The sequence below is a fragment of the Panthera onca genome, chromosome D3 (assembly GCF_046562875.1).
Source record: "Panthera onca isolate mPanOnc1 chromosome D3, mPanOnc1 haplotype 2, whole genome shotgun sequence".
NCBI lineage: Eukaryota > Metazoa > Chordata > Mammalia > Carnivora > Felidae > Panthera > Panthera onca.
In genome coordinates this window covers 33291556-33362806 of record NC_138350.1, presented here as the reverse complement: position 1 = coordinate 33362806, position 71251 = coordinate 33291556, and the positions used below count along the sequence as shown (strand labels likewise).

General features: G+C 44.3%; 1 protein-coding gene across 2 annotated transcripts; it reads left to right on the top strand.

The window, feature by feature from the left end:
- The first annotated feature begins 21077 nt into the window (after positions 1–21077).
- Positions 21078–54667, top strand: NAPG (NSF attachment protein gamma). 2 transcript variants are annotated; one of them, XM_078435424.2, is made up of 12 exons: positions 21078–21249; positions 35579–35646; positions 37642–37726; positions 38423–38440; positions 39080–39110; positions 42281–42390; positions 42505–42571; positions 42856–42926; positions 48457–48535; positions 50610–50689; positions 51238–51367; positions 52388–54667. In XM_078435424.2, the coding sequence occupies exons 1-12, from the start codon at positions 21191–21193 to the stop codon at positions 52526–52528; spliced, it is 939 nt and encodes a 312-aa protein (XP_078291550.2). In that variant the 5' UTR covers positions 21078–21190; the 3' UTR covers positions 52529–54667. The 2 variants fall into 2 exon arrangements, with proteins under 2 accessions (XP_078291550.2, XP_060469222.1); XM_060613239.3 differs by lacking the exon at positions 21078–21249 and adding an exon at positions 25867–25937.
- Positions 54668–71251: the final 16584 nt, after the last annotated feature.

Genomic DNA, 71251 nt, shown 5'->3' with positions numbered 1-71251 from the left:
GATAGAAATGTTTATAGCAGACCTGCACTTATCAGTGTCCTGGATTCGTGGACTGTCCGGTTCCCTCCAGAAAATATCCTGGAGGCCTGGCTGGTGCTCAGGGCTTGCTTCAGCACCTTGCTTCTCAGAGTGTGGACCACGAACCAGCAGCGTGGCGTCCCCTGGGAGTGTGTTAGCAATGCACATTCCCAGGCCCCATTCCAGACCTCCTAAATCAGAATCTGCATTTCAGTAAGATCTCCCTCTAAGTGATTCTTGTGCACAATGCAAGCTCGAGAGGTGTGACTAACTTACTCTCTAGTACACTCAGCACTTCTGCTGCTACCAACTGACTTGTGTGCTCATTGACGAGTCGTTTTAATCCCCACACTTATTTGCACATGCTCTTCTTTTTGTTGTCATTATATAAATAACTTCATGGGGCGCCTGGGTGGCTCGGTCGGTGGGGCGTCCAACTTCGGCTCAGGTCATGATCTCCCGGTTCCTGAGTTCGAGCCCCACGTCAGGCTCTGTGCGGCCAGCTCGGAGCCTGGACCCTGCTTCGGATTCTGTCTCTCTCTCTCTCTCTCTCTCTCTCTCTCTCTCTCTGCTCCTCCCCTGCTCATGCTCTGTCTCTCTCTGTCTCAAACATAAATAAAAACATTTAAAAAAAATTTTTTTAAATAATTCAAAGCTGAATTTTAAAAGGATAGAAAAGAAAGAAATTCATAAACAACAACTTATTTTTAAAAACTTCAAAAGAGAACTGTCGTGGCCATGAAATCCACATTGAATGTGTTGGGAAGACAGTATAAAAAGGGAATGAAAATGTGCTGCTGAGTAAGGCATGAATAAGGCAACTTTCTGGGTGGGATGGTGGGATGGCAGGACTGTGAAAACTTCAGAGATGAGTACATGGACCCTGGCTTCTAAGTGTTTGCAACTGAATATTGACAAGGCAACAGAAATGACTTCCATCTGAGGCAAGATGTTATCGGTGCATTTGCAGAGTTGTTCACTTTCAGAAAAATATGACACTGAATGAAGTTTAGACGATATCTATAATTTACCATTTGAACAGTAATGATTTTTAAAAATTGTTTAACATTATTTACTTTTGAGAAAGAGACAGAGCAGGAGCAGGGGAGGGGCAGAGAGAGAGGGAGACACGGAACGCGAAGCAGGCTCCAGGCTCCGAGCTGTCAACACAGAGCCCGACGTGGGGCTCAAACCCACGAACTGTGAGATCATGACCTGAGCCGAAGTTGGACGCTTAACCGGCTGAGCCACCCAGGCGCCTCTGAATTAATAATGATTTGATTTGTGTTTAAAGTCATGTAACTTAAATTTTTTCATTTTAACCACTTTATAAAGTGCACTGGTCAGTGGCATTCAGTACATTCACAATGTTAGGCAACCATCACCGCCATTTAGTTCCTGAGCATTTTCATCACCTCCAAAGGACACCAATACCCTTTAAGTAGTAGTTCCTGTTACCTGCTTCCCCCAGCCCCAGGCAATCACTCATCTGCCTTCTGTCTCTATGGATTTGCCTATTCTAGAGATTTCATCTGAATGGAATCCTCCAATATGTTGCTTTTTCTGCCTGGCTTCTTCATCCAACATGTTCTGTAGATTCATCCATGTTGTGACATTTATCAGTACTTCATTCCTTTTTGTGGCTGAATAATATTCCATCGCATACCGCATTTTGTTTAGTCATTCATTATTCACTCATTTGGGCTGTTTCCAACTTTGGTCTATTGAAAATAGTGCTATTATGAGCATTTGTGTGCCAATTTTTATCTGAACACCTGTTTTAAATTCTTTTGGGCTTTTTCCCAGGAGTAGAATTTGCCAGGTCATAGAGTAATGTTTAACTTGTTGAGGGACAGCTGTGTCATTTTATGTTCTAACCAGCATCGTGGGAAGATTTCAATTTCTCTATACCCTCGCCAACACTTGTTATTTCCCTTTTTCTGTTATTGTTGTTATAGCCATCCTAGTGGTTGTGAATTGGTATCTCACTATAGTTTCAACTTGTATTTCCCTAATGACTATCGATGTTGAGCATCTTTTCATGCGCTCAGTGGCCATTTGTACGTCTCCTCTGGAGAAATGTCTATTCCAGTCTTTGGAACATTTCGAATTGGGTTGCTTGTATTTTAGTTGTTGAGTTTTAAGAGTCCTTTACCTATTTTGGATCCTAGACCTTGACTGAGTACATGATTTAACAAATATTTTCTCGGATTCTGTGGCTTTTCCTTTTTTTGTTGATTGTGTTCTTTGATTCACAAAAATTTTTCATTTTGATGAAGTTCAATTTATGTTTTCTTTTCTTACATATACTTTTGATATTATATGTAAGAAATCATTGCCAAATCTAAGGGTCATAAAGATTTAGTCCTACCTTATCTTCTAGGATTTTCATAGTTTTATTTTTTTATTTTTTATTTTTTTTTAAATTTTTTTTTTTTTACGTTTATTTTTGAGACAGAGAGAGCATGAACAGGGGAGGGTCAGAGAGAGAGGGAGACACAGAATCTGAAACAGGTTCCAGGCTCTGGGCTGTCAGCACAGAGCCCGATGTGGGGCTCGAACTCACGGACTGCGAGATCATGACCTGAGCTGAAGTCAGTTGCCCAACCGACTGAGCCACCCAGGCGCCCCGGATTTTCATAGTTTTAAACACCATTTTGCATTAATTCTTGTATATGGGGTGAGATAGAGTTCCAACTTCCTTCTTCAGCACAATTTGTTGAAGAGATTATTCTTTCCCCATTGAATGATCTCAACAGACATGTTGAAAAATAGATGTATAGGTCATTTATAAAGCCTCAATTCTATTCCATGACCTATATGAATATGATCTCATGTATACCTTTATTTATGGTGTATCCTTATGCCAATACCACATTATTTTGATTACTGTAGCTTTGTAGTAAGTTTCAAAATTAAGAAATATGAGTACTGCAGCCTTACCCTTTGTTTTGACTGTTTAGGGTGCCCTGCAATTTTGTATAAACTTCAGGATTGGCTTTCCCATTGCTGCAAAAACAGCCTCTTGGAGTTTTGATAGGAATTGCAGCAGATCTGTAAATTGCTTTGGGAAATACTGCCACCTTGACAGTATTACATCTTCCAACCCATGGACACAGCAGACTTTCCACTTACCTAGGTCTTCTAGGTAATTTCTTTCAACAATATTTTGTGGTTTTCAGTGTACAAGTCTTGTACCTTTTCAGTTAAGTTTATTCCGAACAGTTTCATTCTTTTTAATGTTACTGTGAAAATGCAATTGCTTCCTTAATTTCCCTTTAGATTGTTTATTGCTAATGTATAGAAATGCAATTGGTTTTTGTGTGTTGATCTTGTGTCCTGCAACTTGCTGAATTCATTTATGAGCCCTAATCATTTTCATAAGGATACTGTAGGATTTTACATAGGATTATGTCATCTGTGAATATGGATAGTTTTCTTTCTTTCTTTATGATTTGAATGTCTTTTATTCCTTTTTTTTTTTTTTTTTTTTTTTTTTTTGCTTAGTTGTTCTGGATATAACAATCAGTAAAATTTTGAAGATAAGGGTCCAAAGTAGGCATCCTTGTCTTGTTCCTGATACTAGCAGGAAAGATTTCAGTCTTTCATCATTGGGTGTGATGTTAGCTGTGGAGTTTTTCATAAATGCCCACTACCATTTTGAGGATGCTCCCTTCTATTTCTAGTTTGTTGAGTGTTTTTATGATGAAAAGGTAGTGGATTTTGTCAAATGCTTTTACTCCATCAATTGTGGTGATTGTGGGGCTTTTTTTCCTTCTTTGTTCTACTAATGTAGTGCATTCAATTGATTAATTTTCTTATATTGAACCACCCACCCTTGCATTTCTGAGATAAATCCCACTTGATCATGATGTTTATGTGCAGTATGCTGCTGGGTTCAGTTTGTTAGTGTTTTATTGAGGATTTTTTAGGCTGTAGTCATTGGGGATGTTGGTCTATCATTTTCTTTTCTTGTAATATCTTTGTCTGGCTTCAGTATCAGGGTAATTTTGGCCTCATAGAATGAGTTAAGAAGTATTCCTTTCTCTTCTATTTTTTAAAGCACTTGAGAAAGATTTGCTTTAATTTTTTTAATATTTGGTAGAATTCACCAGTGAAATCATCTGGTCCTGGGATTCTCTTTATTGCCAGGGTTTTTTCTTTTCTTTTTTTTTTTTTTATTATTACTGATTTAATCTCTTGTTATATAGGTCATTGAGATTTTCTATTTCTTCTTCAGTTAGTTTTGGTAGTGTGCTGTTTCTAGGAATTTGTTCATTTCATCTAGGTAATCTCATTTGTGATGTACAAGTTTTCATAGTATTGGGTTTTTTTATTTTTTTTTTAATTTTGTTTTTCACGTTTATTTATTTTTGAGACAGAGAGAGACAGAGCATGAATGGGGGAGAGTCAGAGAGAGGGAGACACAGAATCTGAAACAGGCTCCAGGCTCTGAGCACAGTCAGCACAGAGCCCGACGCGGGGCTCAAACTCACGGACCGCGAGATCATGACCTGAGCCGAAGTCGGCCGCTCAACCGACTGAGCCACCCAGGCGCCCCTCCAGTTATATTTTCATTATTGATTTCTAGTTGCATTCCATTGTAGGTGGAGAAGATAATTTGTAAAATTTCAGTCTTTTTAATTTTAATGATAGTTGTTTGTGGCCTAACATGTGGCCACCCTGGAGAATGTTCCATGAGTACTTGAGAAGAATGTGTATTCTACTATTTTTGCATAGTGTGTTCTATAGATGTCTATCAGTTTTATCTGTCTGCCATCTATATGTATACTCACGTTTTTTAAATAACTGATATCTTTTCAAAATCATGACATGGTTCACATATGTAGAAGTATTTAAAATTCAGAAAAGAAATAAAAATGAAAATATTCAGTTACACAACAACCCAGAATTATAATCTCAATATTTTGAAAAAAAATTCTTTTGGTCCAGGTGGGTGGAGTGTCCCAAGAAGCCAACAGGGCTCAGTTAGAGCCTGCAGGAAATGCTATGTGACTGCATGTGTATAGGGGAAGTAAGTGTGGGTCCTGATGGAGGGGCAGGGAGAAGATGGGCTGAGATGAGCTTAGTGTAGGGGCAGCTCAGAGAATGGTGAAATCAGGCCTGGGATGCTACAGCCATGACCGCTCTTCCCAGAGGAAGTCCAATCTTATGGGATCTTGGAAGTTCTATGGGGGCTGGCAGGGGGCTCCTAGGATGAGGAACTCCTGGGTGTTCTGAGTGCCCAAGGCTCCTTGTCCCAGATTCATCTGTAAGGAGTCTGACTCTGACTACCTATCAGGCAGATCCAATTTTTATTCTCAGCACTTTAAATGTGTCATCCAATTGCTTTCTGGCCTTCACAGTCTCTGACAAGGAATAGATGGTTAATCTATTGAAGATCCCTTGAGTGTGACGAGCCTCTTGTCTCTTGCTGCTTTCAAGATTGTTGCTTTGTCTCTGGCTTTACACAGTTTGATTACAATGTGTCCCTGTGCATCTCTGAGTTTATTCTACTTGGAGTTCATTGAGTTTGCTGGATGTGGAGATTGATGTCTTTCATCATATTTGGGGAATTTGGGGCCATTATTTCTTCAAATATGTTTGCAGTCTCTTTCCCTTTCTTCTCTCCTTCTAGGACCCTCATTATGCATGTATAGGTATACTTCATGGTGTTCTATATGTCTCTTCTGCTCGGTTCATTTTTATTCATTCTTTTTTTTTCTACTTCTCAGACTTTCAACTGGATAATTTCAACTGACATATCTTCACATTCACGGATTCTTTTTTCTGCCTTTTCAAATCTGTTACTGAACTCCATGAGTGAACTTTTCATTTTAGTTCTATTTTTAAGCTCCAGAATATTTTTTGGCTTCTTTTTATAATTTTTACTTTTTTATTTATAGTCTCTATTCGGTGGGACATAATTCTCCTGGTTTCTTTTAGTTCTTTGTTCTTGGTTTCCTGAGCATATTTAAGAAAATGGCTTCAAAATCTTTGTCTAGTAAGTACAATGCCTGGGTTTAATAATGGACAGTTCCTCTTAATTTCTTTTTTTCCTTGTGATTAGATCCTATTTTCTTTTTTCTTTACATGCCTCATACATTTTTATTGCAAATTGGGTATTTTGAATTCTATAACGAGACAACTTGAGATCAGATTTGCTGCTTTGTCTAGGGCTTGCTGCTGCTGTGTGTTATGCGGTAAGAGTTGCTTGCTTAGTGACTTTTCTAAGTTAGTTTTATAAAGAATGTATTCTTTGTTACCCAGGGTCACTGATTGTTCTGTTAGTTGTGTCATTAGACAGTCTTCCTTAAATGCATGGAAAAAAAAATCCTGGGTTTGCAGATGGCCTTTTGCTGGGACACTCTTTCCACATTTAGCCAGGCCATTGACAAATTTGTCTTAACCTTCATTTCCTGCTTATCCAGAGCCTAATGGTCAGCCCGAGGGTGGCCAAAGTTCAGGGTCTTCTCAGGTCTTTCCTGAACACGTATCTAGTCCTGGGCATGGCTTTCTAAATTCCTTGGTACACGCAGGAGCTTTTTAAAGCCCTTGTTTCCCCATGGTGTCTCTTTCTGAGACTTTACCTTCTTTGGCTTTTTGGTCTGTCTGCTGCTTGCCCTTTGGTGGCTGGCTTCTGCTCATGTGTTTTCCTTTAAATGCATTTGACAAATGCTACCTAGGCATCCCTGAGGAAGCTCTAAGGCAGGAAAATAAAGGTTATTCACCACCCTCCACCACCCCCACCCTGGCACCGATGCTCAGGGAGCCAGCAGACAGATCAGTACCTGCAAACACACTTCTCTGATAACAAGGCCCACACTGCTCCCGCTGGTTGGTGCAAGCTGCATCATGGCTGCTGCCATGCTGGGGCATGGATGGTCATGGGCAGGTAAGTACAAATACCCCCATTATTTCTTATTGAATGTCAGTAGCTTCCTTCTTCTTTAATCATTCCCCAGTTGTTGCAAGTTTTTAAATTATATTCCAGAGATCCAAAAAGTTAATTCTGACAGGTTTGGCTAGCTTAATTGTTGCTTTAGTGGGGGAAGGTAGTTTTAGACTTCTCTACACTACCATTTTTCAGTCATTCAATAATGTTTTAACCTAAACTTTTCTCCAACGGTTACTTCTGTGTCATATTTAATAGCACAATTTATGCCGATCCCAGAAGGACTTTGCCAAAAGTCCAAAATCTTGCCACACCTCTGAATCAAATTTTCTTTACGCATTTTCTTGATGGGCATTGACTTAGGATCGATTCCATATTTTTTAATATCCCTGATTGCCTCAAGATAAAATCTATCTATTTATTGACCATGTCTTAAAAACTCAAGCCTTCCTTCCTTCTAAGACATTTTAGGATCTGGTTCATTGAAATAATATATTGTTTGAAAACAACAAGCTGGAGACGAATACTGCTTTATTATGTTCTATCTCTCAGAAAAGACTCAAGAATAACTGTTGGCAATGGGAACTTGGCTCTTTATAGTTTTCGTATTATTTTTGGCACATTTTGTGTGACTTGTGACTTCACAGCCTTGCCCCACAATCTGTGATTCTATCTATAGTCTTTTTGCCAGGCACTCTGGCAAAATGAAAATAGCTCTCACGCAAAATTCTACCACGCGTACGAATATCTATTTACAAGTATAAATATGGTTATTCAACCTGTTCTTGTAAGGTCTGTGAAGTCCCGGCATCTTCCTCCATGCAAATTACATATCCTAACTGCTTTATTACTAGCAGCTGTTTCACAACACAGTGGTACATGCAGCTTAGCTAATCTTAGATGGCATGACTTAAATCAATTATCCTAGAGTTCACTTATTTTTATATGGCCACCATTATGTAAGCCAATCTCCAGGCTCTGCCCTTACACCATTTAAGCAACAGCAAATATATTGCAACAAATAGAGAATGTTATACACAACGAAACTTCGAATGTATCTAGTCCCACCACATATCCCATGCAGTGAGCCCCTCTATCCTGTAACTGCTCGGGACATCCAGTGTTAGCTCAAACACTTTCAGAAACATTGCTCAAATCTCCCAAGGCTTCCCATTCCATTCTAAACACTTGAAATTCTTTTTTTTTTTAATTTATTTTTTTAATATTGATTCATTTATGAGAGACAGAGAGCACAAGCAGGGTAGGGGCAGAGACAGGGAGACACAGAATTGAAGCAGGCTCCAGGCTCTGAGCTGTCAGCACAGAGCCCGACGCGGGGCTCGAACTCACAAGCTGTGAGATCATGACCTGAGCCGAAGTCGGACGCTTAACCGACTGAGCCACCCAGGTGCCCCTAAACACTTGAAATTCTTAAAAACTTTCTCATATTGAGTTAAAACGAATTTGCTCCTACCCATGGCCTTAGTTTTGTCAGAATAAACTATAGTCTTCCTTCACTTGATACGCTTCCAAATAACTATTCTTTCCAATTCTGTTCTCTGGTAGTTTCTTCACACTTTCCTAATAGACTTGGATACAGTGCTAAAAATCACTTCTTTATTCTTTCTCCTTCAGTTGGCGTCAGTCTCACAAATTAACATTTCTCTTAAAATACTGAAAAGACTGTCAGAGATATTTAGATGAATAGACCAATGAAACTAATATTAGTACCCATGCTTCCCCTATTCTAAGCCAGTTCTGGTGGTTATCAGTAAGTTACAGTTTTAAATATAAGACTTGCATTCATTTTTGGCATTGGTGTCCTGCAAGATTTAGAAGCTAGAGTTGTCTCTTTCGAGTTGTAGATTGTAGAAATGTAAGGACTCAATTGCTCTGGGAATTTGAGAAGATTCCAAGTTGTTTCACCCAGAAATGATGGATGTCTACATTTGTCCTGTCTCCCTAGAAGCTCTACCAGTGCAACTCCAGCATCACCTCCTCTGGTCTGGCATCTGACATATGCACTGTATGTCATATTTCATGAAGACAATGGCTAAAATGTTTTACCTTTGACAGACTCCATGCTTATCAAAGCTCACAAACAACACTTAATTATGATGGAAGAACGAGATGAGTGTGTGGGACAAGACACTATCCCCGGAAGGCAGGACCCCTGAGTTTCGTTTCCATAAAGGATCAAGAAGTTCTAATGGGTCAAGAATTTGATGTATTTTCAGGGGAAGACAAAATAGGGAACATCACCTTGGCCTGATAGCGACTGGTTGTATTTGAAGCAGGGGAGGGGTTATAAAGTTATATTTTGCCTATCTTAGTGCTTTATTATTTGTGCTTTTGAAGCTTTGATCTTACTGCATTACTTTAGTATGGTTAAATTGTTGGAGTTCCTTAATGTGCAATCAGTGTTTCTTCATTTACTTATTCATATCCCACTATATTCCCAAAATGATTCAAGGCAGCTTACGGAAATACCTACAATTCAACAAGACCAAATGAAATATAAAAATAGCTGAGTGCATCTGAGCAAACAGAATGTAGGGCTACAAAAACAAGAACAATCCGGACGTGACAGGGTATTCTCAGGAGGTGCTGGCAAACCTCAGCTCCTCACTTAGAGGGGAGCCATATTGAATGCCAGGCTTTCTAGACGCCAAAGAGGCAACATGACTTAAAATCTCAAGTGACTTAAACAAGTTAATTGCTCAGGAACAAAAGAACAACTATTTCTGAAAGCAGAGATTCTTCTTTGGAAAACTTACTCACTAAAGAAGAATCTGCTTGTTTATTCCTCAGTCTAGTCATTTCCATTGAGGAATTTGAAAGCTAGACCATCTTGGCACCTAGTGAGCTGGCTACCTTTTTGTGTATTTTTTAGAAGGTGAAGTAAGGATGTCTGTGTTGCATACCCCAGGTCTACACACCATTTAGTCCCAGTATGGAAGCTTTCACTTAAATTTGAAGCCCTGGGTCCATCTGAAATTAGCCTTCTCTGGTGCAGGGATCTTTAGGAAACATACTTCTCTTATTTGTGTGTACCTTTGATGTATGTGGCTTTCATGTTCAATCACTGTGTTAAACACAGTGGTCTTCCTTTCCAGGGCTTTGTGTAGCAAAAGTTGACTTTCATCCTTCGGTTAAATCTAATTAAGAAAATCAACTGAAGGAACTTCCCATAAAAGTGAGATGTTATTGTGTGCTAATGAAAGGCAGATTGTCCTCTTGTTACCCCAGTCATAAACACGAAGCTGCATTCCCATCAAAGGGTCATAATTATCTGTCCCCAGAGCGGTCCCATAATTATGGCATTCTATTGTCAGGTGTCACTGAAGGCCCGAACACGCAGTCCGCAAGCAGAGTACCTTCTGCTGAATAGTTGACATGACAGTCTTGGTTAAGCTTATCCAACTTTAAAACCCTAAATGGCTCTACTTGTTTATAGCAAAACCATTTATTGTGTGGCCTCCATGTGGAAGGGTCCTTGCGTTTTTATACATCCAAGGGTGTTCTTGGAAAAACTTTGGGAGGGTGGAGTGGGAGTTAAGTGGCAACACAGAGTTCTGCTTACTGTCCCCACAGCTGGAGGGGCTCAGTGAGGCCAGCCAGTGGGCCTTCTCTCTCCACCAGCCCTAATTGCATCAACCTTGCCCTCCTTCACCCCAGTTTTCTCACCGAACGATTGGCAGGACAGAGTCCTTTTGTCCATCCCTCCTGCCTAGATAGTCTACCCCAGACCAATTGCATCAGACCTTGGTGGTATCTCTTTATGAAGAGTCAGCTGGATCTCAGAGCCATGGCATGGCATCCAAAACACTAAGGATGGAATTTTTCTTTCACTTGATCACAACCATTCTCTTGTCTTACCCGTAGGTGGTGGGCCTTCCAGAGCTGAGTTCCTCAGATGCCCACTGTCCACCCTCTCTTATCTTGCTTTCTTCAGTTCTCCTTTATCTTCTTACAGAGGGTTATTTTTTAAGTCCTCAATCCAGGCCAATCTCTTCTCAAAGAAAACCCTGCTATCGCTAAGACAGGGATGTGTGTGTGTGTGTGTGTGTGTGTGTGTGTGTGTGTGTGTCTATATGTGTGTGTTTCTGTGTTTCTCTCTCTTTCTCTCTTTCTCTCTCTGTGTATGCATCTATGGGTGTGTGAATCTGTATGTGTGTGTCTGTGTGTCTGTGTTTTGCATCACAAAGCTTTTCCTTTGTCTTATAAAACAGTGTCCTAGGCTTTAATCAGAGATGCTTTCTTGGCTGGGTCACAGCTGCCCCCAAACAGCAGGAGAAGGAGTGGTCTCTAAGTGAGTTCAAAACCAGTTAAAAAGAGCCTCCTTCATATCCTCCTCACCGTCTTCACTGGCATGAACTGGGGCAGGTTTCATCACCAGAAGCAAGCATTGCACCACAAGATAAGCTTTTATTTTGAGGGAGAGAGAAAGAGAGAGAGAGAGAGTGTGTGTGTGTGAGTGGGGGAGAGGCAGAGAGAGAGGGAGAGAGAGAGAGAGAATCCCAACACGGGATCCTGACACCGGGCTCAAATGCACGAACCATGAGATCATAACCTGAGCTGAAATCAAGAGTCAGACACTTAACCAGCTGAGCCGCCCGGGCGCCCCTGAGCACTATTTTTTTTTAACTGTAGCGTCCAACCCTTCCCTGGAATTTCTTCCGATCTAAGAGTAACCCAAATTAGACTCTTTCCTTCTTCCATTCCCTTCTACCCGTAAGAGCGTCTCCTCTGCTGGGGGGCACCTGGGTGGCTCAGTCAGTTAAACGTCTGACTTCTGCTCGGGTCATGATTTCACAGTTCATGAGTTCAAGCCCCACATTGGGCTCTCTGCTACCAGCCTGTCAGCGCAGAGCCCGCTTCGAATCCTCTGTCCCCTTCTCTCTGCCCCTCCCCCACTTGTGCTCTCCCAAAAATAAATACTAAAAAAAAAAGAGTTTCCTCTGTTCATCTTCATATAATTGTAATATCCACATATAAGTAATTGATCATTTAAAAGCCAGTCATTCTAAAGAATAACCTTCAAATGGGAAAAATACCAGAGTTAACCGGAATGTGTCTTTCCCTTGAATTCTTATATTATTATTTCTCAACCTTTTCTGCCAACTTTGCAGTATTTGAGAAGTAACCTGTGACATGCCGATGAAGCATCATGTATTCGGTCGATAGGTACTCAGTGCCTGGCTGCTCAGAGGTCCATATCCCCACCCAAAGTTTAGCTGGGGCTCATGGGCACCAGGGCCTGTCTCTGTGAGCTGCAGGGTGCTCTCTTCCCTAGAATCTTGTCTCCTTAACTTTTCCCTGAGCTGTTTGAGATTACGCCCATGCTCATCCCTCTCTCCTCTCCCACACCCGCCCCCTGGCAGGCTCTATCTCCTCCACAGCTACTTGTAATTTTAAAAATATGTTATTTAGGGGGCACCTGGGTGGCACAGTTGGTTAAGCGTCTGACTTCGGCTCAGGTCATGATCTCGCGGTCCGCGAGTTCGAGCCCCACGTTGGGCTCTGGGCTGTCAGCTCAGAGCCTGGAACTTGCTTCGGATTCTGTGTCTCCCTCTCTCTCTGCCCCTCCCCCCCTCATACTCTGTCTCTGTCTCTCAAAAATAAATAAACATTTTTAAAAAATGTTAAATGTTATTTAGTATCTGACACTTTTGCTACAGAGTGAGTTCCTCCAGGGTAGGGATGGTGCCTGACTGGCCCATGCTGTTTCCGTATCAGCGGACCTTAGTACTTTGCAAACATGTTCTAGATGAATACGTGAACATTGAATGTACCGTCTGGTTTCCCCACCAACCATAAAGCCTCGCTTTATTAAAAACTTCCCCAGAAAGAATTCAAGGTCACAGAATGCTACAAAATTTGAAAATAAACAAACTTCATCATAGCTCTGGCAATACAATTAGCAGACCTTTAGCTTCAGAAACGATCTTTTGATTCAATTCACTATGTTTAGTTCTGTATAAAACATACCGATTTTTTTTCCTAAGATGAATGTTATTCTAATTATCTATCTAAAACTATTGTCAAGAGCAAACTTAATTATAAGTGCTCCTCTATGCAAAGACATCCAATGCTTGCCTAAGACAGAAAGAGAACCTTTATTCCAGAGGCAGAGAAAAGAATCTTGTCTGGGAAAATTACACAGAGATAGTCCCAGCAACAATTGTGAAGATCTATGTCTTTTCTGTTCAATGCCTGGCAAGCAAGGCAGCTGAAGCTGGTCTCTGGGAGCCAAGAGCACCAACTTGGCTGACCTTGACCGGGACTCAGTCCAAGGCAGGGCACTGCCTGTAATGTAAGGACTTCTAATGACAACCGATAAGTCTTGATACATTCAACAAGGAAAACTTGCTAAATTTATCCCTTTTTACAAATTTGTTTTTTTTTTTAATTTTTTTTAACTTTTTTTTTTTTTTTTTTTTTTGAGACAGGGAGAGACAGAGCATGAACAAGGGAAGGGAGACAAAGAATCTGAAACAGGCTCCAGGCTCTGAGCTGTCAGCACAGAGCCTGACATGGGGCTCGAACTCACAAGCTGTGAGATCATGACCTGAGTCGAAGTCAGACACTCAACCGACTGAGCCACCCAGGTGCCCCCAAATTTGTATTTTTAATAAATAAGATATAGAAGATGATAATTCAGGAGCAGCTGGGTGGCTCAGTCGGTTGAGCGTCCGACCCATGACTTGGCTCGGGTCATGATCTCACAGTTCGTGGGTTCGAGTCCCACATCGATCGGGCTCTGTGCTGATGATGCCGAGCCTGCTTGGGATTCTCTCTCTCCCTCTTTCTGCTCCTCCCCCACTAGTACTCTCTTTGTAAAAATAAATAAACATTTAAAAAAAGAGTATAGGGGTGCCCGGGTGGTTCAGTTGGTTGAGCGTTCGACTTCAGCCTAGGTCATGATCTCATTCTTCCTGAGTTTCAGCCCCGTGTCGGGCTCTGTGCTGACAGCTTGGAGCCTGGAGCCTGTTTCAGATTCTGTGTCTCCCTCTCTCTCTCTGCCCATCCCCCACCCATGCTCTGTTTCTCTCTCTCTCTCTCTTTCTCAAAAATAAATAAAACATTAAAAAAATTTAAAAAAAGATTATAATTCAGTTAGAAGGTTGATTTGAGAGCTGATTTTGAATATCAAAGACTTACTCTGTAGTTTAAACCGTAAGTTGCCTGCTGGTCGATGCTTACTCAAAAGTGAAACCCATAAAATCAAAGTTCTACAATGATAAATGAGACAGCTTCTAAACGGTGGCTCTGAAAATGAAGCTTTAGCAGGGCTACAAGATCTATTTGTTCAAGTGGATTGCTGCTATCTCTTCCCCCTGCTCCGTTTTTTATTTATTTTTTTTGGGACAGAGAGAGACAGAGCATGAACGGGGGAGGGGCAGAGAGAGAGGGAGACACAGAATCGGAAACAGGCTCCAGGCTCCGAGCCATCAGCCCAGAGCCTGACGCGGGGCTCGAACTCACAGACCGCGAGATCGTGACCTGGCTGAAGTCGGACGCTCAACCGACTGCGCCACCCAGGCGCCCCATCTTCCCCCTGCTCCGAAGGGGAATCTTCTCTGTTCCTCTGCAGGACCGGCACTGGCCCCTAGAAATGGAGAGACTTAGAGCAAATCACAGCTAATGTAAAAATGCTTCCTAGAACCACTCACAACCACCCTGCATTCTTATAACGGTCTGTCCGGGTGTGCAGACTCCCAGGGTTAAACCCGGAGCCCGCTAGGTGGAAATCACCAGCCCCCTTGTCCTTCTGTCCCCACTCTGATACTTGGTGGGTGGCAGAAAGCCAAACAAAGGCAAAGAGAAGCCACACAGGGAGTGTCCTTCAAAGGTAATGAGGCCAGTGGGGAGAACAGAAGTGAGCCGGGGCAGTGTGCCAGGTCAACAGAAGAAATCGGGGTCAAGCCTGTGGGAATACTGGAGATGTGTGCTATGGCTCCAAAGGAAGAACTGAAAACATGAGCTCGTGTGACAAGAGAGACCGGAAACATGAGAAATAGAAGCTTGGTTTCTAAATGGGGACAGGGGAGGTCACAGTGGCTGCGTGAGGGCCCTAAGGCAGAGTTGCATTCCTTGGGGAACAGAGGCGTTTGGAAGCATCAGTACGAGAAGTGAGGTGCCTGGTCCTAGTCTGCTGGGGAACACGAGCGCCTTCGCTGAAAGTCTCAGTTTTTGCTTTTTGACTTTTCGATTTTAACGAATCCTGCCTTTTTCCGAGCGGTTCCAAAGCACCGATGGGGACAGCACCTCACTCAGTTATTTGTTCCAATCTTGGCGATTTGAACCAACCTTGAGATTCCCAGGTTGAGGATCCAGGGGTGGATTGTGAGGTACAAAGTCCTTAAGCAAAAGATCCTCACCTCACCTCCCACTGAGTCATCTGCTTCTGCCACCTTTGGGCTGTGACATCCCCACCGTCAGCCCCCAGTCCTCCCCACGTCCCCTCCTGTCTGGGGATGGGCAAAGCACTGGCCTGAGCCATCGGTCAGAGCAAGTGGGGCAAACGCAGGGCCTGTGCCAGGAAAGCTGGGCTCCCAGCCCTGGACTTGCTACATTTTCTTCTGTGTGAAGAGGAACTACTGAAGTCGTTGAAACAGGGAGTGGTATTGTCACACCGTGACACTGGGGCGTCGAGAAGGCTGCCGGGAGGATGATGGCTTCTACAGAAGTCAGAGCGATGGCAGGAGGACTGGCCGGTAAGAACAGGTTGGCCAGTCGTCCAGGCCAGAGAAAGGGCCAGTGGCAGCAGGGATGGGAATGTAGGCTCATGTGGGACAGATTAGGAATCAGCACACGCCCTTCTTTGGGATTCTGAGTTCTAGAAGTTCACTGCACTAAGAATACTTTATAGGGGGGCCTGGGTGGCTCTGTGAGTTAAGTGTCAGACTTTCGCTCAGGTCATGATCTCACGGCTTGTGGGTTTGAGCCCTGCATCTGGCTGTGTGCCGACAGCTCAGAGCCCGGAGGCTGCTTCGGATTCTGTGTCTCCCTCTCTCTGTGCCCCTCCCCTGCTCACGCTCTGCCTTTCTCTCTCTCAAAAATGAATAAATATTAAAAAATTTGTTTTTTAATTAAAAAAAAAAAAAGAATACTTTCTATCCTAACATTACTACCGCCTTGATTATCCCAGGAGGTCTAGTGTCATCACTGACACAGAGGATCCCCTAAATACCTGTGACCAAAAGATAAGGTCACTTGGAGGCCATGGGGAGGGCGAGTGCTTGAGAGACTCTCAGCCTGGCTGGCAAGCTCTCAGCTCCTCCACGGACCTGGGCATGAGCAGCTGCCTTTCAAGACAATCTCTTAGGCCACCGTACCTTCTTTAAGCCCGGTTGTGTTTGGTTGCCTACCGAAGTTAGGTGGTCAAAGAGATTTACCGGAGAAAAAGCACAAGGCAGGCACAGAGCTGCTCTTGCATATGCCTAGCGTCCCTGGAATGTAGGGACAGCATGTCCTGCTCCCGGATGGAGTCATGTTTACCAGAAGTGCCAGCAAAGGCTGGACTCAGTGGCTCTCCTTGCGCCTGACTTGCTTAGGCCGCGGAGGATTTGCAGTCCCGAAGCCCGTGGACTTCCAGACGAGTCAGCTGCGAGGGCTCTCCATGTCCTCTGTGCGCTCAGAGAGGATTTTCTGCCCACAGTCTTAAAAACTGTCCTTTGGAAAGAAAATACAAACAGCAGTAATGATGAGGGCACTGTCTACCAAGCGCTCAGCCTGTGTCCGTTCTGGGCTAGGTGGCTTGCAGGTATTTTTGGTAAAACTGACAACAGCTTCGCAAGATAAGCCCTCAGTGTGCTTATCTGCTGCTGCTTTGCAAACGATCCCGGAGCTCGGTGGCTTCAAACGACGATTGTTATTTATGTGTCTCATGATAGTGTAAAAAGGCATTTAGATAGGTACGGTCGGAGGACCTCACCTCTGCCTCGCGACGTGGGGGACCCCGGCTGGGGTGGCCCACAGGGTTGGGAGCCGCCGGCAGAGCTGGGGGCTGGCTGGGCATCTCCCCCTCCACGCGCACACAGACCATCTCCGGGTAAACTCGGGAGTCTACCCATCATGGTGGCCTCGGGGTGGTTGTGTTCAGGGCTCCAAGAATGGCAGGAAGTAGTTGCTGCCTGGAACAACACTGCCGCCTCCACGTCCTACGGGCCAAAGCGGCCAAAGCACACCTCCCCACCCTGGGTTCAAGGGAGGAGGGGACACAGACTCCACCTCTCAATGGGAGGAGCGCCAGAGATTTGACTGCCATTTTGAATCCACCACGCTATTATTATGCTTATTTCATAGAAGAAGAGACTGAGGTTCAAAGAAGTGAAATAATTTACATCGTACGGGAACACAGCTGAGACTGGCAGTGGGACTGCCTCGAAGCCTTTTCTTTTTCCAGTACCGGCCCTGTTCTCTCAACATGTGAACATTTTGTGAGCAGCAATGAACTTTTCCGACCGAATCTAGAAGAAAGCATAAGAACTCCCTTCGCCACCGCCACCTTTCACCCTCTGTCACTAGCTGTAGGCCCCCGGTCCCAACATACAGCTGTAGAATCCAAAGTTTCCTTCAGTTTGAGAGGTTGTTCGAGGTAAAAGACGAGGAAAAATTACCAATGAGCAAAATCACCAATTGAAATGAGAACTACCTGGCGCGGGATAGGTTTCTCTCCACAGAGGATAGAAATATATTTACATTATGAAATACACTGGAATCCAATGGGAACCCCTTGTTATTATTAGATTTCCTCTTGAGAAGGATTCATAAGTGAAAACATAACTTGCTATTTTAGTATTTTGTTTTTCGGGGAAGAAAAAACCCTTTGCAAAAACAAATTTAAAAGGAAAACCTTATCCATTTCAAGCACTTGTTTATTTTTCTTATTTGCCATGCTAAAACCGTCTTCTTTCAACCTCTGATTTTGTTGGGAGCTGGGAGATGAGGTTTTGTTTTGTTTTTGTTTTTTATCTTCTTCTTCTTCTTTTTTTCTTTCCCCCCAAATCTGGAAGGTCTCCTTTCTAATGTGGGCATGACTAAAAAGCCTTACCAGAGTCTATTTCTGAGTCCACGCCTTCCTCTGGCAATGGCCGTGGCCCTAGAGCTCCCCACAGCGGGAAGAACGGGAACCGCGAGCAGAGGGGAGCTTGGTGCAGGCTGTGTAGGTTCACCGGGATTGCAGGGGCCCTACTGATCCCTGTGAACATGATTCGTCTCTGGAACTTTCACGTCTCTTTACTAGAATGTGTCCCACCATAGTGTTATTCTATCTTCACAGCGACACGAGAATCTCGAGAAAAAGGCTGCTTTTGCAACTCTAGTGCACTTTGTGGGCTTGAAATTTTCATGTTTGAGTAAGCTTTCCATCATAGACTATAGGCACTTTTTTTTTTTTTTTTTGCCTTCTTTATTACTATTTGTTCATTTCCAATCACACAAGCAGAAGGAAGCTGTCTGTATGTGATCAAGAGGCATATTCCTGAAGATTTTCAACCAAATCCAAACTTTGCCTGGCTTTAGATGGGACTCGACAAAGGAGGGGTGTGTTGGCTCATTCACTCAGCAGTTGGTCTTCTGCACTCCGATGGGGCCTTGGCATTGCGGGCCCCTTGTGTTCCCTGGAATAGGCCAGGAACACACCCTGCAACACCAACGTGCTGCTTTGCTTTATCTCTCTATTAGCCACGCTCCTTGACCGGAGAGCCCACTGGCTCAAGCCATCGTGCCTGCGTGTCTTCGTTCAGCTGTCACCTGCCCGGTCAGGTGACTGCTCCCACCCTTGTGCATGCACTGCTCCAGCTCTCTTCCTGCTTTATTTTCCAAGAAGCACAGATCCCACCTAGCATTCCAGCTGGTCGCCCAGGCCCCCACCGGCACCCTTCCCTCCCCAGCATATAAACTCTGAGAGCACCAGGCAAGTCTGCTGTCTGTTGTGTCCACAGCTGTACCCCCAGGGCCTGGAACAGTGCCTGGCACACAGAAGCCAGTCCACAAATATCTCTTGAACGAATGCCTAAAGAGTAAACAGCATAGGGGCGCCTGGGTGGCTCAGTCTGTTAAGCATCCAACTCTTGATTTCAGCTCAGGTCACGATCTCAGGATTTGTGAGGTGGACCCCTGTGCCCGGCTCTGCACTGAGTGTGGCACCTGCTTGGGATTCTCTCTCTCCCTCGCTCTCTGCCCCTCCCCCACTCAAGCATGTGCTTTCACTCTCTCTCAAAAATAAACTTTGAAAAATGTTTTAATGTTTGTTTATTTTTGAGGGACCGTAAGAGACAGAGCGTGAACGGGGGAGGGGCAGAGAGCTAGGGAGACATAGAATCTGAAGCAGGCTCCAGGCTCTGAGCTGTCAGCACAGAGACGAATGCGGGCTTAAACCGTGAGATCGTGACCTGAGCCAAAGTGTGACGCTTAACCAACTGAGCCACTCAGGCCCCCCTCAAAAATAAATTTAAACAAAAGAGTCAATAGCATAAACTCAGTCTACAGCTCTTTGTTCCTGACAGGTTCAAATTGTGCAATTCTTGAGGAATTTTTAGTGTGGAAGATGCATGCTATTTGTAAAATTTTATTGATAAAGTCAATGTTGTGTTACTTCAAATTTGTCTAATTTATATTTGCACAAAATGTAGCCACACGAATGTATTCTTTTGCAACAGTATTAAATTATTACAATTGAAGGCTAAAGTCATCTTTACAGGTATATCTTTGGGATGTAGTTTTAAAAAGAACATTTTCAGGATGAAATTAGGTTGTCTGCAAGCAGGCTAATAAAATATACAGTAGGACTCTACTAAGCCGATTTGGTAAATTGGTTTCAACTTTCATTCAAAGATAACTATCAGAGTAAGTTCTACATCTTTTCTCTTCTTACAAGTATTATTTATCAAAACAATTGTGTTGGTTAAAGGGGATTTTAAAAATCTGTTACTAAGCCCATTAATGCTGCAGATGTTTCTAGCTTTACTGTGCTCTGAACTCTTGGGAAACACTGCCTAACTTTGTGTACAAAATAATGAGAGGTATCACTTTTATGTGGAAAGTTCAGTTATGAAGGCAGCATGTTGCCGGCGTCTGGCTCTGTACCAAAAGTAGCAAATCACTGCTGTTTGGATGGCCCGCGGCTCTAAACGCCTGTGCGAGTGGCGCCACCGTGTGTCTACTAGGGAGAAGTACAAGACCACCTCAAGGAGGCAATGAACTGGGAAAGTCTCTCTGTAAGGTGCCCTTACTGCATCTGGCAGGGATGTTTCCTTCTCAGCCATTTGGCAACTTCTGTCAGTCGTATCTAATAAACTCCCCAATTTTTCAATGATTAGTGAAATTTCCAAACACTAACAGATATGTAGTAAAACGTGCTCCGATTTTTTTTCTTCAGAAATATTTGAACGTCTATAATTGATCCATGCGCCTAAGTGGGTGTATTGTGTGAGTTGTTATTAAATGACTACAAAACAGGTTCCATTTTTAAGTCCACTAGAGTGGCTCGGGTATAGATTTTGGAGTCTCATGGTTCTGGGTCCAAGTTCTGCCTTCCCATTTACTGATTGTGTGATCTTAGGCAAGTTACTTAGCTTCTCTGAGCCTCAGTTTCCTCATATGTGAAATGGGATCGTTATCGTGCTTCTGAGGTGGTGCACATGAAATGCTTTGTAGGGTTTTGGGCAGATTTTAGTTGTCCTATTGAGCTGTTTGTCTCTCAGCTGCCAGGGACTGCCAGGGTGGGGGTCTTAGCAGCTGGCCTCCATCCGGAGCCTGCAGGGTCAGGCAATCCGGACAGAATCCACTGTCGGCACCGCCAACACCCACCTCCTCCCCACTGAGGCAGGGGCCACTGTGGCATCGTGGCTACATGGGAAGCTATGCTCCGGCTGAGGCCACACTGGTCTGCCGTCTTGTGCCGAGGTAAGAGGAACAGCACATAGGGTGTGTCTGTTTCCATTCTCACACCCTTGCCCTCTCGTTCTGTTTCTGGAATTCTTCTGAAGATATTAAGGCATTAACAATGATGCTTGCAACAGTTTCCTATCTATAAATCCATCTAGAAATCACCCTGGGGAGGAGCCACACCAAGGTTCTGGAGGAAGCAGCGTCTAAACGTCCTAACTCTTCTTTCTCTTCTTCCGCAGGAACGAGAGAATTGCAGAAGAGCGCTGAGTGAGCTCTGTTCTCCGTGCAGCCCTGTACTGGGTCCTGCAGAAGTCAGGGGCCCTGTCCCCCAAAGCTCACAGGTGAAGGGCAAAGGCAGATACTGCAAACCCTCAGACAATGCCAGATGGAGGCCCTGCAGCCACAGCGACAGGGAACAATTCACCAGTTAACCCCAGGTGTGCACATTGTGTGCCTCTTAAGGGTCAGGCATTGGTCTAAACACCAGCAAACAGGCAGTACAAAGAAAGCCAGCCACACAAGGCTTAACTTCCACCAGGAGAGATGAACAATAAACAAAAATCTTCATAAAACAAGAAAATGACATCAGGTAGGGAGACAACAGATGCTCTGGGGGGAAAGTAGGGCAATGCTGAGGACTAAAAGTGTGGGTTTCTTATTTTTCTTTTTAAAAATTTTTTTTAATGTTTATTTATTTCCGAGGCAGAGAGACCCAGAGCATGAGTGGGGGAGGGGCAGAGAGAGAGGGAGACACAGAATCTGAAGCAGGCTCCAGGCTCTGAGCTGTCAGCACAGAGCCCGATGAGGGGCTTGAACTCACAAACCGTGAGATCAGCTGAGCTGAAGTCGGTCGCTCAACCGACTGAGCCACCCAGATGCCCCAAAAGTGTGGGTTTTTGAGTCAAAATAGTCAGAGTTCATCAACCAACCTCTCTCCCAAGCAGTGACAAAGACCCTTCATTTCCCTGAACATTCAGCTGAGGAAGGTGGGTCCAAGAATCTTCCTTTCTGGCAGCAGAGGAGACAAGGGGAGGGAGGTTTGTGCACATGAGGAGCCCGGGGATCCGGGCATGGGCATGAAGAACTCTCCCAAGACCACAGCCCAAGACCACAGCCTGCCATTAGAAAGCTGGGGGTAACAAGCTCTACCTCAGCCTTGTTCACCCTTTGATGGAAATCACTGTAGTCAGATCCAAAACCAGGACAGCATGTGGGAAGGTAAATTTTTGTGGAGGCAAGATAAAGAAGGAATTTTTAGAATAAGAGGAAAGGATGAGTTTGATGGGGTTGCTTGAACCAGCAGCCAGCCTGGGGAATGAGTGGGACATTGAGCATTTGAAATTTTTTTTTAATGTTTTATTTATTTTTGAGACAGGGAGAGACAGAGCATGAACAGGGGAGGGTCAGAGAGAGAGGGAGACACAGAATCCAAAACAGGCTCCAGGCTCTGAGCTGTCAGCACAGAGCCTGATGCGGGGCTTTAACTCACGGACCGCGAGATCATGACCTGAGCCGAAGTCGGCCGCTTAACTGACTGAGCCACCCAGGCACCACCAAGGGACATTGAGCATATGAAGGGGTCCAGGAGAGGAGGTGAGAGATGCCCCGGAAGGAGGCAAGGCAGCAGGTGAGTCGAAGGCAAAGGCCACGATGGCAACCTTTGCTTGGGTGCTGGAAGCAGCTGCTGTGATATCAAGAATTATTTTCTTGGGGTATACCACCAGATTTAGCTTGAGAGACTACACTCTTTCGCCTTTCCTCAGTTGGTCCAGTCTTTTCATTTTTTGGCTCACCCAAGCTGGCTTCCCTAATATCCCTCCCTCAAGCCCTATTTCAACCCTAATGTAGGAAAGGATTGGTGGAGGCGGGGAGGGAAGAAGAAGGTAGAATATTTGTGTACCCCCATTTACTGTCCCTGTTCTCCCTCCTCTTGCTCCCTTTCCTGTGAAGGAGAGTTAGCATGTACTTACACACCTTCCCTAGTCAAAGGTCTTTGGGAACATAGAACCCTCAGATGCCATGAGGATGTCCTAGCCTTCTTTCTTTTTTCCATTCTGTCTTTGTCGCTACTTAACAAAAGTAGGTTTAATATTTGTGTCCTCTCATAGACCACAAGTTCCACATGGGCAGGCATTATGTCTTGATAGGGTTTAGAACAGGCTGCCCCTAAATATGGCACCTTGGCTTAGTGAAAACTTTAAGATGAAGAAATTCGAGAAACAGCAGGTGCAGGATGTCTCTCTGACCTCGCCCTTCTCTGCTGGAGCAGGTCATAAGACCCTGCAGGAGAGGGAAAAGTTTTTCTCAACTCTCTTGGAATCTCTGGCTGGGTCTGCAAATTAAACAGACAAAGATTAACAGGAGAAAAGCCTACAGGTATATTTCATGTAAGTTTTACATGGCATGGGAGCCCTCATAAGGAAACAAAGACCCCAAGATCCAGACCTGTGTACTTTTATCCTAGGTTCAGTGAAGAGTGGAATATGACAGGTTAAGGAGCAGAAAGTAAGGGTATTAAAGTGGCGGACGCTTAGCAAAGCCTGTTTGTTCAGCTTCTTCTCCTCCGTCTTTGGAGATAAGGATGTTGTTTTCCTCCAGGTGTAGGGAGGCAGCTCTCACGTGAGGGTTTTATGACCTGTTTTCAGAGCAGAAGGGCGGTGGGCAGAGGAATTCAGAGTGATCTTCCTGCTTGTACTGTTTTCTCAAACTTCCTCAGCTTAAAACATTCAATACGCCAAGGTGACATATTTTGAGGATCATGTCCTGAACCCATCAGCCCTCCTATGAGATGTGCCCTCCTTATACCTGGAAAAGAGGACCTTCCTTATCTCAGAAGATGCAGGGATGCTGAGGGGACCCTGAATGATTAGTCCTTGCTAAGCTTCCCTCTGTTTACTACCCTTCACTCATACCCTTTGTCCTATTATGTTTTCCCACAACTTTCCTTTCCTTCATCAAATCTAGCATCACATTCGGGTTTACCCACTTTTGCACGTCTTCATTTCCTTGGGAAGGCTCTTGTGTCCTGTGAAACTTCCATTAAGCAAATCTGTATGCTTTCCTCCTGTTGATCTGTCTTTCCAGTCTAATTTACAGTGCCCCAGTTGGAGACTCTAAGTTGGGTAGAGGAAGATATTTCTTTCTCCCCTATGTTCCCTTGCTTACAGTTGTATCCTGTGGGTGTGGGCACGGTGCCTTGTGCAGAGTGGGTGCTCAGAAAATGTTTAATAAATGAATGTGTGAACAAGGGAGAACGAGGAGAAGCCTTTTGGTGCAGAAAAACTTCTGGGACAGTCAAATGGTTTTAGAGGTTGATAATGCTGGGTGGATGTTAGGTCTAATTTCCCTTAAAAATGTAAGATTTTCCTGTTTTCTGATAAAGGCCCCAGTTCTCTTATACTGAACCAGTCATTCCGGAGCTGTGGTGAACTGGAAGTCAAGGTCACAATATTTTCCAACTCCTTTATTTCCCCACCTTTTGAATCTGGACTTGCCTTGTGACTTGCTTTAACCAATGAAAGCTGCGCAGGTGATTTTGAGTTGGTCCCAGAAGGCCTAGATTTCCACTTCCGCCCCCCTTGGAATGCTGTGCCTTCATATAGGGAAGCCCAGGCTAGATAATGGGATGATGGCGGGAAGCCCCATGTGTGGGTGGTACTTATACCCAAGAAGCTAAGTAAGGAAGTGAGGATAGATGAGAGGGGTTCACTGGAGAAAAGGCGGACTATTCGGGAACTGATACAGATAATTGGTAGATGGGCTGATGAGGCCAAATGCAAGATCTCTCTTCAATTGCTATTTCCTATTATACAAGAAGTTAAGAGTTGGCAGGCAGGCAGGCAGGACGATTGTGTTGGAATTTTGAGGAGAAAGAGGGTGTCAACAGCCATCCAAGTGAGTGGGTGAGTAATTTGACAGGAAAATAAAGAACAATTGCTTAGCAGCACCAAAGATCTCCTTGATGTTTATGATCATTAGAATGAGTAATGTTGGCATGCTGGTTTGTTTTTTTTCTCCAGCCACATTTCCTTGCTCCAGAGCAGTTCCAGAGTAGGTAGAGAGTTGGGGGTTTTCTGGACAAGGAGAGAGGAGAAAGGGACGCCCACGGAGGTTGAGGTTTAGCTACCAAAGAGTAGCTAAAATGATGGAACACAGAATCTATGCTGGGTAAAGAGGGGGAGATGAGTAAGAATAGAAGGATAGGAAAAGGTGAGCGTTCTGTTGAAGGTGAAAAATTCCTGGCACGAGGAAAGGTGATGTGGAATGGCAGGAGGAGGTTAAGTGGAGGTTAAGTACGCAGTTACGAGTAATTAGTAAGGTCAAGAGTATGATCCTGGGCGTGGGTGGATGAGTTGGTAGGGTTAGAAGCTGAGAGGCTGCCTAGGCATTGCAAGAATCGTCTTTGTGGATATTGGAATCACCGTGAATTAGCAATTGAGCCAAGGGTGTTACTGGCTATTATTTCTGTTTGAACATTGCAAGCGATCCTAACTCCGTTTCATTCAGAGCACTCACCGTAGTTTGTAGCGGCTGGGTGATTATTTGACAGTAACCAGGACGGACAGTCTGTTTTGCTTACTGACTGACGTATAGTTGGCGCTCAAAAGGCAGGATGAGTGAATGAATACTCTTTCAGCTATGGGACAAATGTAGTAAATTATAGCACCAACGTATTTTCACATGAAGAGAAAAGCAAGGCTCCGCGAGGGCGGGGGTTTTTGTCTGTTGTACCCCCTGCTGAGTTCCTGGTGCTTGGAACAGTGCCTGGCACATATTAGATGTTCAATAAATAATCATCGAACGAACGCCGGAAAGAAACCACCGTCAGTGCCCACGGCGCCTGCGCTAGAAGCGCAAGGCTCACGCGAACCCTGGCACTCTGCGCCTGCGCGTTGTGTGCCTACGCTGCCTCTAAACGCCCCGCCCCCAGCCTGCTTCGCCGCATTAGGTTTGAGCCCTACAGGCCCCTGTAGCAGCCGGGCTGCCGCGTCGTCCCGGCTTTCCCCTCGGCGTTCCCACGCCTCCTCAGCCGGGCTCTCGCCCTCCACGTCAGGGCCCGGACCTTCGAGATGGCGGCTCAGAAGATAAATGAGGGGCTGGAGCACCTCGCCAAAGCAGAGAAATAGTGAGTGAGAGACACTGACGTGGGCGGCTGTCCCGGCCGTGGGTCGGTGCCCCCACCCCCGCCCGGTCCTGGCACCTGGGAGTTGGAGGGAGGGCGCGGGGGAGCGAGCGGGGAAGGCAGCGGCCTCCCGCAGGGGCTGCGGCCTGGGCGGGGCCTGCTTCTCCTCCGGAAGCGGACTTGGTCCCCCTTGCCGGAAGTCGTCTCCTCTGTCTTTTGGGGTCGGTGGGCTGGAGGCTGTGCAGCTGCTTCTGTTCTGGGCTCTCTGGACTGGATGATTGGTTTAGGAGACCGTCTTGTGCACTGTAGTTTAGCAGCGTCCGTGGCCTCTAGCTACTAGATGCCTGCAGCACCTCTCCTCCCTGTTCGAGCCGACGAAACTGATCCCCTGGGAGATAAAATCGCCTTCTTGAAAACCAGCACTCTAAAGTAGAGTTGAGAAAGGAGCTACAGATGTACCCTGAAAACTCCGCAGTTGTCTCTTGTGTCCCAATATACGGTTTTTGGGGGTTGAGCTTCCTTAGTCATTTTATGTGTTCGCCCAGCTTCTGAGATGGTACTAAGTAGGCACCCAACAGACAGTTGCGGAACTGAACTGATTCGTCCAGTCCTTGAACACTCTCCTCCTCCTCCGTGTCATTACTGCAACGAATTTTTGTCTAGCAGTTCTAGAACATGAAAAAGTCTACATGGTGCCGTGTGGCAGATGCTTCACATACCTGATCTGAGATCTTTACAACTTTGGACGTGCAGAATCTCATTTTACAGAAGAAGAGGCGAGGCTTGGAGAAGCTTTATGATGACTTGCCTGAAGCTGTACGGTTGAAAGGTGGCAGCGCCAGTTTTTGAACAGTGGGAAAATTCAAGATCTTTCTGTTGTACCATATCACTGCTTCCAGGCAGTGTGTAAGGTACTGGAAATGACCACAACAATCTTGCTTTCTACTGAGAGCAAACAAAAGTATCATTAGAAAAGCGTGTGTACTAAGGACCAGAATAAAGCTGTGTTAACTTTGCTTTGGTAGCACAGGGAGAGAAGTTTATTCTGCCTGGGGAAATTTAGGAAGATTTCCCAGAGGTGATTTCTGAGCAGGGCCCAGAAAATAAGTTTTTAGACGGAGGGAAAATCCTGTGAGACAGAATTTATGCACAGGATGTAGTCTGAGCACAGCCCTGAAAATATGCTGGGAGAATAGTTAATGTAGAGTAGTTGTAGTGCCAGGGGATGAGCTAGAGCAGAGAATTTGGGGTCGGACTTTGTAGGGGCTGCCCCTCTGATGGTCCTGAACCTTAGCTCTTCTAGGGATCATATAAGGAGTGGGACGTGTTTAGGTTTATTTTTGGCAAAAGAGGTGTGGCAGCAACATGGAGAATGGGCAGGGAGAGAGAAAAGTGAGAACTTTGGCCTATTCAGTAAGCAAACATCTGCAAAGTTGTCCTGTGTATCTGTCCCAGCCACTGGGGTTATTGAGGTAATGAAAAGTGGTCCTTTGCTCAGGAGCCTAGACTTCACAGGTGGGCATATAAGTCAGATATTAAATGCTAGAATAGAGGTATGCAGTGGTTTCAGTGGATATACAAAGTAAGGAAAAGTTACTATCCTCGGGGTGGGGGAAATGGAAGAAGAGAGCAGGCAGGAAAGGTGACTTTCCCATGACAGGTTAGTAGACTTGACCAGGGTCCAAACTAAAGTAACTGTGCAGGGGGCAGGATTGGGCAACATCTGTTAGACAGAATTGGCAATCTTTAATGACTTGACTGGAGTGAAAAGCTTGACAAGAGTCAAGGTGTCAGAGAGTTTGGAGAGATGAAGTGGAAGAGAGATCTTCAGCTATTGACTCTTCTCTTTTTTTTAATTAAAAAAAATTTTTAAATTAAAACAATTTTTTTAAATTAATTTATTTATTTATTGAGAGAGAGAGAGAGAGAGAGAGAATCCTGAAAGGATTCTGCAGTCACAGCACGGAGCCCAATGAGGGCTCAGTCTCAGGGACCAAGAAATCATCACCTGAGCCAAGGTCAAGAATCAGATGCTTAACTGACTGGGCCACCCAGGCACCCTTCTTTATTGACTCTTTGGACCAAAATATCAAAAACACTAACAGGTAGAGCCATTAAATTAACCATTGTGCCTTCTCCCTTTCTTATTAGAGGTATTTAGTTGACTGGGGATGATTTGCTGTATTTTTAAATCTCTAGTTCTTTCCGCAGGGTGGGAGGGAGGGCAGGGTGGGTGATGGGTATTGAGGAGGGCACCTTTTGGGATGAGCACTGGGTGTTGTATGGAAACCAATTTGACAGTAAATTTCATATATTAAAAAATAAAATAAAAAAAAATAAAATAAATCTCTAGTTCTTTCCATGTGTAGCACATGAGACAATACATTCATATTGTGTTTGGGTCGGGATTTAAGAAATTACGTGAGTATACAGAATATAACGAACCCTTTAGGGTAGGGTGAAGGATTAGAATTTTGCCTTAATAGAGTACTTCTCTAGTGTTGTGGATTAGACTGCAATTTAAACATTTTATTTTTCTGAGCAATAATATTCTTGGTGAGCTTAAAAAATTGCTCACACATTTGGATCTTATAGCACTAAATATGCAAACACAAATGTTAAACACGCTTATTTGGCAAAAAATATTGCTTAAAAGTTAGGGCTGACAAAATAAACATGTATTTCTGAGGGCTCTTGGGGATTCCCCCGTCTTTCAGTTAAGGTGCTCCTTTGAAGCACCTTACAGTGTTCTGTGTAAGTAGACTTTCCTTATTGAATTGAAATTTAGAAACTAAAATGACATTTATTTAGCAGTTCTTATGCACACCCAAGTTTGACAGTCACTTTACTTTAGTGACTTTAAAGTGTTACTTTAAAGTTACTGCAAAGTGGGGGCGCCTGGGTGGCTTGGTCGGTTAAGCATCCGACTTCGGCTCAGGTCATGATCTCACGGTCCGTGGGTTCGAGCCCCGCGTCGGGCTCTGTGCTAACAGCCTGGAGCCTGTTTCAGATTCTGTGTCTCCATCTCTCTCTGCTCCTCCCCTGTTCATGCTCTGTCTCTCTGTCTCAAAAATAAATAAACGTTAAAAAAAAAAAAAAAAAAAAAAAAAAAGTTACTGCAAAGTGTAAGTCTGAGCTTATTTTAAAATAAAAAAGGAATAAAATATTGAAGAAAGGGCAAGTAAGGTAAGGACTCAAAATTGATGGTCCTTTGCTTTGGTATCTAAAGAACCAGTGGTCATCCTCGAATAGCTTCTGTTGTTTTCATAACATCCTCATCTTTCTTGTTATCCTCCCTGTTCACTGGTGTGAGTTCTCAACCCGTGTTGCTGACTCCCTGTGTTGTTCCTCTGAATGTTTGCATTCTGTAGTCTTTCTGCTCATTCTCTAAGATATCCCTAGGGGATCTTACCTAGGCCCCTGGTGTGACATAAGCCAGTGGCTCCTTGGTTAATACCTCTAGCCCCTCCTGAGCTTCAGCCTCATGAATCCAACTGCTTACTGATGCTGTGCTGCAGAGGGTCTCAAGTGTTAATGCACCTCACGGTTTGTTATACTGTGATTGCTGCTGCCAGCCTGGGGTTTCTGGTTGTAGGTGTGGGGCAGGATGAGTTAGTATTTCTAGCATGCTTTCTGGCAGTGCTGATCTGGGGACCCCACACTGAGAATTTCTGCTGTATGTGGATGTTATACCAACATTTCAAAAGAAGGAAATCCACATCTATGATAGTGAAAGGGAAAATGGCGAGGTTGTAGTTCATTGTGAAAAAATTCGGGTAGAGGTGGGCAAGATGGGGACTTTGTACCTGGTGGCTTCCCCATGTTGTTGTTGGTGTTTTGTTTTGTTTTTAATATGAAATTCATTGTCAGATTGGTTTCCATACAACACCTAGTGCTCATCCCAACAGGTGCCCTCCTCAATGCCCATCACCCACTTTCCTCTCCACCCTACCCCCCCATCAACCCTCACTTTATTCTCAGTATTTAAGAGTCTCTTATGGTTTGCCTCCTTCCCTCTCTGTAACTTTTTTTTTCCCCCCTTCTCCTCCCTGCTGGTCTTCTGTTGAGTTTCTCAGGATCCACATATGAGTGAAAACATATGGTATCTGTCTTTCTCTGTATGACTTATTTCACTTAGCATCATACTCTCCAGTTCCATCCACGTTGCTACAAAAGGCCAGATTTCATTCTTTCTCATTGCCACGTAGTATTCCATTGTGTATATAAACCACAATTTCTTTATCCATTCATCAGTTGATGGACATTTAGGCTCTTTCCATAATTTGGCTATTGTTGAAAGTGCTGCTGTAAACATTGGGGTACAAGTGCCCTGATGCATCAGCACTCCTGTATCCCTTGGGTAAATTCCTAGCAGTGCTATTGCTGGGTCATAGGGTAGATCTATTTTTAATTTTTTGAGGAACCTCCACACTGTTTTCCAGAGCAGCTGCACCAGTTTGCATTCCCACCAACAGTGCCAGAGGGTTCCTGTTTCTCCACATCCTCATCAGCATCTATAGTCTCCTGATTTGTTCATTTCAGCCACTCTGACCGGTGTGAGGTAGTATCTCAGTGTGGTTTTGATTTGTATTTCCCTGATGAGTGACGTTGAGCATCTTTTCATGTGCCTGTTGGCCATCTGGATGTCTTCTTTAGAGAAGTGTCTATTCGTGTCTTCTGCCCATTTCTTCACTGGATTATGTTTTTTGGGTGTGGAGTTTGGTGAGCTCTTTATAGATTTTGGATACTAGCCCTTTATCTGATATGTCATTTGCAAATATCTTTTCCCATTCCGTCGGTTGCCTTTTAGTTTTGTTGATTGTTTCCTTTGCACTGCAGAAGCTTTTTATCTTGATGAGGTCCCAATAGTTCATTTTTGCTTTTAATTCCCTTGCGTTTGGAGATATGTCAAGAAATTGTTGCGGCTGAGGTCAGAGAGGTTTTTTCCTGCTTTCTCCTCTGGCGTTCTGATGGTTTTCCCTGTCTCACATTCAGGTCCTTCATCCATTTTGAGTTTATTTTTGTGAATGGTGTAAGCAAGTGGTCTAGTTTCATTCTTCTGCATGTTGCTGTCCAGATCTCCCAGCACCATTTGTTAGAGACTGCCTTTTTTCCATTGGATATTCTTTCCTGCTTTGTCAAAGGTTAGTTGGCCATACTTTTGTGGGTCCAATTCTGGAGTCTGTATTCTATTCCATTGGTCTATGTGTCTTTTTGTGCCAATACCATGCTGTCTTGATGATTACAGCTTTGTAGTAGAGGCTAAAGTCTGGGATTGTGATGCCTCCTGCTTTGGTCTTCTTTAATATCACTTTGGCTATTCAGTGTCTTTTGTGGTTCCATACAGACTTTAAGATTGCTTGTTCTAGCTTCAAGAATGCTGGTGCAATTTTGATTGGGATTGCATTGAATGTGTAGATTGCTTTGGGTAGTGTTGACATTTTAACAATATTTATTCTTCCAATCCATGAGCATGGAATGTTTTTCCATTTCTTTGTGTCTTCTTCAGTTTCCTTCATAAGCTTTCTATAGTTTTCAGCATACAGATCTTTTACATCTTTGGTTAGGTTTATTCCTAGGTATTTTATGCTTCTTGGTGCAATTGTGAATGGGATCAGTTCCTTTATTTGTCTTTCTGTTGCTTCATTATTAGTGTATGAGAATGCAACTGATTTCTGTACGTTAATTTTGTATCCTGCGACTGCTGAATTCATGTGTCAGTTCTAGGAGACTTTTGGTGGAGTCTCTCGGGTTTTCCATTTATAATATCATGTCATCTGCAAAAAGTGAAAGCTTGACTTCATCTTTGCCAATTTTGATGCCTTTGATTTCCTTTTGTTATCTGATTGCTGATGCCAGAACTTCCAACACTATGTTAAACAACAGCGGTGAGAGTGGACATCCCTGTCGTGTTCCTGATCTCAGGGGGAAAGCTCTCAGTTTTTCCCCATTGAGGACGATAATAGCTTTTCATAAATGACTTTTATGATGTTTAAGTATGTTCCTTCTATCCCGACTTTCTGGAGGGTTTTTATTAAGAAAGGATGCTGAATTTTGTCAAATGCTTTTTCTGCATCGATTGACAGGATCATATAGTTCTTATCTTTTCTTTTATTAATGTGATGTATCAACATTGATTGATTTGCGAATGTTGAACCAGCCCTGCAGCCCAGGAGTGAATCCCACTTGATCATGGTGAATAATTCTTTTTATATGCTGTTGAATTCGATTTGCTAGTATCTTGTTGAGAATTTTTGCATCCATATTCATCAGGGATATTGGCCTGTGGTTCTCTTTTTTTGCTGGGTCTCTGGTTTGGGAATCAAAGTAATGCTGGCTTCATAGAATGAGTCTGAAAGTTTTCCTTCCCTTTCTATTTTTTGGAACAGCTTGAGAAGGATAGGTATTTACCTCTGCTTTAAATGTCTGGTAGAATTCCCCAGGGAAGCCATCTGGTCCTGGATTCTTATTTGTTGGGAGATTTTTTTTTCTTTTAATGTTTATTTATTTTTGACAGAGAGAGAGAGAGAGAGAGAGAGAGAGAGAGAGAGACAGAGCATGAGTGGGGGAGGGGCAGAGAGAGAGAGGGAGACACAGAATTCGAAGCAGGCTCCAAGCTGTCAGCACAGAGCCTGACGCAGGGCTCTAACTCATGGACCACAAGTGAGATCATGACCTGAGCCAAAGTCAGACACTCAACTGACTGAGCCACCCAGGTGCCCCAAGGGAGATTTTTGATAACTGATTCAATTTCTTCACTGGTTCTGGGTCTGTTCAAATTTTCTATTTCTTCCTGTTTGAGTTTTGGAAGTGTGTGGGTGTTTAGGAATTTGTCCATTTCTTCCAGGTTGCCCAGTTTGTTGGCATATAGTTTTTCATAGTATTCCCTGATAATTGCTTGTATTTCTGAGGGATTGGTTGTAATAACTCCATTTTCATTCGTGACTTTATGTATTTGTATTCTCTCTCTTTTCTTTTCAAGAAGCCTGGCTAGAGGTTTATCAATTTTGTTTATTTTTCAAAAAAACCAACTCTTGGTTTCATTGATCTGCTCTACTGTTTTTTTAGATTCTATATTGTTTATTTCTGCTCTGATCTTTATTCTCTTCTTCTGCTGGGTTTAGGCTGTCTTTGCTGTTCTGCTTCTATTTCCTTTAGGTGTGCTGTTAGATTCTGTATTTGGGATTTTTCTAGTTTCTTGAGATAGGCCTGGATTGCAATGTATTTTCCTCTCAGGACTGCCTTCGCTGCATCCCAAAGCGTTTGGATTGTTGTATTTTCATTTTCATTTGTTTCCATATATTTTTTAATTTCTTCTCTAATTGCCTGGTTGACCCATTCATTCTTTAGTAGGATGTTCTTTAACCTCCATGCTTTTGGAGGTTTTCCAGACTTTTTCTTGTGGTGGATTTCAAGTTTCATAGCATTGTGGTCTGAAAGTGTGCATGGTATGATCTCAATTCTTTTATACTTATGAAGGGCTGTTTTATGACCCAGTATGTGATCTGTCTTGGAGAATGTTCCATGTGCACTCGAGAAGAAAGTATATTCTGTTGCTTTGGGATGCAGACTTCTAAATATATCTGTCAAGTCCATCTGATCCAATATATCATTCAGGGCCCTTGTTTCTTTATTTATTCTCTGTCTAGATGTTCTATCCATTGTTGTAAGTGGAGTATTAAAGTCTCTTGCAATTAACCACATTCTTATCAATAAGGTTGCTTATGTTTGTGATTAATTGTTTTATATATTTGGGGGCTTCTGAATTCGGTGCATAGACATTTATAATTGTTAGCTCTTCCTGATGGATAGACCCTGTAATTATTATATAATGCCCTTCTTCATCTCTTGTTACAGCCTTTCATTTAAAGTCTAGTTTGTCTGATAGAAGTATGACTATTCCAGCTTTCTTTTGACTTCCAGTAGCATGATAGATAGTTCTCCATCCCCCCACTTTCAATCTGAAGGTGTCCTCAGGTCTAAAATGAGTCTCTTGTAAACAGCAAATAGATGGGTCTTGTTTTTTTACCCATTCTGATACCCTATGTCTTTTGGTTGGAGCATTTGGTCCATTACATTCAATATTATTATTGAAAGATACGGGTTTAGAGTCATTGTGATATCTGTAGGTTTCATGCTTGTACTGGTGTCTCTGGTACTTTGTGGTCCTTGCAACCTTTTACTCACAGAGTCCCCTTTAGGATCTTTTGTAGGGCTGGTTTAGTGGTGATGAATTCCTTCAGTTATTGTATGTTTGGGAAAACCTTTATCTCTCCTTCTATTCTGAATGACAGACTTGCTGGGTAAAGGATTCTTGGCTGCATGTTTTTTCTGTTCATCACATTGAAAATTTCCTGCCATTCCTTTCTGGCCTGCCAGCTTTCAGTAGATAGGTCTGTTACTACTCTTATGTGTCTATCTTTGTATGTTAAGGCCCATTTATCCCTAGCTGCTTTCAGAATTCTCTCTTTATCCTTGTATTTTGCCAGTTTCACTATGATATGTCCTGCAGAAGATCGATTCAGGTTATGTCTGAAGGGAGTTCTCTGTGCCTCTTGGGTTTCAGTGCCTGTTTCCTTCCCCAGATCAGGGCAGTTCTCAGCTATGATTTGTTCTAGTACACCTTCAGCCCCTTTCTCTCTCTCTTCTGGAATTCCTGTGATATGGATATTGTTCCGTTTGATTGCATCACTTAGTTCTCTAATTCTCCCCCTCGTACTCCTGGATTTTTTTATATTTCTCCTTTTCTAAGCTTCCTCTTTTTCCATAATTTTATCTTCTAATTCACCTATTCTCTCCTCTGCCTCTTTAGTGTGCACTGTGGCCGCCTCCATTTTATTTTGCACCTCATTTATTGCATTTTTTAATTCATCATGATTAGTTTTTAGTCCCTTGATCTCTGTAGCAATAGATTCTCTGCTGTCCTCTATGCTTTTTTCAAGCCCAGGGATTAATTTTATGACTATTACTCTAAATTCTTGTTCTGTTATATTGCTCAAATCAGTTTTGATCAATTCGTTAGCTGTCGCTATTTCCTGGAATTTCTTTTGAGGAGAATTCTTCTGTTTGGCCATTTTGGCTAGTTTTCTGTCCCTTATGCGTTTTAAAAGCTTGTTGTGTGCTCTACACCTGTGAGCACTGCTATATTAAAGGAGGGTCGTACACTGTCCAGGGCCTGGCCCTTCAGGAGGTGTTTTTCTGTTACTTGATCTCTATTTTCGTGTCCTTGGTTATTTTATTACCCTACTGGTAGTAATAATTTGGACCCTCCACCAGGTGTGCTTGGATTTGTTCCTTGGAGCAGCCCAAGAAGGCAGCTGGGTAAGAAGATAAATGCCGGTTTGTTTGTTTTTTTTTAATGTTTGTTTATTTTTGAGAGAGGGAGAGAGCATGAGCAGAGGAGGGCCAGAGAGAGAGGGAGACAGAATCCAAAGCATGCTCCAGGCTCTGAGCTGTCAGCACAGGCCTGACATGGGGCTCGAACCCACGAACTGTGAGATCATGACCTGATCAAGTTGGACACTTAACCGATTGAGCCACCCAGGCACCCTGTTGTTGGTTTTTTAAAATCACCTATAAAGTTATTAAAGCAGGGTTCTGACTTACACATGTAGTTGGTAACTTGTGTCTTCATTTCATTTTAGCCTGAAAACTGGTTTTTTAAAATGGAAGCCAGATTATGACAGTGCCGCTTCTGAATATGGAAAAGCAGGTATGTGTGACCGTAGCCTTGTAACTCCAACATGTAATCTTAACATAGGCTGGTAACTTCTCGGCAAAGTACTTAACACTCGATGCTCTCTGTAAGATTTTAATAGTTAAAAAAACCAAAAAACAAAAAAAATAAACCTGCCCAAACCGTTGCTTTGTTCTCACTTGTTATTTTCAGATGTGTTGAGGACTGAGTGAGAGGTCCAGTTCCCTGCAGCTGTCTGTCCTGACGGCAGAGATGGGTAGGGTTGGTGGCACATAGCTGCAGGGTTTTTGCATTGTTCTTACATGCTTGAATTTCAGTCAGTTGTTTGCTACTTCCAGGAGTTTTTCTGTATCTCTCTCTTGTGCTTCCTATAATTGAATAAAAATTTTTCTTAACTTTTTAAAATTTAGCCTTAATCTGAATAGATCTGCCAATCTTGTGTTTGTTTGGCACATGTTTTTTTAAGAGCCGCACTTTTGAGATATACTGATAAGTGTTCATGAAGTATTAAGCTGTATAAATCTTTGAATAAATTTATCTGTACATTAGATAAAAATGATCTGCAATATGCAACAAAGAGGGACTTTATCAAAAATTTAGCATTCAATTATGCAATGATAGCTTTCGGCATATCCACAATTATTTTGGATCTAAAGCCTAATGCAGTTTTTGAAGTGCTCTGAATACATTTGCAGTTGTGTTTCAGCCACAGCTTGGATCACGTTTGTTAGCCGAATGTAGAGACCACCTGTGTAATGTGCTTTTGATAGACTAGTTTTAGTATATCACCAAAGAATGCAGAAATCCGGTAAGTAGGAACTAATGAGTCTTTAACACTTTCATTTAAATCCTGAGTAAATTCTCTCTGTTGACTTACGCCGGTTATTTATGTTATACTTAAAAGGAAAATTATTAAAATCAAACCTCGTGTGGATTCTGTGGATACCTTGTACAAGAATGCTTTTGTAAGTGGAGGGCACAACGTTTTGCAAATCTCCTGAGGGAAATTTAACACAGATTTGTTTTATATGCATCCGAGACCATGAGTTGCTTTCACAGATAACGTATTTCAGGTCCTGTCTTGCCATTCAATCATCCTTTCTTTTCTTTAAGGGGTTATGCAAAATACACTTAATCATTAGAATAACTTTTTTAAAAAGCAAAATGTGGAAGTCCAGGGATGAAAATAGTTTGGTAGTTTATTTTCAACATTTTACCGACGAGAATTTTAAGAGTTTGATTTTAACAAGTACTTTTTTTTTTAAGCAGTATCCTTTTTTACTTATTTGTAAGCAACCCTTGGCAAGTTTTCCAAAATCTGTAAGATCCTATTTTAGGACCATTCCTAATTGTTTTACTCTGATGACACTTTATAACAGTGAGCAATATATTTTAGCTCTTTGGACAATAGAAATGTCATTTTCACAGAAACCTACTGAACAGTGTAAAAGCTTTAAAAGACATGCATCGTTAATGTTTTGGGCATTTATTTAAAGATTGTGACAAAAGGAGGGTTTATTACACAAATATTGAATGTGTTTATTGGTCTTCAGTTTCTAAATAACTTGAAAGATGGATTTAGCTATAACTACAGCACTGTTTTTATTATTAACTGTAAAACTGGTGAAGTAAGGTACTGTCTTTTATGACAGTACCCGCTACTTGGGGAGTCTTGATTTGACTGATGCGGTTGTAGTTTCTCAAAGCGTAGGTGTTAAAAAGACTTGGCTTTGAGTGAAAGTAGCACTGACTTATCGCCAGTAGTCTACAATTAAAAAAAAAGCAAAAACAAAAACAAACTTTTGAAAGTACTTCTAAGTTACTGGTAATCAAAAAAGTTACAAGAAAATTCCTTTTTAAAAAGTGCTGTTTTATAAAACTTCTTAGGTGTTTGATTAAAATAAGTATATTTTCTAATACTTCCCACGTGATACAGATTTTAGTAATGATTCGTTTGAAGTTTTGTCATGATGGATTAGAACGTCTGCCTTTGTCGTTGTTCCATTTCAGCTGTTGCTTTTAAAAACGCCAAACAGTTCGAGCAAGCAAAAGATGCCTGCCTGAGAGAAGCTGTTGCTCATGAGAATAACAGGGCGTATCTTTTTCAACCTTTACAAAGGAGTTGGGGAATTAGAATGATACAGACTGAAACTCGTTTTGTTATAAGTTGGCTACGTTTGGAGAGAACAATGCTATTAAGTTAGAAAATGATTAGAAAAGTTCTGCATTTTTAACTGAGGGAGCATTTACAGAGACTTCTCATAATGTTTGCACTGTTTTGCAGAACTGTAGTTGAGAGTTTATTTCTGTTGTTTCTGGATTTGCTCCATGGTGGTTTTACTTGGGCTGAAGTGAGGGAAATACACAGGTGCTGAAGAGTGAGGCAGGTAGTGGAAATTTTTAAAATACAGTCTTTCTTAGGTGTTTGAAAAAAGATGAGTAGTTTAAGTAAATTTTTCTGAGGTATTTGAAAATTTACTCTGTAAAAAGTGTCTTTTATCTACTTTGAAATTGCGGTTGTAATAACCTTGCATTTTAGTGAAACTTTACAGATAAATGGGCAGTGGAAAGAACTTAAAAATCTATGTGGTATTTTTTATTTTTTCAGTGTTTTTGTGCATTATGTAGTTTTAAGCGGCATCAACAGGCATAAAATTACTGCTTCATCTGTTTGTAGGATTTGTCTTTTGGAACCAACTGGGGCAGTTGACGTTGTTTTTTAAGTGGTAGATCTGTAGAAACTGTTGATTTGGTTTTTTTCCTTAATTTTAACTTTGTTACATCCATTCAGTCTTTTTCATGCTGCCAAGTAAGTAAATATTTTCCATGTTTTCATGTATTTGCAGTTTATGTTTTAAATGTTGCTGTTTTTCCATAGGTCGGTAAATTTTTCCTACGTTATAAATCCATAAATAGTGAATTATTTTGTATTGATTTAGATAAAATCATCATTTCCATTTGTTTCAGTCTTTACCTGACCCTTAGAAACTAAGTCACTCCTAAGATATACAGCGGTTAAGTTCAATTCACCAAATATTTTTAGGGCCATTTTCTTCAATGACCTATGAAAAAACAAGTATGTTTCCCCCCCTCTTCCTTGGTAGTTAATAGTACTTGTGGATAGAAGCAGGCTTTCTCCTGCTTTCGTGGAGAGTACATGTTGCAAAACTTGGATTTAGTTTTGTCACATAGAAAGTCCTTTGAACCTGTCTGAGTTTTACTTAATTTTGCATCTGCAAAGTAAAATCCCTTTAACTCAGATGTCAGTTGTTTCCAAGGCATTATTGCCCTCAAAAATAAAAAGAAGAAAAAACTGTTACTCAAGGCCTAAAGCAACATATAGTGCCTGAGCCAGTTTTAATTGATCTAACTTCTCCTATCTGTGGTAGAAAGTTTCTCCTCCTTATTTCATTAAGATCTCATCTGAGAACTTGTATTCTCTTTGCAGAGCTTATGAGCAAGCTGGCATGATGTTGAAGGTCAGTAATGTGTCACAACTGTTCTGTAGGTAAAATGAATTAACTAAAAGGTGTTAAAGTAAATTTGTGTTGAGATTGAAAAGTCTCCTTCCTTGCTGTAAGGTGAGAGGTGCTAAGATTTCATTTCCAAAGTATATTCTGTGTGTCTTAAGATAGGGAGTTTTAAAGGTGAAATTTAAGAGAAAACTTAATGGAGGAAACCAGGAACACATTTCTATGCTTTGTAACCAGGAGCTTGTTGATAAACAGAGAGCTCTTTGGGAGATTTCCCTACTGCTGAGAGCTTCAGGACATTTTAATGCAGTAAAAATTTACAAATACATGTTTTTTGTTACTCTTGGGTTTTATTTTTTTTATTTTTATTTTTTAATTTTTTTTTTAAATATTTATTTTTGAGAGAGACAGAGACAGAGCACAAGTGGGGGAGGAGCAGAGAGAGAGAGAGGGAGATACAGAATCGGAAGCAGGCTCTGCTCTGTCAGCACAGAGTCCGACATGGGACTTGAACTCATGAACAGCGAAAGTCAGACACTTAACGGACTGAGACATCCAGGCACCCCTCTCTTGGGTTTTAGAAAGAAGAGTTTTGCTTGTTTTGTAAAAGCTGGCATTGAAAAGAACCTTAGACTTAAGCAATTGATGTTTAATTCTGATTCTTGTTGAATGGAATAGTTGGCTAATGTGCTTGTGCCGCTTTTCATATTTCTGCCTCATTAAAGCAGGTTGGGAAGTAATACACTGTTGTGGTGAGAAAAAACATGTTACTTTATGACACTTACAAAGCATGCCAAGTAGCAGTTGACATAGAACATTTCCTTTCCATTTTTATGTTTCCTAATACGGTGAAAGCTGTTTGAATTATTATGAAGCTTTAAGAACTCATGCTTTAGTAAAACTATTTTTTTTAATTTTAATGACTTTTATAATCTTACTGATTTTTTAAAGAATACATGCTCATTGTAGAACATTTAGAAACTGGAAGGACCAAAAAATGTTAGTAATGAGTTTTTTTCTTTTAGTCATTTTTCTATGTACATACATATCTTACTATTTACATTTAACTTTTTCATGCAGATTTTCTTTTTCATGCCATTTAAAAAATTACTTTCAAAATATATATCACGGGCTTTAAGAATTTCCGTATCCTTTGACCTAGGAATTCCAATTCTGTGACTCTGTTGTAAAGAGACAGATAGCAAAGATTTATGTGTAAAAATGTTTATTATATATTACTTAAGAAAAATGGCAGTTATCTAAATTTTTAATAATAAGGAGATATTTAAATAAATTATGGTGCTTCCTTGTGATAAACTGTTACGTTGCCATTGTAGTAAAGCTTTTCTGGATAAAACCTGCAACCAGATTTGGTGATGCAGGTCAGGTTATCAGCAGTTTCTTAGCAACTAAAATATCTCTTGTAGCCGAAGGAGCTGGGTGTCTGCCCTGACCTTCTGCTGTCCCAGGTCCCCCTGAGAAATAGGAAGCTCCCAGGTGGCTCGTGTCATCTCATTTGTGGCTATTATTAGGATCCACTCTCTTAATACAGAAATGCTAGACCACTATAATTTATAATCCTCACAGCTTCAGTTTATATTCTAACAGCTGGGCTAAGACTTGAGTCTTCATAAAAAGATACTATTTTGACATCATTTCCGCTGTGATAGTATTGGTTTAATTTGAGGATTTGAAGGCACTGCTTTGAATGAAGGAAAAATAAACCTAGTAGGTAGGGGAAGAGACAAGAAAAAACGCTTTCTGCCATGCTCTTGTATTTAAATTAAATGCCTTTGGACAGTCCTTAGCAGCATTAGGGGTCCTGAGCTACTTGGCTCAGTGTTAATTCCGTGGGTTAAAATTTCCATCAGTTTGTCATACAGACCTTCGTAATCATCTGCCAGCAAGGCTTAGGAAGTGACAATATGTGGAAGGAGGCCGAGTGGAAGACACCACTTACTGGAGCCGCCCCTGGTTCTGTCATTGTACGACTGTTAGATTTCATATCCTGGTGGCTCCACAGAAGCAGTAGGGTGACTCAGGCACAAAACCACTGAAAATAAGCATGTTTTTATTTTCCTCTTGATTTTGCCATGCTACAAGAACATGGGGAAGAGTATAAAATAGTGTAACTTTTCAGATGGCAGCCTATCCTTGCTTATTCCTTAGCTAAAGAATGAAAAAGTTATATTTGGACATCAGTAAGAATGAGACCAACAGGTTTTGTATCCTAAAGAATTTGCCAACTAAATGAGTGACTGAACAGGCAGATTTGAAAACAACCCATGAAACGTCTGCATGGAGCCTACTTGAAGATCTAAGGATGTCAACCCTAAGTAGGACAATGCCACGTAAACCTTATATCTGGCTTGTAAATGATTATTGTTCTGTTTCTAAAAGAGTTTAGATTTGGAGATAATAGATGTAAGGACCACAGGATGCTGAGACCTATGATCTCCTAGTGAGGCATGGAGTTAACGTGCTGGTGGCACTCATTGTGGAAAAGGGCTGCAGACTCTGATGAGCCCAGGGCAGTGGGGACTGAGGCAGGCCTGGGCGTATAGGACAGCAGGGAGTGTGGAGGGGAGTGCGGAGAGAGGAGGCCACTGCAGGAGACGCCACGCCTCCCGGGACATCCGCTCAGCCTCAACCCACTCCTGCCATGTGGGAATGAAAACCTGCTGACGCCAGAGCTTGTGAGCCTTTTTTAAAATAGGAAGCTGTAAGACAGAACTTTTGTGAAAGTTTCTGATTTAGAACTACTGAATGGTTCAAGCAAGATGCACTTGGAAATGAGGTACAGCCCTTGAGCTGCTGGTTTGCAGCCTTTGGCATAGGCTTCGCACCTGGTAGGGACTCAGTAAGTGTTCAGAGAATTATAAATCCTACAAAACAGTCAAGAGCAAGGGTTTTGGTTTCTACCGTTGGTAGAGCTTTTCTGAACCTCTAAAGTGGTGATGAACTCTGCAGAACTCGACTGATAACGTTTTTAGTTTGGCAAAATGAACTTGATGGGGGAGAGTAACCACGTGAAGGCATTTCATCTTAAATCTATCTGTTGTATAACGTATTCAAACGTTAAAATTAATAAATTCTACTTTCATGAATAAGGAATAAAATGAATTTCTGATTGTTAATTCTGTGCTTAAGCTGATGCATTTATCCTTCGCCTAAAGGAGATGCAGAAACTACCAGAGGCCGTTCAGCTGATTGAGAAAGCCAGCATGATGTATCTGGAAAACGGCACCCCTGACACGGCAGCCATGGCCTTGGAACGCGCTGGCAAGTGAGTGTGTGGAACACAAGTCTGCATAGGAGCCACTGGCTTTTTGTCTCAATAAAGTCCTTGGAAAAACAAGTTTTCTATCTCTCATAAGAGTCCAATTTTCTTGTCTCATAGGCTTATAGAAAATGTGGATCCAGAAAAGGCTGTACAGTTGTATCAACAGACAGCAAATGTGTTCGAAGTAAGTCTGAATTTTACTTTTTTCCTTTAAGTATACTTAGAATGTTTAGGCTCATTTTCTGTAGGAAAACAGAGAAATGCAGTGACTGCTTTTAAAGTTTTCTGTGCTCACAGTTGAACTGTAGTTTTTTATTAGACAGTTAATAAAATGGATTAACAGCTTTGGCATTTTCCCCCTGCCCACTTTGATTGAGTGCTGTTACTTTTTTATCAAATAATTATTGGGAGGAAAAGAAGATTCCTAGATTAAAGCAGCCAACTGTCTCTTCTCTCTGATTCCTTCAGAATGAGGAACGCTTACGACAGGCAGTTGAATTACTAGGAAAAGCCTCCAGACTGCTGGTCCGAGGACGCAGGTAAGATTTCCAAAACTGTGTTGCTGTGTGTCCATGTAAACCTTCAGTCCACATTTGGAACCGTTAAGTAGTGTGGGGAATGGCTTGTTAATCTATTTGGTGTGAGCCACAGGCACACCAGGCCACCGAGTAGAAAGAGTAATGTCTACAAGATGGAACATGGAATTAAATATGAAAAGATCTGTTTTTGTAAATCTGACGCCAAAATGTATCATGCATTGTGGTTTTATTGGTTAAAACCTGGCTCAGCAGTGTGGGAGAGCAGTTGTCTTGATACGTTATTTGGTTGGGTTATAACATGTTTCTCTTGAGGAGAAATTGCTGTACAGGCATAAATAACAAGATCCCCCAGTGTTCACCCAGGGAAATTGCCCGGTTCTGGACAGTCAAATATTGTCATTAAATAGGGTATTTGCTTTTTTATCCTTTAAACATATGACTTAATGCATAAATAGCTGGACCCCAGAAACCTAGAATGCTACTGGATTTTCCTTTATTTTTATTCATTTACCTTAATTTAAGCTTAGTAGGCACTCTCTGTCATTAATAAAATTGTTTGCCAAGACACTGTTTAGTACTATTTAAGATGAACACACTTAGAAAACTGTAAATCTGAAGGTACATAACCTCATTAAAATTTGCCCCTACTTCCCTCATGACAGAAAACACCCAAGATCTGTTTTGTGAAGGAATCAAAAAACAAATGACTAAAGAATCAGTTCTTTTTCTGAGACTGAATTAAATGTTTTCTTCATGAAGGCAATAGATTGTAAGATATAATCCAAACAGGTTTAAAGTAGCATCGGAATAAATTAATATAGAATTAATAACTTTGGTGTGTTTTCATTTAGATATACTACTTTATAGGACCTTCTTTCATTGATGTAGGATTTTTTTGTTGGGCTAAACGGCGTAGTATTTTTGTTGTGTTTTTAAATTAAGAGTTTTGTATTAAACCATGAGGCAAAACTTAACATATACATAAGCCTCGGGTCATTACGTTTATTCATTTTACTTATCTAAGCTTCCTAGAAATCCAAACAACTGGAATGCTAACTCCAACGATTCCCAACTTATAAACGGTGATATAGTAAGTTCAGGTCAGTGCCTGAAAGGGTTTCTTATAGAAACAGAGCTGCCTGTGGTGATGGTCCCAGGTGGTGCAGCATAGCTGAAGCGTACCAGGATTCTGATTCTCTGAGCAGAGCCACGCACTTGTCGCAACGGTGCCCTGGACTCTTCTCATCCCAGGGCAGACAGGCATGCCCTGGCATACTTTGTCCTCTTCTCATCCACTCCCTGACGGTCCTCCCCGCAGACCTCCAGAGCCTTCTTAAGGCCCGACCGAGGTCCCTTAACCACTGAAGGCATCCGAAGCGAAGTTGGGGCTAGGGACAGAAAGTCAGGCCTGCTCTGGGCACGAGCGCGCGCTGCTTCAGTCTCCCCAGGGTATTTCTGCTTTCACATCTGCTCACCTGTTGTCCAGACTGAGATTATCTAAAGCTGGTTTCTAGGGGGTGGAGCAAAGGGAAGGAGGGGGCCAGGAGGAGCTCCCCAGGAGGGCAGCTGAGCAGCCTTTTCTAGCTACATGTACATGGTCCCCTGCCGAGCAGTAGCCACCACCATTCCCAGAAGTTACTAGTCAGCTGTAGCGTGTGTGATGAGAACCATTATTCTAGAACAAATACGGAGTTTTCTTCACAGTCCAATAAAGTGGTATGGAGATGCTGGAAGGGGGACATTTATATGTCTAGGGCAGCCAGTATGTCTTTTATTTACTTCATGAATGCTTTATTGCTTTTTTTCTTCCTTTTTAGTAAAAGTGCATTGAAAAATAGTATTTTATGTAGTATCTTGAACAAAAATTTTATGGAAATACTTTCTTTAAGTTTTATAAGAACATAAAGATTGATTTGAATTTATTCAGGAGTGGTAAGGAATTTGATGTTTTGAAAACTATCCCTGGGTATGGATAGTATGAAAGAGTTACAAGTCAGCTGTCACAGTACTGCCGTCAGGAATTTCACTAGTACGGGATGAGAAAAACCTGGAGAGTATATGTTAAAAAAAGATAGCTGTGAGAATTTATATGATATTTGAGTATTTTGAATATATACTTTGATTCTAATCTCAATTGGGGCTGTCAGTTGTCCAAAAGAACTAAAATAGTAATTTTATATAATTATAGAAAGAGCATCTAATAGAATGTAGCTTGCAATTTTAAATTTTATGTTTGTTACATTTAGAATAATATATTTTTACATTAATGTGATTCTGTAATATTTAGTCATAACTTAACAGTAGCTTCTAAGTATAGTGACATTAAATATCCTGTTTAATATATTGGTATTAGTCTCGTGCTCTTCCCACATTTCTGGAGAGCCATAATTCAGAAGTGAGTCAGAGTTCATTTAGGTTCCATCTGTGAGGCCTTAAATCAGTCCACACCAGTGCCCGTGTCCCCTCCCTGAACAGGCCCTTCCAGTTGGTTTGACTTAACAGACCATTCCTGTGCCTTCCAGAGAAGTTCTGAGGCAGCTGAGCTGGTTGGTAACACTGAGTGGTTGGTGCGCAGTGAACCAAGTCAGAGTGCTTTCCAGAGCTTTGTCATAATTCTCAGTGAGGAGGAGAATCCGACTTCTGTATCAATTAACCACCCCCACCACTACCTGACTCCCCACTTCTAAGGCTCTCTCTCAGACTCTCCCCTGGTGGCTGAGACAGTCACTAGATTGTAAACACAGGGAGAACTGGGTGTGCGTGTGTGGGGTAGGTACTAGTTGAACATAACTAGTTTCCTGTCCTTGTCCTGTCCTGTCCGTTGTGATGCCAAGGTTTATTAGGGTGATATTAAGCTTAGTTGGCAATGTGATGAATTGGCTGAAAGTTTTGTAGGTAGTTAAAAATACGTTCTGGATTTCAGGAGGCCGTGGAGGAGTTTTGAGTTATTGTGAGGGAGATGTCCATTGAAAACTGGGTTGAGTGAAGTCCTGTGACAATTTCCTGTTGTATGCACATAATTTTTGTGGGGCTTACATTTTATTTTATTTTTGAATTGTAGGAAGATCAAAAACAGTTTATTCTCTTTTCAGCAAAACCAGACGCATTTTATTTTGTTAGGAGTATTAAGAATTATCTCCATGTTCCATTATAATTTATGAATAATTTCCTGGATACATTTGAAAACAGTTGGCTTTATATGTCAGTTTCATGGACTTTTAGCCAAGTTGATCATTTTTTTAAATCACACATAAACAAACAGTATTTCTCTTAGATGGCTGTTTTGCTAACTAGCTGTTAGCACATGGAAATGCTGTTTTTATGCCAAGGAGATAAGTGAGTCACGTGTGAAGAATACAGCCTTTATCGTTAAATATATGAAAAACTTAAAATGTTAAGATTCCTACTAGAGTGGTATAATCTGGATGTTCACCGAATGTCCTGATGTAATACGTTTTATAAAACAGGATCTGGGATAAGCTCATGTCATAATTACAAATGATACAAATGTATGTTAACCCAGCGTATTAATTTCCTTTTCTGTATGACAAGTAACCACAAACCTAGCAGCTTAAAACAACAGTCACTCATTCATTGTCTCACAGTTCTGCAGGTTAGAAGCCCAGCTCCGGTATAGCTGGGTCCTGTGCTCAGAGTCTCATTAGGCTGGAATGAGGTGTCCAGTATGGCTGTGAAGTCATTCTGGGCTCCTTGGCTGTCGGCAGGATTCCTTTCCTTGTGGCTGTAGGACGCACACCCATATTTTCTTATTAGTCGTTGGCCTGGGGGCAGTCCTCAGCTCTAGAGGTACCCATAGTTCCTTGGCATGTGCCCTCTGGACGGTTTACAAGATAGTAGTTCTGTGGCTTCTTCAAGGTTGGTGAGAGCATGTCTCTTGACTTCAATCTCTGACCTTTTAAGAGCTCTTCTGATTAGGTCAGGCCCATCCAGACAATCTCTCTGCTTCACTCAAAGTCAGTTGATTAGTCACTGAGTCACTCCTCATAGGAGTGAGTTCTATCATATTCAGAGGTCATGCCCACATTCAAGGGAAGACTATATAAGGATATATATAAGGAGCAAGAATCTTGGGGAACAGTCTTAGAATTCTGCTACCATGTGCAATTTATAAACTGGCTTTGTTCCCCAGATTTATCAAATTGGGCTTAAGAAATTCAGAATGTATTTCTCCAGTGAGCCTTATTTTTTTTTTTAATATAATGTATTGTCAGATTGGCTAACATACAATGTGTAAAGTGTGCTCTTGGTTTTTGGGGGTAGATTCCCGAGGTTCATCGCTTACATACAACACCCACTGCTCATCCCAACAAGTGCTCGTATTATATGAAGTATTAAGTTGCCAGGGTAAGTAAGGCCCACAGAAATTCAATTTAATTCATAAGAATTAAACCAAGCCAATACTGTGTGTGTGGTGTGTGCACGCATATGCGACTCAACTATTCAGGCATAATTTTAAAATTATCTTTTTTAAAAGATAATTGTTAACATTTTTATATGTTAATTTGGGTTACGAAACAGCTCTTTGCCTCTGCATCTGAGCAGTGCAGACTGCTTGCCCTTTTGGCTTTTGGGGTGAGGCCTGCACACTTTCTTGAGGCACGGGTTAGGTGCCAAGAAAGGAGTCCCAGGACGGGGCCATGGTACGCCTGTAGAAAGAGATGAGGAGCTGTGTAAGGTGTGCTGGGGTTGAGGCTGCGGAATGGGAAGGGTGAGGGCCTTGGAGGATTTGGGGGAACAGTGGTAGCAGTGCCTTTCCTCTTCATCCTGCCGTCTGAGTGGGATGGAAGAAAAGGAAAGTGGGTGAGAGTTCATTGAAACCGGCGAATGGTGAGGACGAAAGGGACATTTTTTCTGGCTCACTGAGCAGCAGTGGAGCGTGTGGTGGTGAGGACAGAGTTGGGGAAAGAACTCTCCAGCTGTGAGGCACTGCCCTTGGGGTGTCTGAATGGCCTTAGTGGAAGGGAAGAACTCTGGGGTGATTAAATCAGGGCTTGTCTAATGCTTTTCACGGAAATTCACAGAGCAGTTTGTTGAATTGGATAGATGGCTCATTAATGGGTGATCTTTACCAGACTTAAACTTCTCTGTTTGAAGTAACTTATCCTTACGTGCTGCTTTTTGTCTGTCTGCTTGATGCCTGAACGGGTGAGTGGAGTGTTTCAAAGATAAGCCATGGGGTGCCTGGGTGGCTCAGTTGGTTAAGCATCCGACTTCGGCTCAGGTCATGATCTCGCGGTTCATGAGTTCGAGCCCCGCATCGGGCTCTATGCTGACAGCTCAGAGCTTGGAGCCTGCTTGTGCTCTGTCTCTGTCTCTCAAAAATAAATAAACATTCAAAAACAAACAAAATCATAAGCCAGATGTACAGAGCTCATGGAAACTGGGTTACTGAGCTCACAGTGCTTTATGTGTTATTTTCGCTAAAGTCTGTGCTATCAAATACAAAGGCGATCTTCCCTTTAGGTCATTTAGTGCTGCCTTGTTTGACATTTCTTTGTTTTGTCTTTAGGTTTGATGAGGCAGCACTTTCTATTCAGAAAGAAAAAAATATTTATAAGGAGATTGAGAATTATCCAACTTGTTATAAGGTATGCTTTGAAAGTGCTTATTTTGGCTTTATATTTGTTAATTTTTCATATTGGTGTAACTGGGTACCTAGGACTGGATTCCATGGATATTTTTAAAAATAATTTTGGGCAAGATGGAGTAAGCCCCCTATAGTCTGTCTCTCCTGCTGATTACAGCTAAAACTTCTGGACAAAATATAAAAATTCCTGGACTCTGAAAAATAAAAGCAGAGGGTGAGTAAGCACTCGGACAGGCAGCCAGTACAGGAGATGGTTTCCAGAGTTTTCCCTATTTTTCTTGTGGCATTGCTTGAGAGAGGCCCTCAGTCCTGGAGCTCGGCAGCAGAGGCTCCAGCAGCTAAAACCCATCTACCCCATGTTTCTAACTGGAGGGACTCATCTATCCCGTGTTTCTCCCATGGCTTTGTTCTGAGGGTGAGTCCTAGTCATGGCAACGGCTGTGACGATGGTGCAGGCAGATGAAACACCGCAAGAGGCTTATCAGTCTCTTTGGCCAGAGGAGCTGGGACGATGAGCTAAGAGCAAGGTAGAACGCCCGGGAAGGAGGAGAAGGGAATCCCGAGTGTGGGTGTGAGCAGGCGCCCACACAGGTGCTGGGTTTACTCTCCAGCTCCGCGTGTGCCGGACAGACCCAGAGCAGCAGGGCATAGGCTTTGGGAGCTGAAGTAAGATTTGACCACTGTCCAGGGCCCACAGCACCCTGGCAGGACTCTTGCTTGGGGCCGAGCCGCAGCGGCAGGGCAGAGGCGCTGAAGACCAGAGCCGCTGCCCGCCAGCTGCAGACGGAACCTGCAGTCTGAGCCTGCCTGCGGTATTGCCTGCTGAAAGCATCCATGCTCTCCTGAGAATTCTAGGAGAGTCTATGCAGCATAACATCCACAGTGTCCAGGATACGGCCCCAAAGCGCTCCACACAGAAGGAGCCAGGAAGTCGGCCAGTTTTCAAAAGAAGAGAGTGGACGCCCACCCAGAGGTGCCCCAGATGTTGGAATTACCAGGTCACAACTTCCCAGCCTTTTTTTTTTTTTTAATGTTTTATTTATTTTTGAGAGAGAGAGAGACAGTGCAAGCAGGGGAGGGACAGAGAGAGAGAGAGAGGGAGGGAGACACAGAATCTGAGGACAGGCTCCAGCCTCTGAGCTGTCAGCACAGAGCCCAATGCAGGGCTCGAACTCACAAACCATGAGGCCATGACCTGCGCCGAAGTCAGACGCCCAACCGACTGAGCCACCCAGGCGCCCCACAACTTCACAACTTTGAAGCAGCTGTTGCAACTGGCCCATGAGGTGGAAAGGCAAACAGATGAATAGACAAAAGGACTGTTGTTTCCTCTTCTCTTTTCTTTCTTTCTTTCTTTCTTTCTTTCAATAAAAACTAAAGATGAGCTAAATGAGAATTTTGGAACTGAAAAGGCAATGTCTGCAGTAAATATTGGATGAACTTAATCTGATAATGGAGATGATAAAAGATACAGTGAACTTAAAGATGGATCAGTAAAAGTTGTCTGAAGAACGGAAAAAGATTGAAAAACCCATTTTGAAGAGCTGTTCTGCCAATAAGATCTTATCAGTCATATCTTTGGTCTTAATGATGCTTTTGTGGGCTTATAGATAGTATTGTTCCTATTAGCTAAAGTTTTTATTCATTCATTTGTCTTTTTCCTACTGTCTAAGAATTCCAGAGTATTATTGTGGCGTCACAGGTCTCCCCTCTTTTTCATTCCTTTTTCAAGATTGAGCCTATGTAGATACTTAAGAGACATTTTCTTACAGCGTGCGGTAGTTGTGTTCTAAGTTGTGTTATTCATTGTGGTCCTCAGACTGGCAGTGTTGGGACACCTGGGAGCAAGCGGGATTGCAGGCTTGCCTCGGACCCCCTAGATCAGCCTTCATTTAGCAAGACCCTGCGTGGCTCATGGGCACGGTACAGTTTGACCTGTGCCGTTGTGTGTTTTCTTTCATGCGTCCTGTGGAAGCTACTAAGAATTTATAAGTCTCCATATGACTGCAGATGTCAGGGGATTGACTTTGCTAAACAGATGTAAATTTGGGCCGTCATCACCTGTTCTGTTTTAGAAGACAATCGCTCAAGTCTTAGTTCACCTGCACAGGAGTGACTACGTGGCCGCGGAGAGGTGCGTCAGAGAGAGCTACAGGTAAGACGGAGGCAGCACTGCCCGGATGTGCGGTGTTAACGTCTGTAGTTCTCAGTGGCAGACCACTGCTTAGACAGCTGCTATTGGTCCTGAAGCCATTTTTGGTTTTTAATACATTTCATAGTGGTGGGGGGACTTCCCTAACCACTTCAGCAGGATTTTGACAAGTTCGGATCTTCCCTGTGTTTTTGTCCTGGGGATTTCGTGGGAGTGAATGACTTCAATGATTTTGTTCTGTTTGCCTTCTAAGAAAAAAAGAACAACAAAAAAAGGAGTAAAGAAATGTTCTCAGATTATATGTTACAGGAGGATCATGTCTTACTGAAGGTAGTTCAAATGAGTGGTCTCAGCCTGGGCACTGCTGACATTTTGGGCGCATACATAATTCCTTGCTGTCTGGCCTGTCCTGTGCCTTGTGGGGCATCTGGGGCATCCCAGGCCGCTACCCACTTGTTAACAAAAATGTCTCCAGATATTGCCAAACGTTTGCTGGGGGGGGCAGGATGGCCGGGGGGCAGGTGGAGACGTGTGACTCGTGCTTGCCGCAGCATTCCAGGGTTCAGCGGGAGCGAGGACTGCGCCGCCCTGGAGCAGCTCCTTGAAGGCTATGACCAGCAAGACCAAGACCAAGTGTCGGAGGTCTGCAACTCACCCCTTTTCAAGTACATGGACAATGATGTAAGTGGCCTCTTTTCTTTCCCCTTCAAAGGTGGAGGCTTCTAGTGACGACATTTTTCTCCTGTGGGCGTGTGAGATGTTCCCCCTCTATTTTTCACCTCTGGCTACTGCCCGACAAGGAATGCGGCACTTGCCCTGAATTTCACCATAGTCTTAGACTGTTGAGATGTCAGCCATGTGGGTTCACAGCCATTTATCGAGCCTTCTAACTGTTGACCATATCTGTAGTTTTTAATTCGGTTCCAGTTCTCAGCTTTGCCTTCCTCCCGTAGACCTCTGTAGGTCGCTTAGTTTGAGTTTTCTTTTAGGCTTCACCGAAAGAGGCTCCTCAGGTAGTGGCCTTTGTAATTCAGGGACCTTGTCGGAGGCCCACTTCCATGACAGATGGTTGTGTCACACCGGGTATTACTGAACTCCTGAACTCTGGAAGCCTCACTTAACTCATCTGTAAGAATGGAGCAGCAGGTCCCTGTCTTGCCCACCTGTCTCGAAGAATAGATTTGCATGTGGGAAACAGCCTCGCACAGTGCCGTATACAGAGTGCGAGCCGTGTCTGTTCAGTAGATTGATGAGCCCCTGTTCATTTGATTTGATATTAGAGCAGCTTAAGACCTTCGGTTTTTTGTAATGATGTATATAGGTTTTTTTCTTGATAAATTCTTCTGTAGGTTTTTGTAAGTTTGATGATTTTTTAAGAATTTGTCTCTAGCTTAACTTCTCATTTACTGCACAGATCTTTATTTTGTAGGTACCTGCCAGTATTACTTAGCGGGTCCCAATGATCTCAGATTCCTAGGTGTGGCAGAGAACTGATGTTTTTACTGGTTGCGTACCTGTCACGTCACGGTCATGAGCCATCTGTTGGCAGAGCAGTGTGGGTTGTGCTGTGGGTGTTCTTCCATCTAAATGGTAGTATTGGTAGAGAACTAAGATCTGTCTCGTATAGATAACTACTGTTGACACGTGGCACACTGAGATTCTGGTCATCCAGCTCCTGAGAACATGTTTTGTCGTTGACAGTATGCTAAGCTGGGCCTGAGTTTGGTGGTTCCAGGAGGGGGAATCAAGAAGAAATCTGCCGCACCGCAGGCTAAGTCTGAAGGCGCCACTGCCCCTGCCACCGAGGAAGACGAGGACGAGTACGCCGGAGGCCTGTGCTAGGGTCTTGGCTCTGCGGAAAGGAAGAGAAAATTTCTGACGTGCCGTTCATGGACTTGGACCTTGTCTAAGGGGATCCAGACTTCACTGCAGTCATGGTTTTGAAAATGCTAATAAAGACTCATCTTTAGTCATCATTTCGCGAAGTCACCCATTGTACCCACTACCTGAGAACTTTTTTTTTCTTTCCATAAGAGCCTTTCTAAGACACCCAGCAAGAATGAACAGGCAAATGTATTGTCACATTTTAATACAGTTGATTTTGAAATTTGCAAGCCACAAATGATATTCTAAACAAAAGGGACAGTAGACATAGAGATTCTTTTCTCTTGGGTTTTTTTAATTTATTGTTAGAGAATTTTCTTTGCATTTTATTTAATCATTGCTGCTAAAAGTAAAGTTTACTGGTTAAACAAAGTAGTATTTTAAACTTTTGTTTTGAAAAGGAGATTTATCCCTAGTGATATCAGATACATTTAAATTATTAAATCTAAGTCTTTTCAGAGGCAAGACTGGGACAGGATGCTATTTTGAGCTTTACAATATTGTTTAGCCCAATGAAAGGTACATTTAAAGTCTTACACGTAAATTGAATCCTTTGAAGGCATATTTAGCTCCTCTTTGAAATACATTTTTTCCACCTAAAAAAACACAGCGGCTCTCCCCAAATCCACTTGGTTTTGACTAAATGGGAATTAATGAGGACTGTTTTTATGCATTCTAATTCCCAGCAGTCTAGAACATTTCTTCCCTCCAAAATAATTTTTGATTCATTTAGAGCTGTAACCGGACAGTAACTAGACGTGGGAATGCCGTATACCATAGACATTTAGCTTAGAGGGAAGAATGGTTTCTGAAGCACTTCTGTTTAAAGGACTGACTGCCAGCATTTTAGTCCTGGTGGGTATTCCTAAGAGATTATTTTTGAAGCATTCCTTTTTCACCTCTGTCTCCCAGTCTGCTAAGCGGAAAGAGGCACCGGTCAGCAGCAGGGTGCCTTCTGCGGGCAGGGTGGTTTTCTGTCCGCGTGTCCTGTCTTCACAGAGCCCGGCCTTATGCGAGTGCAGCGTGTGTCTGTTCGCTGCTCTCTGAAGACCCCAGGGCCGATCCGTCACAATGTGTGGTGTTTAGCCATGGTTTTAGCCAAGGGAGAGGAGGGCTTAGCCAGGACGTTATCTTCATGTGGCAGGCGCTCTTGGGTGGGGGTGGGTGGGAGGGTAGACAGATTTATTGAAGACCCTATTTAAAATACTAACAAATACAATGTTTGGATTCCCCAAGTTGCACTCCTAGTTCTGGTAGCAGCCCATTTTCACTGACTCTATGGAGATTAACTTTGAACAATCTCAGTAAAGCTGCACTTAGACATTTGTACTGAAGGATATACTAGAATGCTGCCAAGATCCCGCCATTGCTGCTGTGCCCTTTAGATCTAGTCGGAAACTTCAGGAGCCTCATATTAACGCTCCTGTGAGCTAAGCCACCATCTGTCTAAACAGATTTGGCAGCACTTAAAAGATACTTTAGACCGTTTGTTTAAAGACCATATTACCCATTGCAGCCTTGGAAAAATCGGTAACTTTTACATTCTAAAAACGAGGAGTGATTCAGTGCATTCTGCGTCCACAGGGCAGCTGACCCTTAGCAACGTAAAAGGCTCTGTTTCTTCCAAGTGCAGCCTCCTTCCCCCTCCCTGCCCGTGCTCAGGGACTGACGTGCAGGACGCACGCTGTGGTGTCCAGGAAAGAGCCCTCGTTTCATCCTCATGCAGTTTTGTGTTCTACGCACGGAAGTCTATCCTGAGTGTGGTCCGAAGTGGGAAACGTGTTTACAACAACAGGAAAACCTTTTGCAGAGCTCACACCATCACTTTTACCAAAGTGGAAGTCTGCATGAGTATGCTCAGAATTGAATACTCAGTGTTCTATTATATTGTAAGTGAAGTCGATCTACAAATATATTTAATATATTGAATTTCTTTGTACATAGAGTATGTATGGTATTTGTGTATGGAATCTGTGCTTCCTTACTATTTTTTCCAGTTCTTTGATGAGAAAATATTACATGTGTTGTCACGGAAATGTAGGTTATTGCTTCAGTGGGAAGATATTATGAAAATAAAATCTGTAACTATGATATATATATGATATGAAAGTATGATTATTATTGTTACTCATTTCGCTTTACTTATTTCCTTTCTTCCAAGAACATAGTCTCATTTATGTGATTTCCAGCCATACATATACAAGAACAGTATTTTGTTAGGTCCTGTATTCTGCTCTTTGGGAGTCAGTTAAGTACCTTTAGGAGTTAAACTATTTGAGTTTTTAAGATACTGATCCTCTAGTTAGTATAATACTGTACTATCTGCTGCTTGTTGAGGTGGAAGACTTTAATACCTCTTCCAAGAGAGTAATTCTTTCACGAAGGGAGGCGGTGGAAGTCAAGTGCATCATTTCCAGGCCAGACCACTTACGGCTGGAGGGACACTCACGAGTTCCCTTTCCCCTGCCACTCAGATCCGGAATGCTCCCGTGTCCCGCCCTGAGAGCGGAAGCCGTAAGCAGAGCCCTCAGCTGACCTGTGATGCACACAAAGCAAGAATGAACTTGGTTTCCAGTGCGTCTTAGTACGTAAAGACTGTCCCAGGATTTGTGCAGAAGTTGACTAATCAAGAAATTTTTCTTGAAAAATGTTATTACTTCTGTAAGAATATAAACCTGGAGTAAGGCACGTTTTGTTGTAAAGTGTTTTAGTTGGTCTTCGAAAAGCGTGTATGACTTTACTGTTAAGAGTTGATGGAAGCTATATTGTGTTTTTTGTGCGGCGCTGGTGAGCCAGGCTCCTGGACAAGCCGGCCCGCGGTGCTCCCAGCTGACTTGCTGTGGATCTTGGGCAAGCTGGCTTCCTCACTTAACCACAGGAGCCTCATGGCATCTACTTAAAGGGGCTTGGGGGATTAAGTGAGTTCACAAACGCAAAGCACCTCACAGAGTAATTGACAAATAGCGGGTGCTCAGGGATGAATGAGATCATGAACTCTGGGAGAGAAAAGGTCAGTTAGTCGTTCCGATTTTGACAGCCAAACTTCCTTGCGAACTTCTGCATTTCAGACTCCGGCGTAAGTCATTTGATCTAAGACTTCATTTTATTCTCATTGTGGCCGGATGACAACTGAGGCCACGTCTCTGCTAGAGACTTGTGTCTCTGTGCCTGTTGGCACCTCCCGGTTAGACTGACTGATGGGCCTCAGCCCTTGGGCTTTGCGTACCCAGGATGCTGCCTGCCGGCCTCTCCCACAGTTGCGTTTGCGGCCTCTACTGCCCCGTGACCTCTTGGAGGCTGACCTCTGCCTGCCTTCAGACCAGGACCAGTGGCTCTGAACCTGGGGGCGGAGTGGGGGGACAGCCCCACATCTCCCTCCTCCCTCTGCAGGCTGTGTGGTGGGCCCTCAGCAGTCAGGTTCAGACACTGTCCCCACCCTCCTGGCCACAGTGGTTTGGTCCCAGACTTGGCTTCTGACTCCAGCTGGGCAAATTAGGGTTCGTTCCCTCCCAGAGAATGTGGGATTTGTTCTCACTATCCAGATTGCCCTTTCTTCATCCTGTGTTATTTTGCTTCCTAGTGCTTCTCAGTACTTGAAATTACGGCATGTGTGCATGTTTTTTGTGTACGAATTGTGAAGAAAATGTGAACTCCATTAGGTTAAAATACGGCCGCCATGAGAGCAGGGCCTTCATTCTCTCCCTCACCTGTGAGTCTTTCAGAACAGTTTCTGGCACATAGTGGGCACTGAATAAATATTAATAGATACGGGAACAAAAGCACTCAGCAAATGTTATTCCATTTGCTCTTACTGAAATCGGCTGGTCTCAGGGCGCCTGGGTGTCTCAGTCGGTTGAGCGTCCGGCTTCGGCTCAGGTCATGATCTCACGGTCTGTGAGTTCGAGCCCCGCGTCGGGCACTGTGCTGACAGCTTAGAGCCTGGAGCCTGCTTCTAATTCTGTGTCTCCCTCTCTGTCTGCTCCTCCCCTGCTCATGCTCTGTCTCTCTCAAAAATAAATAAACATTAAAAAAAATTAAAAAAAAAAAAAAAGAAATTGGCTGGTCTCTGGTCCTGTTCTTTGTCACTCTTAATTTGTATTAGCCAATATTTATCCAGTGCTTTCAAACCCAGTAGACGTAGCATTTCTAAGGTCATGAAATGTTAACTTAGGAGCTCCTCTGTTTTCCCTGTCCCTCCATGCCTCATTTAGAGGGACTGAACATTCCCTGCTAGATCTTAGGCCAAGGCACTCGTAGGACACAAGCCTCCTCAGGGAGGCTCTGAGAAATACCTGAGCACACGGAGATGCGTTCGGTTATTTGCCTTCAAGAGCCCAGTGAGGCCATGTTGGGTGAGTCTCAGGCTGCAAGTTCTCCAGATATCAGAGCCAGACCCTGAAGTTGTTTTATTGCTCGAAGCTGAGGTCCAGTCTGGCTTTGATTTCATAGGGGCGATCCATCAGAGGGGCGGAGATTGGAGAATCTGAAAACAAAATTGGTTCGAGCTGTGCTGTTCAAATCTTAGAACTCGTACACAGAAACCTTGCCTTTCCTCTTCAAGCCTCTCTGGAGCTCTTTCTAGAACCTGGGCTTCCCAGTTCAAGAGAGCGGAACATCCTGCCTTCTTTGCACCTACGACCTTGATGGTGAGAACAGGCGACATTCCGATAGCTTATTGCATGGGCGGCTTGCAGAAGTCCCCCTGCAGAAGATTTCTGTTCAAAATGAAACCAGTGTTTCACCTTTTTGGTGTGTTTAGGTTTAGTCCTTTGGCCAATAGCTCCTTTTAACTGTGATGTTAGCAAATGTTTCTTGAGATTTGATTGAATATGATTTTGATTAGGGAGGCTTTATAAAATGTCTGGGGCAGAGTGATACCTCCCAGAACCATGCAGATGAATATTTCTAACTTCAGGGCTGACGTCAAGCATGCTACGTGAACTCACTCACAAAATTGAACTGTGATGTGTAGAGCATTGTAGAATGAGCAACACGTTTTGATCTCTTCCCGTATTTTGGAAGTCGCTTTGTAGCTGTCTTGCATTTTTCCAGCATCTTCCACGGCTTCCTCGGTCTCTGAATGTTTTCCTCTTCATATCCTCCGCTGTCTCATCCACACCTCTACAGAAGCCACTTAGCTCCGGGGCCATACCCGTGGCTTCTGTGGGCATATAGACAGATGAGCACCCCACCGGAAGCTGGACCGTCCTGTCACCTGGCAGACGTATGAGAGGCATGTCCGGACTTGTGTCTTCAGAGCTGAACATTGGCTTAAACGTTGCAATGCGATAATCCTAACCAATTCTCTTGGCAAAAGCAGTGGGTTTCTGTAGCTGTGTTATCCAAGAAGGGTGCAGAAGGCACGAGAAGAAAGATGAATGGGACGGAAGCATTAAGATTTATCAGGACCCGACTGCCATTGTGACGCTGGCGACTTCTCCCACCGCTGGTGCTTACTCAACCGGGATGTATGGGTTGGCACATTACCGTGTGGCTACCCAGGATGGTGAGCGGTGGCCCTGGTCCCCCTTTCCTGCATCCCCCTGCATCAGTGGTGTGCCTGTGGGCACAAGGGAGGAAATGCAAGGATCCCCAAATGACCTAGAACTTCAAGGCTGCCACGAGTTGCCCCACAGCTGCTGGCGACCCATACCCAGCTCCAGTGAGTCTGGAGTTTGGAGGCCTTCTCTAGCCAGGGTCAACTGGATGATTTTTCTGGGCCCAGTGCCACATGAAACAACAGTCCCCTTTGTTCAAAAACGGAAAAAAAAAAGTTCTGTTTCTTTGCGTGTGTGTGTGTGTGTCTCTCTGCCTATCATAGTGTTTGCGTTTGCTATTCAATGTGGGTGCTTCTGGAGCAGACCCTCATGGGGCCTTGGCCCTGCCGTGCACCTCTGCACAGGGGTGCATGCCTGACGCCGACCCTTCCCACACCCAGGCCGCCCTCCCAGCAGAGGCGGCCCCAGGTCGGTGGGCAGGGGCAGGGAGCCGGCTGCTGAGAAGCCTTCCCATGACGATGGGGAGGCGGACCCCGCATGAGCCAAGGCTCCAAGGCCCTGGCACATCCCCCACTATCCCATCAGATTGGCTTACAAAAGACACCTCCAAAGACAAGATTATTGAGAAATTCAAGATGACCCCAGGCGTGGGGCCCTTTGCGCGTGGACCCTGTGCAATCGCACAGGTCGCCTGCCAAAGGCCAAAAGTGCCAGAGCCCAGCCCAGACCCGTGGCAGCTGGGAAGCAAGGGCTTCAGGTCAGGTACGCATTTCTCGCTCTTGGCATCCCAGATGTTATTCCATCCTGGAGGAGTTCCTCAGGGGCCCTGCGGATCTTCATTCCAGAAGGGGGCTGACGATGGACCCATAGGAGTGCAGATGTTGTCACTGTCATTAGCAGGAGGGGGCCAAGGCCTTCCAGGCTCTCTAGTGCAGAGTAAATAAACACAAATAGCACTTCTCATGCTAATACCGACCCCTTCTCATGATCCATCTTCCTTGAATTATTAAGCTAAGAGACACCCCTGGGGGTGAGGGAAAAGTGGGGAGGTCTAAGGGGACCCAGACTTTATCAGTCTGCCGTAGCCAAGCCCTAGACCCAATGCGAATGCCAGGGAAGGGCTGCTGGGGACAGGATTCTCGTACTTTAGCAACAGACCCTCGGGGGCTTCTCTGCCGGCTGTGATTCTGGCTTGCCTGTGTCCATGGTTTTCCCATTGTGATTTCTCTTCCGCCTCTTCAAGTGCGGGGCACACGTCGGCCTCTCCGGGTGCCCTCTAGAAATGTCAGACCGGAGTGCCTGGGTGGCTCAGTCGGTTGAGCGTCCGACTTCGGCTCAGGTCGTGATCTCACAGTTCGTGAGTTTGAGCCCCGCATCGGGCTCTGTGCTGACAGCCCGGAGCCTGCTTCGGATTCTGCGTCTCCCTCTCTCTCTCTGCCCCTTCCCCGCTCGCATTCTGTCTCCGTATCTCTCAAAAATAAACATTTTTAAAAAATAAAAAAAGAAATGTCCTCAGACCCAGTCTGTGCACGCCGATTGTCTGATAACTGACACAAGAGCCGGAGGCCTCCCACTTTAGAGATGCAGTGGGGGAAGCAGGGCAGGGACAGCACATGGCCAGTCCATCTGGAAGGAGCCTTGGAAAATGGATGGAGAGGCAGAGAGTGAAGAAGACCTCCAACCAGGGCTGAGGGAAGCCACCTACCCACGTGAGAGGCAAGAAGCCGTTAGACCCAAGTCAGACCGAGCCACGGTTTTTCCCCGGACCCTGGGGATGGGGGGTGGGGGGCGGTGTTTTGGAGGTGAGGACGTCCTCCTGGGGAAGGCCTGCTGCAGGGTTCGTGCTCTCATGAAGACGCTCCTCTCAAACCGTCCCCAGATTTCACCTGGGAACAGAGCTCTGAAGACACACGCCTCATGCCATTTTCCGCCAGAAAACATTTCTGGAATGGAACCTTTATTGCTCATTTCTCTCCTCCCTTTGGGGGGCATAATAATTTAGGTTTATCAGGACAGTTCCAGGGCTCCAGGGTTAGAAGTTTCCAGCCACCAGGTGGCGCTGCAGAGCAAGCGTAGAGCGGGCCTGAAGGGAGCCTGCCGGTGGGGGGCGCCTGGGTCTGTGGCCCAGGGCGGGCCGTGCTTCGCACAGACCAACTCCAAAGTTACTGCTCACAGAGACTGTGAACAAACTATAGGATGGCTGATTAGGATTCAAAGTTACCACTCAGATGAAAACTTGCAGCTCTGTGTCTCTCTGAATCGTGCAGTCTGTAAGCAAACCCTTGGTTATATTTATTTACATGTCGTTACTCTTTTAGCATAAAATTATGTAGTCGACGTGAACAGGACTGGGCCTTCCTGAAGGCTCTGTCCTGGGCTACTTTCAGTTCTTCCGGTGGTGGTGAGGGGAAGGGTTGGGGGGGAGGGGGGGAGAGTAAGGAGGCGTTAACTTTGGCCAGGGCAATTCTTTGCATGGACCTGTTCCCCTCACTGCAGGTCACTTAGCTTTCCTTGACTCTCGCCCGCTAAATGCTGGCTGTGTCCCCCACGCATTGGGACCAACCAGTAATGTCCTCCTACATGTGCACGTGCCCCGCCCAGGGTTGGGTTAACGTCCCTTGTTGTGAACCAAGATCGTTTTGAGAATACAGTATCTCTCTGCCCTACCTTCTAAATAGACCTACCGTCAGAGCATCAGCAACACGGCTCTAGACCGTGTTGCCCTACATAATCCCCACATGGAGCTGCTCAAATGGAAAGAAATCAAAAGGAGATCCAAGTAAAATTCCTCTCTTTGGCCGCGCTAGTCACACCCCAAATGCTCGATAGCCCCACGGGTCCAGTGGCTACCAGACCGGGTGTGCACAACAGAGCATGTATTTGGCTCCTCCTGTCCGACCCCCCTAGAGTTTCACATACGCCTGATGCAGGGGACCTGGTATCCAGGCCCCCAAGTAACTGTTTTCGGTCTGACCCCACTGGGTTTATTCCTTCTCCCCAGAGTCACAAAGTTGCCTAAATGCAAAGTCCTTGGCCCCTCCTCTTTCTCCTTTCAGACTGGATGACTGGAGTAGAGGAAGGTTTCCCAGGCTAGCAACCCGGAGACATTTAAAGGTTTCTGACAGAAATTCCCTCTTCCCCAACAGAGGACACAGGGGCTCAGTTCCACAGCAGGCACCAGGCGGTGGCGGCTTGGGAACAGGGAGCATGGACCCTCCCCAGGGAGGTCCTGTGAGCATGGGCTTCAGCTCCGTGTTAGGTGGGCTTCTAAGTTGGCTCAACAAGTAAGAACTGTTAGCAGAGAGAGACATACTTTAAGTAAAATAAACATCTCCTCACCCCAGAGAGGAAGAGACACTCTAAGCGGCGTCCTGGAGAAGCAATGAGCCCGTCTGACACTTTTCCATCTCAACTAGCGGATTCTGAAACCCTTCCAGCAGGTAGCATCTCCCAGGGTATGTCTCAGACCATGTTCTCGTGAGATGCTCCTTGAGAAAACAGTTCTAAGAAAACAGCTCAATGTTTAAGAAAGTCTACATAGTATTTTCTGGAAGGCACTATAGCATATTAAAGATTCGGAGAAGTTCTGGGGCTCCTGGGTGCCTCGGTTGGTTGAGTGCCTGACCGGCTCAGGTCACGATCTCACGGTCCATGGGTTCGAGCCCCGCGTCGGGCTCTGCGCTGACAGCTCAGAGCCTGGAGCCTGCTTCGGGTCCTGTGTCTCCCTCTCTCTCCGCCCCGCCCCATCTCAAGCTCTGTCTCTGTCTCTCAAAAATAAGTAAATGTTAAAAAAAAAAAAAGATTCAGAGAAGTTCTGGGCAAGGAAATAGTTACAAATGGTATATCTCCGCGTTTTCCTGATGCATTTGACCCTGAAGACCTTCTCCCGTCAAACCCCCATCCATAGCCAGCAGACGTTGTCCCTCAAAGACACAGCTGTGAGGTGGAAGGTTCTCTGCAGGTGGTCAGGCTCGGCCCCAGCCCACAAAGGCAACTCAGATGTCCATCTGAGCTCAGGCTTCCCCTTCTGGGGGACCATGCTGAGTGCCAGCCTGCCTGAGCGCTGCCCCCAGAAGCAAATTCCACCAGAGTGAGAAATAGCCATTTTAGAACCTCACAGCCCTGGTGATAAAAAGACATCTTCTTGTCACCGATGAGCATGACAGCAGCAGCAATGATAGCACATTTTACAGTAACAAAAGGTTTCGTTGTTTTTAGTTTTGTTTTTTAAAATATTTATTTTTGAGGGAGAGCCTGCAAGCAGGGGAGGGGCAAGAGAGAGGGAGACACAGAATCTTCTGGTCCAGGCGGTGGTGGTGCATAAGCCGTAGCTAATTCTCCCCAACTTCGTCATCGATAACTTGACCTCGGTAGCTTGGAACCAGCCATCGTGGGAGTAGCGCCACCATGGAAATTGGCAAAAAGCCCTAAGAATCAGGGCTCTTTCCGCTCTCTCGACTCTTTCTTTTCTCCAAAGAGTTGATGTCAACCACTGTGCCAGCACACCCCGGGGGGGGAGGGGGGCACCAGCTTTTACCTGTGCAAATGCAGTGGCCTCCTGGCTCCCCGCTCCCGTCCATTTTCTACCCAGCGGCAAAAACGGGGCTCTGGAAATACAAGTGGACCCATGCCTTGCTCTTCCTTAAAGCCTTTTGACAACCACTCCCTGCACTTGGAAGAAAACGCAGGCTCTTAAGATGCTTTACGAGGGTTGTCCATGTGTCCCACCTCATTCTGTGCCAATTGCTTGCAGAAGTCAAGTGCATTTGGACTCGGATGAGTCAAGTCCATCTGGGCGGGCTTTGCCAGGAGAGCTGAATAATGAATGCCTGTGTTGTGAGATTGAATTTTATAGGCCTCATTCCCAGGGTGCAGCACTGACACTTTCTATATTTTGTAGAATTTTCCTTTCTGACTTTGCTGCCTTGTTAAGTCTGATGAGGAAAATAATCTGGGCCGGCGCTGTCCGGTAAAAATATAATCCGGGTCACGTATGTAATTTTCAACGTTCTAATAGTCATATATGTGAAAGAGTAAAAGGAAACAGGTGCAATTAACTCCAGTAAAACGTTTTCTTTGGCCCAGTTCGTGCTGCTCCAGATATGACTTGTTCCCACTGGCCCTCTTCTGTGCCCTGGTTCGCTTCCACCCTCCCAAGGTGCACGGTTACCCTGGCTCGGACTTGGGGCATTTGCCTCTGTCCTGTGGCATCCAGGGAGCCCTCTAGGGTGCCATCCCCGGAGACAGGCTCACAGGTCACTCTGGGTGGCTGATGGCTAGCCCTTCTTCAGGACAGCCGGTTTCCCAGCTCCAAGGCCCTATTCTCACACTCCCAGCAGACTGGAGACTGTTACCAGGCACTTGCTGTGATCATTCCTTTGTGGCAAAGCAGCAAAGGCCAGGGGTCCGGACGGGCCACGCGAGGCCAGACTCCAGACTCCCCTGGGCTCTTGCATCCTTCATCCGGTTTGGGAAACCCTCTCCTTCCATGTAGCTTGGTGGGGGGGGGGGGGCAAGACACCTACAGGTGGGGTCCAGGTTCTCTCGCCTCCCGCTTCCAGGTAGGGGGATTTATCCTGTCCCGGGGGCGGTCCTGGAGGGGGTCGGGCTGGCACTGGCTGGCATCTTCTTTCACGTATTTTCACAAGGGCAGCCTTGCTTCCGGCTCCCCTCTTCCCGGGGGTGCTGGCTCGGTTGGTGTCCAGGGAGACCTCTGCTGACACCCGTCCCCACAGGGGTGCCCAAGGCACGGATGGGAAACACGGTCAGAGATGTGCAGACATCTGCTCAAATCTTCTTATATTCATCCCTTACGCAAGTTTTCACACACGAGTCAACGTTTTCTCACATGAGTCTGCCTGTGCCTGTGCATATATACGGACATACCTATGTATATATCTGTATTTACACCCATCTGCATGTATCTGAAAGGCAACAGTACCAAAATTTAACCAGGGCAGTTATTTTTAATGTCTATTTATTTATTTTTGAGAGAGAGAGAGACAGACAGAGTGTGGGAGAAGGACAGAGAAAGAGGGGGACAGAGGATCTGAAGCAGATTCTGCGCTGACAGTAGAGAGCCCGACGTGGGGCTCGAACTCACGAACCACGAGATCGTGACCTGAGCCGAAACCAAGAGTCGGACGCTCAACCGACTGAGCGTCCCTTAACCAGGGCAGCTTTAATTAATTAATTTACTTTCCAAACACTCATATAGCCCCTGCTCTGTGCCGGGCACTGTTCTAAGTTGTTTACAAACATGGCCCCGATTAACTCTCCGAACAACTGTATGAAGTAGATACTATCACAGCTTCTGATGGGGACACCGACTCACAGTACCGTTTCTGTTACCCAATTCATCGCTTACTGCTTGGTTATTGTTTTAGAAAAAAACCTGACTCACCTTGAGGCGCCCTCTACTTCCTCCAAAATGTAAAAAGGACCACTTTGCATGTGTAAATAATGCAAGCTAAGAGCTTCCCTAGGATATGGTTCAAGAAGACCTCATTGATTTTCCTGGGTGAAGATACCATGCGGTTTGTGGCAGAGTTTCATTACCACTGTAATTTCCACCAGGAAGCAAACTGTACTTTGATTCAGCGGATGGAGTAATTGACGACTGTTCTCAGTGCTTTCTCTTGGATTTACACATTTACTCGTATAGATCCCTGGGAAGCAGTTTAGCCATCACCCTGACAAAAGAAAATAAAAGTAGGGAACAACAAATAATACTGAAATTATCTGAAGCGTTAGGGTGACCAAGCAAGTCGATTTGCTCAGGTCTAGAGGTTACCTGGGACCTGGGACTGTCTGTTCTAGAACCCCAAGGGTCCCAGGCAAATAGAGCAATTGCTGTCCCGACTCTCGGCGTAAGGCTTCTGACAGTAACAGATGCAAAGCAGTGAGAAATCGACACCAGTGAGGTTTATAATCCGGAGAATGTGCCCCTCGGACTCTTCACTTGGGACCCTGCAATGAGCTCAAGAATGAGACTGTGTTAAAAATGGATTTCCTGTTTTATACAAAATTTTCCTGGCCTTTGCTGTATTAATGGATTAATGTAGCTGTATTAATGTAGCTGCTTTGTATTTTAGATGCAACGCATTTTTTAAAAAGATCTCTTCTTAATTATTTTTAAGCCTCTTGACATGATTGTCCTTTAATATGTGACTTTTTTTTTTCTTCAAAGTCTGTTTTTTTTCAATGTCTGGTCTGCCTCTTGGTAAGAAGGTGGATCTCACCAAATAGAGGGGTATAGCTTATCTGGGAGGATTTCTTTTAAGTCTTCTGACTTAAAGCTTTATAATTTGGCTATCCCAAGAAGAAGGTGCAATTCTCACCTTTCAAGGAAGTTGTTTTTAATGTTTAATTATTTTTGAGAGAGAGAGACCAGGGCTTGAACTCACGAGCCTCGAGATCATGACCCGAGCTGAAATCAAGAGTCAGATGCTTAACTGACTGAGCTACCCAAGTGCCCCTCAGGGAAGTTTTAAGAGTAAATTTTTCCACTTTACATCTGATCACATGCATGAAAGCCTATAGGAAAAGAGTTCAATTAGTTGTTCTTCTGGAAGTACAGCCTTTTTTTTTTTTTTTTTCTTTTTAATGAGCAGCAGACAAAAGTTTATTAGGATATAAGATCAGAAAGTAAGAATAGCATGAAATCTCTCTTTACGGAGAGGGGGCATTTGAACATGAATGCCCGTAGAAGTAGAGCTTTTTTAAGTTTGCTCCAAGGGAGCCAGGAAAAGTGAGCCACTAAAATCTAGATTAAAGATGACGTCCTGTCCCCTTATCACCAATGGCTCCATATTTCCTCTCCATCACTCTCTTCTCCAGGCATCACTTGCTTAAGACAAAGGCAAGTTCTATGCCAGTGATGGGCGCATAAAGCTAGAGCAGCCAGTCTCACTAGACAAAGAATACAGTCAAAGACTCACTGCATAGAGACCATCACTTTCTAATTTTCTCTATTTTTTTATCTTTATTTTTGAGAGAGAGACAGAGACAGAGACAGAGTGTGAGCAGGGGAGGGGCAGAGAGAGAGGGAGACACAGAATTTGAAGCAGGCTCCAGGCTCTGAGCTGTCAGCACAGAGCCTGACGTGGGACTCGAACCCATGAACCGCGAGTTCATGACCTGAGCCGAAGTGGGACGCTGAACCAACTAAGCCACGCGGGCGCCTCTGATTTTCTCCATCTTAATTAGTTGTTTTGGCCTCCTGCTGGTGTGGTTTTAGGTATTACCACATCCCCACCCCTACACCGCCTTGTCCTTTCTGACAGGGAAGCCGAACAGTCTTGCCATCAAAAACAAAGCCAATTAGTTTAGTCAAATAAGTGCACAGCCCAGGGAAAATGCTTAGACTTCAGCTCAATCAGTGAAATGAATAAGGGATTCAAACTGTGTTTTCATGGTGCCAGAATAATTGTTTTAAATGAGGATAGTCCAAATACACTGGTTGTCTTTAATTTTGTGTAATTGATTTTATTTTTCTCTTGAAGGTTCTTGTGCGGATTCAGTTGCCGTATTGCTTAATTGTGAAGACCTAGCTTCCGATGTCACCTTTAAAGCTATTTCGGGGGCACCTGGGTGGCTCAGTCGGTTAAACGTCCAACTCTGGTTTTGGGCCCAGGTCATGATCTCACCTTTCGTGAGTTCGAGCCCCACCTTGGGCTCTCCAGTGACAGTGTGGAGCCTGCTTGAGATTCTCTCTCTCCTTCTCTCTCTCTGCCCCTCCCTCACACACTCTCTCTCTCTTTCTCAAAATAAATAAATAAACTGAAAAACATGCTATTTCGTACAGAGTAAATTAGGATCCAAATGTACTATTTCTCTCCTGGTTAATCAAGCAATGATTCGGTGTCTTAGGGCAGCCTGGTGTGGCAGGAAAGCAACGGCCTTGGGCAATGCACCGCACTCCAGCTGTGACAGTGGCCAGGCCACCACACCCCTGGCTTTCATTTCCTCTGCTGTGAAAAGAGGGGCTGGGCCCAGGTGCACTCAAGGTCCCTAAATGTTGAAGACTCGGGCTTTATGACAAAATGACCTAATGCCCTCTTTCCTCCAGGTTGGCCTTAATTTATTTTCCTCCTCGTCACAGGTATAAAAATTCCATTTCTTAGGTCTCACACACTTACCACACCTGTAAGCCCTGCGAAGGGCAAGTAAGGTTGACATTGGGCGTCATGCCAAACTTCTCATCGTTGATGGCTATGGGAAGCCTGCTGTTAAGTTCGCTGCCTGGAAAGCTCCAGGCTCCCGCGGTATGACCGGGCTTCCGAGTGGTGGAAACACTCGGTTCTGGGTCAGGCTGGAGGAAAGGTCTCAACACCTTCGGTTAAAACTTTACGATCTTTTAAGGTCCTGGACTTCTGCCACTTTTTCCATGAAGCATCCAGCATCTACTTTCCACATCTGCCCCGTCCTTCCTTGAAGTCTGAAAGCCTCTACCAGCCACTTAAGGACAGGGACTATGCTTTCCGGGCAAACTGTCTTTTCATTCACTCATTCCTTCGCTTGCTCTGAGCATCTGTGTTTGTGGAGGATTTTACATTTGAAGGATGTCATGTGAGTCCTGACAACCCCAATGCCTGACCTGTGATGTGAACCTGGATGCTCCTGAGAGAAGGGTGCTGGGTTCCCGGGGCAAGGGAACTGGTTGGTTCTGGAAGCAGCTTATGTCTCGGGGTCTCTCAGGACTGGGAAAGGGGCCAACCAATGAGCTTATGTAAATTTTTGTAAGATATTTTAAATATCTAAACCTTTAGATAGAACCTTTAGAGGAAGGTTTAGAGGAATCAAGGAAGGGCAAATACAGGGGCGCCTGGGTGGCTTAGTCAGTTAAGCATCTGACTTTTGATTTCGGCTCAGGTCATGATATTGTGGTTCATGAGTTCGAGCCCCGCATTGGGCTCTGCGCTGACATTTTCTCTCTCTGCCTCTCTCCCGCTCACTCTCTCTCTCTCTCTCTCAAAATAAAGAAATAAACTTTTAAAAAAGATACTTTAAGTACAGCTGTGTTGGGCAGTGTCTTTCAATCCCAGCCTCTCTTCCCCTTCCCACGTGAGGAGTGAGTGGCCAGAACAATGATGGAGTCCGGATAAGGGGACTGTTTCCTAGTTTGTGCAGGCTGCTGTGACGAGGTACTATCAACTGGGTGGCTACAAACCATGGGAATCTATTCTGTCAGTTCAAGAGGCTAGAAGTGCAAGATCCAGGTGCCAGCAGGGCCGCCCCTTCCTGAAGATTCTAGAAGAGATTTCGCCATTGCTCCTTCCCACTTCTGTGGCTCCTGGAAATCTTTGGTGTTCTTGGGCTTGTGGCTGCTTCACCAGTTTCTGCCTCCATCCCCACGTGGGCTTCATCTCTCCGTGCCTGGACCTCCCTCCTCCCCTCTTCTCATAAGGACGTCCGTCATCAGATTTGGGACCCACCCTGATCCAGCATGGCCTGATCTTAACTAATCACAGCTGCGAAGACCCTGTTTCCAAATAAGGTCCATCTGAGGCTCCTGGCGGACATGAATCTGGAGGGACATGTTCAACTCGGTATAGGTTGGCTCTCCAGAAACCAACTCCGGGATGGGGATTTGCGTGTATGAGTTTGGCTGGGGAGGCTCTTAACAACACCTTCCCGGGCACAAGGGAAGCTGGGGAGAGAAATTAACAGAGAGGCAGCCGCGCACGAAGAGGAGTGGAGAGTGTTAACACACTGGAGAAAGATGTGGGTTTCTTGCTGACTTGTCAAAACGCTGACATCATCCATGGAATCTGTAACGCACCATTACGGTGAGAACGTCAATTACATTAATGAACGTGGTTATTTTAAAATGTATTTGTGAAATTTGAATTATCCCGAAATCTTACGGTTAACATGTAGAAGAAACATGACAGAGGTTTCCTCAAATTTGACAAAAATTCAACCCACGGAAATATTAATAGTGAGCCGCTAACGCAAAAGAAACTTCCCTAAATTGTCAACGATAGAAAACAACATTTGTTCGATCACATTAGAGGAAAGCGGAATTAGCTTCTTCATAGAAAAAGGACAATATAAAACCGTTGTCATATAATAAAAGATGAGAGAATATGAAACCCCAGAATATTAGGAAAATTAAGTATTATTACGACAGAGGGTAAGGTAATTAACAATTTTTTTTTCTCTGGGTTTTGGAATGTTTATGGTATTTGCCAGCTTTCAACATTTTTAGAGTGCTGTGGTTTCTTTCTCCTTCTAAATAAACATGCACTTCTAACCTAATTTTGTTTTCCAATTTTTCTTAAGGAAGGCTCTTTAAACTGTACGCGCTTCAGGTTCCACGAAAGCTGGATCTGCCCTGGCTGTTGGGACCAGGAGGCTGTCCAGCTTGCAAGCAAGGGCCAGGAGGTGAATGTTTATGCCATGGGAACTCAGGACTCCTGGAACGCTACAGCACAGAGGCCCGTGCCGGTGAGGTGGCCCGTGAGCACCTGGGGCTCTGGCCCAGAGCAGAGCTGTAGGAATGGCCCCGAGGTCCCCCAAGGTCTGTCCCCTCCAGGACTCTGTCCAGCCCACTCTGGGAGGGTGAGGTACTACTTGACTTCTGGGCTTGGCTGCATTTGGGTCGCAGGTGTGTGGCTGAAGAGCAGGGGGAAGGGATAGCTTTTCTCGAAAGACTTCCTTGGAAAAATTGCGATCATATCCATCAAGATGGAGGCCCCGGAGGCACCACAGAACGGCAGCTGCGTGTCTGCAGGGTCACACCTCCCAGCAGACACTGGACCTCTGGCTCATGTGGGGGCCATTTTGTTCCCATCACTTCACCAGGGAAAGAAAAACCAGACCTGTGATCCCCTCCAGCTGGGAAAAGGCCAGAATAATGTGTATTCCCAGCATATCATGTGATCACCAGGAAAATCTGGGTCCATCTCACCTATGAGCTTAAGAATTCAGCCTCCTTGGGTCCCAAGGGATTCCTTTGGAGAACAAGGTATAATAGAAACTCTTTGTTGACACTGGCAGTGGGAACCCAAGAGCAGTGCGTGTCTCCACATCCGGGAGAACATGAGTCTCAGTAGGGGCAAGAGAGCCCCCCAGCACTCCTGGGAGCACACAGCCCTCCACCCAGGTTTCCTAGAAGCCAGCGCTGAGGATAGAGGGAAACTTCTGCAGGGTCAGGGAGGTGCCACAATTCTCTCTTCAGCCCTCGCTGGCCATGCTCTTGCCAAGCCACTGACCTGCCTCTGGGAGACTCAGAATTAGTCCCTGCAACAAACCAGTCCCTGCTCCTCAAAGGGGCAGCGCCATTATCCAGTGACCCCATCTGTAGCCGGGAATGGATTGCAGGTGTGGATGCGGAGGTCCTTCCGTTGGGGCGGACCAGGATGTGTGTTGCTGGCTGCGCATTTTAAGCCACCCGTGCAGCTCCAGATGCGTGGGGACTTGGAAAAGAAACAATGGGCCAAGCACAGAGCTTGATGCCCCTTGGGCCCCCTCAAGCTCTACTCGATTAGGTAAATATAATCTTGAGCTTTCTTGTCCTGAGTCGGAGGTACAGAGACTCGCTTTGACGCCGATTTCCCTTCTTGCTGGGAGTATTGCAGGACCCCGCCCCTGACAGGTCCTCTCTGGTCTCAGGTGATCTCCAAGTGGCTGCCTCCCACTCACAAGCTGGTTGTGCAGTGACACAGCCGAAACAGGGAGGCGTCAGGCCTCACATGTCTGCGTCACTAGACGTGGGCACCATGGCTCATGGCGTGCACCATGGCAGCAGCCTTGTTCCTGTCTCCTCACTGTCTGGGTTGTCAAAGTCAGCAGCAAGTGTAAGGGGCCTGGAAGTGGACGTGAAGTAGCGTTGGGCTCCGATTTTCACGGTGGCTGGAAGAGCACGGGTGATGGTGAGGCGGCCCCTGGAGGTTCCCCACTCTTGTTCCAGTCAGTGCTGTCCCCTGGGTGTGAGCTTTGGGGCAATGTGCCTTCCCCTCCCGCCCTACTCCAGGCCCATTTCTCTTCGGGCTCGATAATAGTCCTTGTCAGGGGGCGCCTGGGTGGCTCAGTCAGTTGGGGAGGGGGGGTCCCTTGCCCGTGGGTACTCCCGCCCTGGCAAGGTCCTCCCACAGTGAAGCTGGGCTGACCTGGAGCCATGCTGTCTGCCTTTAGAGGCAAGGTCGTAAAAGACACTGAGGCTTCCCCCAGTGGGTCA

Coding starts and splice junctions, on each gene's coding strand:
- NAPG (XM_078435424.2), top strand. CDS start 21,191: ATGCCAGATGGAGGCCCTGCAGCCACAGCGACAGGGAACAATTCACCA. Junction 21,250..35,578: donor AATTCACCAGTTAACCCCAG/GTGTGCACATTG, acceptor ATTTCATTTTAG/CCTGAAAACTGGTTTTTTAA. Junction 48,536..50,609: donor ATTATCCAACTTGTTATAAG/GTATGCTTTGAA, acceptor GTTCTGTTTTAG/AAGACAATCGCTCAAGTCTT.